The sequence below is a fragment of the Miscanthus floridulus genome, chromosome 8 (assembly GCF_019320115.1).
Source record: "Miscanthus floridulus cultivar M001 chromosome 8, ASM1932011v1, whole genome shotgun sequence".
Lineage (NCBI taxonomy): Eukaryota > Viridiplantae > Streptophyta > Magnoliopsida > Poales > Poaceae > Miscanthus > Miscanthus floridulus.
The window spans coordinates 20,994,993-21,067,081 of NC_089587.1; the positions used below are offsets into that span (position 1 = coordinate 20,994,993).

General features: G+C 44.7%; 3 protein-coding genes and 1 pseudogene across 4 annotated transcripts in view; 2 read left to right on the top strand and 2 right to left on the bottom strand.

Annotated features, from left to right (window-relative positions):
• Window positions 1-2,986, bottom strand: part of LOC136475934 (centromere/kinetochore protein zw10 homolog) — a 9,085-nt gene extending 6,099 nt beyond the window's left edge. Inside the window, exons 1-4 of one of the 2 annotated variants that reach the window (XM_066473594.1) lie at window positions 2,509-2,986; window positions 1,776-2,409; window positions 1,534-1,677; window positions 288-449 (exon numbers count right to left, since the gene is read on the bottom strand). In XM_066473594.1, coding sequence (XP_066329691.1) covers window positions 288-449; window positions 1,534-1,677; window positions 1,776-2,399 — 930 coding nt within the window. In that variant the 5' untranslated portion in view covers window positions 2,400-2,409; window positions 2,509-2,986. The remainder of the gene's footprint in view (window positions 1-287; window positions 450-1,533; window positions 1,678-1,775; window positions 2,410-2,508) is intronic. The other variant, XM_066473593.1, reaches the window with a different exon arrangement.
• A 25,981-nt stretch (window positions 2,987-28,967) lies between these two features.
• On the top strand, window positions 28,968-30,230 carry LOC136475936 (uncharacterized; annotated as a pseudogene).
• Window positions 30,231-31,505: 1,275 nt separating this feature from the next.
• Window positions 31,506-33,633, bottom strand: LOC136475935 (mediator of RNA polymerase II transcription subunit 11-like). Its single transcript, XM_066473595.1, has 4 exons — window positions 33,242-33,633; window positions 33,042-33,158; window positions 32,557-32,751; window positions 31,506-31,840 (listed from the first exon to the last, which is right to left on the bottom strand). Exons 1-3 carry the CDS (start codon window positions 33,293-33,295, stop codon window positions 32,575-32,577), a joined length of 348 nt encoding a protein of 115 aa, XP_066329692.1. The 5' UTR covers window positions 33,296-33,633; the 3' UTR covers window positions 31,506-31,840; window positions 32,557-32,574.
• A 25,461-nt stretch (window positions 33,634-59,094) lies between these two features.
• LOC136471311 (GDSL esterase/lipase At2g04570-like) lies at window positions 59,095-60,359 on the top strand. Its single transcript, XM_066469040.1, has 2 exons — window positions 59,095-59,487; window positions 59,586-60,359. The coding sequence occupies exons 1-2, from the start codon at window positions 59,095-59,097 to the stop codon at window positions 60,282-60,284; spliced, it is 1,092 nt and encodes a 363-aa protein (XP_066325137.1). The 3' UTR covers window positions 60,285-60,359.
• The last annotated feature ends 11,730 nt before the right edge of the window (window positions 60,360-72,089 follow it).

The window sequence follows — 72,089 nt, forward strand, 5'->3', positions numbered from 1 at the left end:
TCAGGAAATAAAACTAATTTCGGCTTGTGTTCCAGATGAACAAATATCTAATTCCCCTGCTCAATATTGCTAAAACAAAATATAATATTTACCGGTTGAATTGTTTCTTAAAATGAAGATACACATTCAGCACGTATATAGTAATGTCTTGAAAAACTATGGCAAAGGCACACAGCTGACAACAAACTGGGTCAAGGTAGCCCTTGAAAACAGAAAGTTATTACTTAGAATAATTGTATTGACAAACAATTTTCTTTAGAAATCAGGAAACACCATGAAAGGCTTACTTTTATTTCCTCAGAAGGGACTACACTCAAGACTGATACAGAGTGTTCTGGACCACCTTCCTCAATCACTGACACCTGTATGTTACTGATTGCTGGAACCAGAATATGTTTCATCATCTTGTCTGCAATTTTTGCCATCCCATAGCCTAGGGCATCAATAGTCTGCAAAACAAAGAAATGAAAAGGTCATACATTTGGAGGAGTACAATGTTATCATGTAATATGGGGTCAACACTTATGCAAGGCGCCCATGGCAGCACCTGCCATCTCAGAAAAAGCCTAGAAGGACGCGTCTATAGTCTGGCCCCTAAGTAAGACTTTAGAGATACAGAAGTAAGGCATAAATAGGAATTAGTTGCATTTAAGGATATATGCTTCCATCAATTGCTTGTTTGTTGCAGGAAACTCCTCTCTGTTTACAGGAGAGAAAATTATCAATAAATAGCTAACTTGGATTTGATATTTAGATCCTTCTTGATCTCTGAGCCACATAGGTCTACCCAACCTAGCCATGACACCGCCTTCTCCACAGGCTACCCCACCAAGGTGCACAACATCGCCCTGCCATCTACTCATTCCGGTTCAAAATACTTGTAGCTTTAGCCTCTTCTACTATCTTCAAAATACTTGTTGTACAATTTTGAAGTAAATTTGACTCATTTTTTTCCAATCTTACACCTCCTTAATTCCTTCATTGACTAGTATGAGGGAGAATGAGTGTGTGTTTTTGGCATAATAAATGGCCACTTTATATAGAGGATTAAACATGGGTAGGATGGTGGATGGCCATTTCATTTACCTCCTTAGTTCCCACGCCAAGGCTAAAACAAAAGGTATTTTCAGTTTCAATCTAGTCCGCACTACACAACATATCAAAAGAAGATAGCATATGAACTCAGGGAGGTAGTGCCTGGTGGAGCTTCTAGTGACGTAGATATCTTTTTTTTTCCAAAGTTATCGCAATTTTAGCCGCTGAAGGATTAGATCAGTGTCTTAAATGTCCAACACAACTCCCCACAATCCTTGACAACAGCTATCTTTAACAACAATTGTATTCATTATTTCTACGGCAATGCAGCTTAAACTATGTACAACTTATGATCCATTCAATGTCCATCAAAAGCTCCCAACTAAGTTCCATTACCAATTGCATATTTTGTTTACAAGTTAGGGTTATGGTCAAACTTACTGGAGCAATCAACCCGTGATGCAGAAGTACCAACTGAATTTTCTCAGTAAAACTCACCTCCAATGCCTGAAGGGCAACAGGAAGCTCAACACCATGACTTCCACCGGAGTGACCTCTCGGAGTAGCCCTCACCACCACCTTACCTCCCTCTGGCGCAAATTCCACACACTCCTCCACATTCTTCCCAAGCCCAACTTGCAGCTGTATCACCATCATAACCACAACCCAACAACAACACTTAGCACAAATGCAAACACTGACATAAGCTGAATCATTCTAAAGCAGAATTTCCTCGTCACCTCGTCGACAAGTTGCTCCCAGTCACTCCTGAGGAGCCCAAATACGACCGGGTCGTCTTGACCAGATCCAGATCTGTCGGGATCGATCAGGAGGGTCTTGAGTTCAGCGACGGCAGCGGCCCTGTCAAGGGGGCTTGCTGCGGCACGGGTCTCGCGGAGGCGGGCGGCGAGCGAAGCAATTGTGGAGGCAGCGGCGAGGTGCTCCTGGCGCTCGGCGAGCTCGCGGCGGGCAGCAAGGAGGCGGTCGGCAAGGGCCCTGAGGTCGGAGAGGTCGGGTGAGGAGGCGAGCGGGCCAAGCGCGGAGTCAAGGGAAGACTTGAAGGAAGCGGAGGAATCGGCGGCAGAGGCTGCGCGGAGGAGCGCGTTGGCGAGGGCCCCGCGGTTAGAGGCAGCGAAGGAGAGGGCCGAGGCGTGCAGGCGGTCGGAGCGGAGGCGTAGGCGGTCGATGAGGAGGCGGAGGTCGGGCGCTGAGAGGGGCGTGGACGGGTCAGAGGCGTCGGCTGTGGTGGAGAGGAGGAGCTCGCGCACGTCGTCGGCAGCTTGCACTTGAGATCCAGCAGCCGAAGATGCACCAGCAGCTGCAGCTTGAGATCCAGCAGCCAAAGATGTACCAGGAGTAGACATTTTCCCCTTTCTTGAAAGAAAAAACACCAATACTCAGTATTCACATACAGTCACAGTGACACACAGAACGCAAAGCTTCTTAACACAGACCAGTGTGTCTCACTCTCACCTTGGAATTGGATCCGTGACCGTGAGCCTGTGCCGGAGACCGGGGTTTGGGTTGGCCGTTGGGTGCTTGGGGCGAATCCGGCGGCGGCTCGGCGCGTCCTCTCGTCCTCTTCAGGGCCAGACCGCAGACGGCAGAGGATCCAGCAGCCGCGTCCTCGACTCCTCGTCAGGGGCGGCGGAGGGCAGGGGCAGCAGGGGCGGCGGTGGACCGGGGCTCGCCGCGTCCTCGACTCCTCGTCACTCGTCAGGGGCTCCGCAGGGCAGGGAAGGCGCGAGCGCGATGCAGCAGCAAGGGCCAGGCCGCCAGGGCTCGGTGGTCGGTGCGCCGTGCGCGCCTGGCCGCCTGCGCGGTGCGGCCGTGCGGCGGTGCGGGCAGCGGGCGACCGGGCGTGCGGCGGCACGGGACTGGGAAGAGGGGAGGAAAAACGAGAAAGGACGGGACTGGTGTCGATTTGGTTGATATACCTAGGATTTGCACTGGGCTGGCCTGATGGGTTTTTTTAGCACAGGAACCTTAACTTCGGGTCCCTGCAGGCTCGCTCGCTCCATTCTTACGCTCGCTGGCTGGTGAGGCAGAGTTGGTATAGATTTAAAACCCGCCCCCGACCCACCCCGTTTTGGGTACCCGAATCCCAAAAACCCGCGGGGCGAGATCTAGACCCACCCCCGCCCCCGCCCCCGCCGGTCTAAAACCCACGGGTTTCGGGTCCAGCGCTGCCATCTTTGTCACGTCCTGCACGAGACAGCGGTGTTGAGGCCGTTTGGGCCGAATGAAAAAGGAAGGGGAAGAGAAGGTGGGCCAGAAGGAAATAGTCCGGCCCGGGAAGGAAGGATTTCGACTTTCGAACGGGAAAAGTCATCCTCACTTAGCCACTTGCAACAACTTTTTGTTGTGCTTCGATTTACATCGTCTCTGATGGCTTATCTCCCACAGCTACTGAAATCGATTGTTTTTGCTCTCTTTAGATGGCCTGCAAGGCGCTTTAATCCAAGATGACATTGTTAGTATATAAGTATCAAAAAGACTTTATCAAAAAGTTATAGAAATAAAATTTCAAAAAAAAAGTCATTTCTTAGAAGTTATGGAATTACAAATCTCAAAGACGGATTACCTAAAATCATAGTCTATAGTACGATGCCTAGCTTGGTATTATTTGGATTTTATATCACACTTTTGTGTTTAGTAATTAGTAGTTGCTTTCGCTAATTGTTATAGTTACTGCCACACAACTTATTCTCCCACGAAAACCAATCCACCCTGGACTACCCGCATCGTAAAAGCCAAACTGAATCAACCCGGTGCAGCGGTGCTCAAACCATGGTTCCGAATGGATTTGAGACTGGTACAGCCAACGTGCTCTGCTGCCTGCTGAAGTGCACCTGGTTCAACAGCAGCAGATGTGAAGTCGATCAACGTCGGAGAGGGAGCTGCTTGTCTGGTCTCATGCGGCCATGCCGAAACTCTAACCTCATCGGAGAGAGAGCTGGACGCGCCGGTGGTTGACGTCGGCGCCGCCATGGCGCCATGCGTGGTGACTGTGCGGGGATTTGCCGCGGCGCCTAGCAGGTCTCTAGGGCGTGCTCGAGCAGGTCTCCGCCGAGCAGGTCTTCCGGGTGACCGGGCACGGCCTGGAGCCCTGGATCCCATCCCTTGTCCGTGCCACGCAGGTATCATGGCGTGCTCGAGCAGGTCTCCGCTCAATGGCGCCGCTGACTTCTTTCGCCTGCCGCTCGCCACGAAGCAGCGCGGCAGCCGCGCTCCGCGGAACGTGACCGGCTACACCACCACGCACGCAGACCGCTTCAGTGCTTCACACTCCATCACAAAAATTTTGTGATAATAATTTATTAAAGTTGGTTCGTATTAACAGTAGATGGTGATTTGAATTTTCAAAATCCCAAAAACGGACTAAAGTTTGTCTTACCAACCGTATTAACAGTAGATGGTGCTGGAATTCCAACTTGAGACCTTTGTCCTTCCACCCTCCTCTAACCACTTCATCCCTAAGTCACTTATGTCTATACAGTATATTCATTCCCCTAGTATTCACTTTTTAGAATTAAAATAAATATTTAAAACCCTAAATGACTTTAGATAAAAAAAAGTCATAAACTACAAATTTGTTGTTCTAATCGAGATCTACAACTTTGATTTTGGTTGTTTCGTCATCCGATGTCGTTTAATAAATTTGAATTTCAAAACGTCAAAACTTCAGCCAGACTTTTGGGACCTCAAATGATTTCAAATGAAAAACTCATTAACAACAAAGTTGTTGTTCTCATCGAGGTCTATAACTTTGGTTTTGGTCAAATTTTCATCCAAGGTTGTTTGAAAATTTTAGTTTTAAAAATTTTAAAACTTCAGATATAAATTTGAGACTATAAATGATTTCTAATGAAATAGTTGTCAACTACAAAGTTGTATATCTCATCGAGATCTACAACTTTAATTTTGGTCATTTTCCATCTAAGGTCGTTTGTACAATTCGAAAAATTTGAATTTCAAATTTTGAGTGCTTCAAACAGAAGTATGAGGTTGTAAATGGTTTCAAATGAAAAAGTCATCAACTACAAAGTTATCGATCTCGTCGAGGTCTACAACTTTTATATAAAGTTTGTTTTCATCTGACTTTATTTAAAAAAGTTATGAATTTTTTTATACTGCAGCATGGTTATCATCGTCGTATCATACACCAAGCTGACGGTGAAAATATCTTCACCGCTGGTTCATATGGCGAGGCGACAGTGATGAGGAGCACATTATCACCGTCGGTTGGTGGTGCAAAGCAGCTGTGATGATGGACTATCACCGTCGGTTGGTAAGACGAAGCGACAGTGGCCGGTGATAGTTATCAACCCGCACGTTCTTACGAACCGACGGTGATACTCTCATCACTAACAGTTTAGATTACGAACCATTGGTGATAGATTCGCTGGTGATATGTCAATATGTAGCGGTGTCATGGCCAATCTAGAGGGCGGTAGTGTGGTCAAGGCCGCGAACCTGCTTGAAATCCGTTCCAAACTGAACCAGCCCATTACAACTACCACCACAAACCAAAACAACCCATTAGACTTTTCAATCATTTTCCACCTAACCTGTGTAGGCCTAAATGGAAAACCAACCCACTGAAAGCTCTAGTTTGGTTTTGGTTAATTGATGAAACCCTAAGTGCTAACCTAGTTTATCAAGATGATTATGAGATAGGTAGCACTACTCCAAGTGACGAAGCAATGGCGAAGATCATGACAATGGTGATGGCATGGTGATGGTCAAATGCTTAAACTTGGAAAAGAAGAAAGAGAAAAACAAAAGGCTCAAGGTAAAGGTATAAAATACAGGAGCCATTTTGTTTTAGTGATCAAGACACTTAGTGAGTATGATCACATTTAGGATAGATAGCCGTACTATTAAGAGGAGTGAAACTCGTATCGGAATGCGGTTATCAAAGTGCCACTAGATGCTCTAACTCATTACATATGTATTTAGGATCTAGTGGAGTGCTAATACCCTTGAAAATGTTTTGTCTTGATCACTAAAACAAAATGGCTCCTGTATTTTATACCTTTGCCTTGAGCCTTTTGTTTTTCTCTTTCTTCTTTTCCAAGTTTAAGCATTTGACCATCACCATGCCATCACCATTGTCATGATCTTCGCCATTGCTTCGTCACTTGGAGTAGTGCTACCTATCTTATAATCATCTTGATAAACTAGGTTAGCACTTAGGGTTTCATCAATTAACCAAAACCAAACTAGAGCTTTTAATCTCTCCCTTTTTGGTAATTGATGACAACTCTTATACAAAGATATGAATTAAAATTCATTTGAATCCATATTGCTTGCCCAAGCATATTTACCATGTGTAAAGGATATGAACAAGTTTCATGAACTCTATATGATAGCAATTGCTCCCCCTACATATGTGCTAAGAGTTTGGATTGTAGCGTGCACATATGCTTAGATAGAAAATATAGGAGTCAATTTCTACCAAATAATGCTAAGGTATAAGAGATGGACCTTTGAAGCGTGATACCAATCGGAGTGCACCAATATACCATCCTTAGCGCCATTATTAACTAGACATATACAAAGACTAGAATATCCCATGAGATCAGCATTACATGCAAGGGTCTAGTTTCTATAGAAAGAACCTAAGTCTAGTTACTTAGCCTATGCATGCTAGTTTTTTATTTCAACATTCAAACCTACAACTAGCATATACCACACAAGCATGGATATTTGAAATTAAAACTTATGCCATGCAAACAAACATATGTAATGCTCATTCAAATGCATCATATAAGTTTATGAGCTTACTCCCCCTATTTGTATGCTCAAAATTTTAATTAATCCTCTTCCTTTGTCATATATTTTCTCTCCCCACTATTTCTTCCCTATCACTCATATCTTTGTTTCTCTCCCCCTTTGTCAACAATTAGCACAAAAGGTGAGCTCAAATTATCGATAGGTTGGGGTAAAACCATGTGAAATGAGGATTATTTTTCTAATTTGGTTCAATCTAGATTACTTACAAAAAGATATTTAACTCGGTTTGATCCAAGGACAAGCTTCTTCACACCTCCAAATAAGGGTTATCTTGTACCATGTTGAGTTAAACACTTATAGCTCATTTTCTAAATTAAACACTAGGTTTACAAGCCCACAAACATGTCATATGCTACTACTAGATCATTTCAAACATACAAGCAATAGTGGTACCATACAAGCATCAAATTCATTTGATTTTCATGAATGAGCCTAGGACATGATAGGAATGACTAGATGCACTAAACAAGTCCTTAGCAATAGATGGATGACATGTCAATCAACTTTACCTTGCTTTGCTCGAAGGAGAGACATGTCATATAGTGGGGGTGCATCAACACATATTGGAGAAATCAAGTATGTTCAATTCATTTCTTAGCTTGCAAAACCTCTTCTCATCAAGTGGCTTGGTGAATATGTCGGCAAGTTGATCTTCGGTGCCCACACTCTCTATGCAAATGTCCCCTTTTTGTTGGTGATCTCTTATGAAGTGATGACGGATATCTATATGCTTTGTTCTTGAGTGTTGAACCGGGTTGTTGGTGAGCTTTACGGCACTTTTATTGTCACATAGCAATGGCACTTGCTTGAACTTGATTCCAAAATCACTCAAAGTGGCCTTCATCCAAAGTAATTGTGCACAACAACTACCGGCCGAAATATACTCCGCTTCGGCGGTTGAAAGTGCTATACTATTTTGCTTCTTTGATGACCAAGACACAAGTGATCTTCCCAATAGTTGACATATGCCCGAGGTGCTCTTTCTCTCAACTTTGCATCCCACATAATCGGAGTCCGAATATCCAATCAACTCAAATCTTGCTTCTTTGGGATATCATAATCCAACATGTTGTGTATGTTTTAAATACCTCAATATTCTCTTAGTTGCCTTCAAATGACTTTCTCTTGGTGAGGCTTGAAATCTAACACACATTGAAAGTGTATTTGCCCCCTATGTGGGTTTTGGTGTATTAATGACATCCAAATTAGGGACTAATGTGATCTTAATGAGATATGTTGCAGCTATTAGTCCCATGAAAGATTCAAAGAGTTGATAAAGATGAAATGGTATCCCTCAATTCTTCAAGTTGCAAAGGCGGACGAACTCAAAACGATCTTCAAAGGTTTTAATTTTAAGTTTGAGTTTAGGATCCGCCGCACTATTAAGAGGGATGCAAATTTAATTGGTCTGAGGAAGATAGAGTGCTCAAGCATTTAAATAAAATCTAAAGAGTGACACTCTTGCACTTCACGAGCACAAAGAATAAATTTCTGTGACTTTCGGTGTCGGAAGTCCCGACGTAAGTCGGAACTCCCGACAGTCGGAGGTCCCGACCTAAGCCAGGAGTCCCGGCACCTGTGCTTCTGACTGCTCGCTGTCTGTGCACGTCGGAAGTCCCGACGTTCGTCGGGAGTTCCGACCATCGGAAGTCCCGACGTTTGCCGGGAGTTCCGACACTGACCTGTCCCAAGCCGGGAGTCCCGGCCTCAGCAGTGCTGGCTGTTTGATTAACTGTGCTCGTCGGAAGTCCCGACGATCGTCGGGAGTTCCGACCGTCGGAAGTTCCGACGTTTGCCGGGAGTTCCGACACTGACTTTCACCCGTGGACTTCTGACTCTTTGTGAACAGTGTTTTATGTTGCAGTCGGAACTGCCGGGATCTGCGTCGGGACTTCCGACGTAGATCTGAACGGTTGGATTTTCACTTGGAGTATAAATACTCCTCTCTTCACTTCTAACCGTGACGGACTCATTTCACAGTTGACTCACTTCGTGCTGAACAGCTCCCAAGCAACTAAAGCACCCCTCTCCTTCCTCCCTTGCTCTAATCTTCGATTCCCTTGGGTTTTGAGTGAAAGGAGAGTGGATTAAGTGAGAGCATCACTTTGGAAAGCTTGAGCACTTGATTTCTTCGTCAAGCCGGTTGATTTTGCGTCTATTACTCTTGGGGCTTTGCCCCTAGCCGGCTAGGCGTTGCCCTAGAGCTTCCATCTTGTGGAAGAACCTTGGGAAGTTTGTATCACCCTTCGATTTCTTAGTGAAAAGCTCAAGTGACCTTTGTGGTCGCTTTGAGAGAGGCAAGGAGGTGGAAAAGACTCCGACCTTAGTGGTCACCTCAACAACGAGGACGTAGGAGCTCCTTTGTGGGGTTGCCGAACCTCGGGATAAATCCTTGTGTCCCGTGTGCTTGTTGTTGTTGTGATTGCTTGAGATTACTTGTTTGTGTTTGTCTCCTTGTCTCCAAAATCTCCATTTTAGGGTTTGGACTCGATCTACGGTTTGGAGGCTTTACGGCGTCAAGGGAGTGACCCAACATCTTCACCAAACCACTAGGAAGTGAGGTTGTAAGTTTATTTATCCGCAAAGTTAAATTTGGCACTGCTTTTGTAGTTCACGTAGGCGTCGGAACTGCTGACGTTTGCGCCGGAACTTCTGACAACGTCGGGAGTTCCGACCCAAACGTCGGGACTTCCGACAGTGGCTGACAAATTTGAACTTAGCATTTGCAGTAAATTTTTAGATACGCCTATTCACCCCCCCTCTAGGCATTGTTAGATCCTTTCAATTGGTATCGGAGCGAGGTCTTCTCTTTGCGCTTCACCGCGTGAGAAGAAACAATGTCGGAGTCCGATAAGATGCAAGCCATTGCCATCGAAATGGCCAAGAAAATAGCTGAAGAGTTGATGAGTACTCAAGCCAAGATCTTTCAAGATGAAATGAAAAAGATGCAAGATGAGATGAGCAAGTTGAAGGAAGAATTAAGCAAGAAGGTTGATGATGCAATAAGTGGCAAGAATGATATTAGTGACAAGAATGAAGCAAACAAAGATGCCGCTAGTGATATTGGAGCCGGTGAGCATGCTCATGGAAAAGGTATATATTCACACATGAGTTTTGACTATGGACAAATCATGAAAAATTCAACACTCCATACTCCGTCCGTCAATATTGGCAAGCCACCTCACTTTGATGGAACAAGATACACCGATTGGTCTTACAAGATGAAGATGCATCTAATAGCCGCAAGACTTTGGGAAGTTGTGGATGTTGGTGTGATGATTCCTACCGATGAAGATAGAGAGATAACTCCGGAAGAAGTGCACAACCTTCATCAAAATGCACAAGCCGTAGCATTGCTTGTGTCAAGCTTAGCTCCGGATGAGTTTAGAAAAGTAAATGGAATGGAAAGTGCAAAGCAAATTTGGGATACTTTGAAAGTATCATGTGAAGGAGATATAAGTGTGAGGAAAGGCAACATAGAGTTACTTCATGGTGAATTGGAAAGATTTGTATTCTTGCAAAATGAAACAACACAATCCATGTTTGATAGGCTCATGGCATTGGTCAACCGCATAAGAGCTCTTGGTAGCAACGAATGGGATGACAACAAAGTTGCTAGAAAGATGTTGAGAACCTATAGAGCCAAGAACAACATGCTAGCGTCCGTGATCATGGAAAGGCCCGGTTATGATGAGATGACACCTCAAGAAGTTCTTTCAAAGCTCAAGCATCATGAGTGTCTAGATGAAGATGCAATCAATGCTCACAATCAAAATCCTAATGCAATGGGATTCAACAAGAGTGCCGCCCTTAAAGCAACTCAACAACATGAAGGTCAAGTTTCAAGTCAAGAAAAGAAGAAGAAAGTGAAGGATGATTCCTCAAGTGGAGAAGAAGATTCCGATGCGGAGGTTGCATTTGTGATTAGAAATCTTAGAAAGTTTATGAAGAAGAAAAGCAATCGCAAGACCTATGGTGATGGTAAGAGAAGGTTCAAAAAGAGATTTTGCTATGGATGTGGTCAAGTTGGTCACTTCATAGCCGATTGTCCTAATGAGAAAAAGAAGCACAAGCATGACAAGGATGAAGATAAGAAGAACAAAAGCAAGAAGAGAGGTGAAGCTCATATTGGGGAAGAATGGGAGTCAAGTGATAGTAACTCAAGTGATGATGAGAAGAAGAAGAAGGGTGCCGCAAACATCGCCATCCACCACTCTTCTTCACCGACCATGATCTTCCCCGACTCAACTTCACCACCAAAGCTCTTCGCCAACCTATCTTCACCACCGAGGCTCTTCTCCAACCTCATCGACAACGACTACTATACTCCAACTTGTCTCATGGCAAAAGGGGAGAAGGTACATACTACACCCGTCTCCTCTAGTGATGAGTATGATAGTTGTGATGATAACATAGAAGAAATTGAAGCAACCATGATAAAGAAATTTGGTAAAAAGGCATTCACTAAAATAAAAATGCTAATGAAGAAATTAGAGAAGAGGGATAGATGCTTAGAGTTGCAAGGAGATATAATTACTCAAGAGAGAGAGAAAAACCTTGCACTTGAAGCATCTATCGCCGAGGAAAAGATGAAGGTTGAGAAGTTAACCGTTGAATTGTCTTTAGCCAATGACTCAATTGGGAAATTGACTAAGGAACATTCCTCGGTTAATGATCAAATAGCTAGCCTTAAGAATGAAAAGAGTATAGCTCAAGAAAGCCTCACAAGCTTGAAAGAAAAATATCAAAATCTTGAGCTAAACTATAGTACTCTTTGGGCTAGCACTTCAACTTCTCCTAAGGCAACCGAAGTCTCTAATGTCTCCACTAGTGATGGTTGTAAAAGATGCTATAAAATTGATGTAAATGCATATGCAACTAACCTTGTTGAGTTAGAGAAGAAAAACAAGGAGATTCATAGGTTGGAGATGATATTGAAGAATGGGTGTAAGTGTCAAGAGCAATCTAACAAGACTATATACAAGTCATCAAGGCACCCATCAATCAAGGAAGGCATTGGCTACAATAGGTATGATGGAAAGGCAAATGGAAGGAATATAATAAATGGTGTGCCTTGTGTGAAGTTCAACAAGGGCGTTGCTCTTGATGAGCTTATATGCAAGGCGAACAACAAGGTATACATTCCAAAGATTCAACCTACAAATACCAAGACAATCAAGACAAAGCAATCCGATGTCCTCAAGCCACAAGCACCACTTCCACGGTGCTATGCTAGTGACTATATGTGTTGTTGGGGCAAGGATGGCAAGATTGTGGTTAAGTATGTTGGTGCCCAAAAGAGAAAGGAAATTATGAGGAGTGTTTGGGTGCCCAAGTTTTATGTGACTAACCCCTTAGGACCCAAATCTTTTTGGGTACCTAAAGCAAAAGCATAATTTGTTTTTGTAGGAATATTCCTCCGGTGGAACAAGTTGGGTGTTGGATAGTGGATGCACAAATCATATGACCGGAGAGAAGGACATGTTCACATCATTTCAACCAAGTCATGATCAAAGTGGAAATATTGTGTTTGGTGACAATGGAAAAGGTGAAGTACTCGGTTTGGGTAAAATTGCAATATCAAATGATAATTCTATTTCCAATGTCTTACTTGTGAATTCGTTGAGATACAATTTGTTGTCTGTTTCACAACTTTGTGAGATGGGTTACAATTGTCTCTTTACGGATAAGGGTGTGGAAGTCTATAGAAGGGAGGATTCCTCTATTGCATTTACGGGTCATTTAAAGGGGAAACTCTATCTAGTTGATTTCACATCAAATAGAGTAAATCCCGAGACTTGTTTAATGGCAAAATCTAGCATGGGTTGGTTATGGCATCGCCGACTTGCCCATGTTGGGATGAGGAACTTGGCCAAACTTCAAAAAGGCAAACACATCCTTGGACTAACAAATGTTTCTTTTGAGAAAGATAGGATTTGTAGCGCATGCCAAGCGGGAAAACAAGTTGGAGCTAAACATCCCGCCAAGAATGTTGTGACAACCGAAAGGCCATTGGAATTGCTTCACATGGACATATTTGGACCCGTCGCTTATATAAGCATTGGTGGTAACAAATATGGTTTTGTAATTGTTGATGATTATTCTCGTTTCACTTGGGTATTCTTTTTGCGTGAAAAGAGTGAAGTCCAAGGAATCTTCAAGAAGTTTGCTAAAAGAGCCCAAAATGAGTTTGATGTCAAAATCAAGAGAGTTAGAAGTGACAACGGGACGGAGTTCAAGAACACCAACATTGAAGAGTTTCTTGATGTAGAAGGGGTCAAGCATGAGTTTTCGGTTCCATACACTCCACAACAAAATGGTGTTGTGGAGAGGAAGAACCGAACGCTCATAGAAGCCGCAAGAGCAATGTTAGATGAGTACAAGACCCCAACTAATTATTGGGCGGAAGCGGTCAACACGGCATGTCATGCCATCAACCGCTTATATCTTCACAAGATAAGAGAAAAGACCGCCTACGAACTTCTAACCGGTAAAAAGCCTAAGGTGCACTACTTTAGAGTTTTTGGATCTAAGTGTTTCATACTTAACAAGAAATCCAAAAGTTCTAAGTTTGCACCAAAGGTTGATGAAGGTTTCATGCTTGGTTATGGTACTAATGAACATGGATATCGTGTTTTCAATAAAACCACCGGTTTAATTGAAATCGCGGTAGACGTGACCTTTGATGAAGCCGACGGCTCTCAAAAAGAGCAAGTCAATGTTGAGAATGTAGGTAATGAAGAAGCTCCACACGAAGCAATCAAGAAGCTTGCTATTGGTGAAGTAAAGCCCGTTGAAGACGAAGATGAAGACCATGTTGTGCATGATGATCTTGATCCAACCATTCATCATGTTTCATCCAATGAACATGGTGAAGCTTCCGCAACAAGAAATAATCAAGATGGGAGATCAAATGAAGCACAAGATCATTCTCGTGAAGATGGTGTCAACAATGAGCGAGCTCAATCACAACTCAACAATGAAGAAAGAAGTGAAGTCAACCCTCCACTAGCTCATGATTGTAATCTTCCAATCGATCATGACCGTGATGATGATGATGATGATGGCCCTATCCAAAGATCAACACAAGTGCCACATCCTAGAGTGCATCAATCCATTCAACGGGATCATCCCGTTGATAACATATTGGGGAGCATTCGACGAGGGGTAACTACACGTTCTCGTTTAGCAAGTTTTTGTGAATATTACTCGTTTGTTTCTCCTTTGGAACCTCGTAGGGTGGAAGAGGCACTTGATGATCCGGATTGGATGATAGCTATGCAAGAGGAGTTGAATAACTTCACTCGGAATGAAGTCTGGTCCTTAGTGGAAAGGCCCAAGCAAAATGTGATTGGAACCAAGTGGGTTTTCCGCAACAAGCAAGATGAGCATGGCGTGGTAACAAGGAACAAGGCAAGGTTGGTGGCTCAAGGATTCACTCAAATTGAAGGCTTGGATTTTGGGGAGACCTATGCACCGGTGGCTAGGCTAGAATCAATTCGTATTCTACTTGCCTATGCCGCTCATCATGACTTCAAGCTATATCAAATGGACGTGAAGAGTGCATTTCTCAACGGCCCCCTATCCGAGTTGGTGTATGTAGAGCAACCACCGGGCTTTGAAGACCCCAAGTATCCAAACCACGTCTACAAGCTCGACAAGGCACTCTATGGGCTCAAACAAGCCCCTAGAGCTTGGTATGATTGTTTAAAGGATTTCCTACTCAAACAAGGTTTTGAGATAGGAAAGGCCGATGCTACTTTGTTTACTCGCAAAGTCAATAATGATATCTTTGTTTGCCAAATATATGTCGATGACATAATATTTGGTAGTACTAATGTGGCTTTTTGTGAGGAATTTAGTAGGATTATGACAAATAGGTTCGAGATGTCCATGATGGGAGAGTTGAAGTTCTTTCTTGGATTTCAAATCAAGCAACTCAAGGATGGCACGTTCATAAGTCAAACCAAGTACACCAATGACATGTTGAACAAGTTTAACTTGGACAAGGCCAAGCCCATCAAGACACCCATGCCAACCAATGGACATCTTGATCTTGATCAAGGAGGAAAGGACGTCGATCAAAAGGTATATCGCTCCATGATTGGATCACTCCTTTACCTTTGTGCATCTAGGCCCGATATTATGCTTAGCGTGTGCATGTGTGCAAGATTTCAAGCTAATCCGAAAGAATGTCATTTGATGGCCGTTAAGAGAATTTTTCGGTATTTAGTGCACACTCCTAATCTTGGCTTGTGGTATCCTAAGGGCTCCACTTTTGAGTTACTTGGCTATTCCGATTCGGATTATGCCGGTTGCAAAGTAACCCGAAAGAGTACTACCGGAACTTGCCAATTTATTGGTCGTTCCTTGGTGTCTTGGAGCTCTAAGAAGCAAAATTCCGTTGCTTTGTCCACCGCCGAAGCCGAGTATGTGGCGGCCGGCGCTTGCTGTGCCCAACTACTTTGGATGAAGCAAACTCTAAAGGACTTTGGATGTGAGTTAACCAAGATTCCACTTTTGTGTGACAACGAGAGTGCCATTAAGTTGGCAAACAACCCCGTAAACCACTCTCGAACTAAGCACATAGACATCCGGCATCATTTTTTGAGAGACCACGAAGCCAAAGGAGATATCGCCATTCATCATGTGAGCACCGAAAAACAATTAGCCGATATCTTCACAAAGCCCCTAGATGAGTCAAGATTTTGTGCTTTGAGGAGTGAACTAAATATCATTGATTCTCGTAACGTGGCTTGATCCCTTGCACACAAATTTTGTTTGATCTAGTTAGGAGAAAAGGATTGTGAAAACATTGTGTGCCACTTTCAAAAACTACTTTGTAATTTTCATGAGTGACTATTGTTTTGTATTGGATAAATGAAATCTAGTCACCTGTGAAAATATGTGTGTCCATCATATTGTTGCCCCACATGGCAGAGCGAGTGCAGGTTAAGGTGTTTTTCTGTTTCTCTGCGTCGGAAGTCCCGACATTCGTCGGAAGTCCCGACTGCCGGGAGTCCCGGCTCGCGCCGGAAGTCCCGACCGCCGGAAGTCCCGGCGTGCGCCGGGAGTTCCGACGCAGATCTGACTGCGCCGATTTGTTACCCACCTCTTTTATAACCGGCCCCGTTTTGTTTTACTGCGGTTTCTTTTCCTCTACCGACGCCGACGCCGCCTTGGCTCCTCCTCCTGTAGCTGCCCCTCCTCCAGCTCCTGCTCCTGTTGGGGCTGAGCCGATGGTTGATGAAGAAGAGGAAGCGCTGGATCGTGCCGGACGCACCATTGCTGTTCCACCGCTTCGCACCCCGACTCGAGGTCCGCCGGGGACATTTCAGCTTGTTCCATTCACCGATGTGTCGCCGGTCATGAGGGAGCCCTCCATGGCTCCGAATCCAGCTGGTGGATGGACGCCTCCCCTTCCCGTGGATTATCGTCACCGAGTCAAGGACATCCGGTACAACAGGGCAAGGAATTTGTATGCAGAGGATGAGAAAGATCTCCGCCTTGAGTATCGTTTCTGGCACCCCTTCCATTATGATTTCTATGATTCCATTCTTTATCGGAAGTTTTTGAAGAAGAAGGAGCCACCGGTCCTTCAGATGAAGTGCATTGATGCATATTATCTTGGTAAGTACAAGGAACCCGAGCTGGAGCAGATGGTTCGAGATATACAATCAATGGGGTTGTCTTACCTGCTAGCATTTCGGAAGAATTGGAACAATGAGCTGATTTGTCAGTTTTATGCTTCTTATCATCATGAGAGAGACCAGACCGGTGCTGTGGACATTATTCACTGGACCACGGAAGGCAAGCACTATAAGGTGGACTTTGTCAATTTCTCTCGCCTTCTTGGTTTGGGTCACAGCGACCGGACTGCAAATCAGTTGACTGAGTATGAGGATCTTGCTTTGGAGGAATATCAACATATGTATCTTGAGGGCCACAGGGCTGATGGACAGACTGCTTTTCTGAAGCCATATTACTATGTTCTGAACAACATCCTGAGACAGATATTGTATCCGAAGGTAGGTGACTCCACCTTTCTTCGTGATGATTCACAGAAGGTGCTTCAGCGATTTGGAGATGAGTTTGAGAAGTTCTCCATCAGCCGCTATATCTGGTATAAGATTCATGATGCTTCTGAGGATCCGGTGAAGCACCTGCCCTATGCCCCGTACATCATGCATATCATAGAGCATGTGTCTGGCATCCGTTTTCCCTATGACTCTGAGCATAAGGTCCTCAAGATATCCAACAAAACCTCTATCGTTGCTGCTAGAGAACTCAAAGAAAAAGCTGAGGCAGCCCGTGCCCCAGGGAAAGGTCCTTCGGGTTCTCGCTCTCGCCGTGGTGCTGCCACCACTGCTGCTGCTGCTGCTGCTCGGTCATCCAGTGACGAGCCCCTCTCTTCGTCCTCCTCCGGAAAGAAGCCCAGCAAGTTCAAGTTTCTAATGACCTACATGTTTGGACAGTGTTGTGCTAGTGCTCAGCGTGAGCACGACATGCAAGAGAGGCTATATCGATTGGAACAGCAAGCAGGAATTGTATCTTCTCCTCCGCCGCCATTTGTGCCTCCTCGTGATCCGTTGGCTTTATATGATGAGGCTTGTGCGGCGTACGACGATGATGCTTCTTCTCGCCCACATGGCAAGGGGAAAGCAACTGAAGAGGATGAGGAATATCAAGAGGAAGAAGATGATGACGACGACGACGATGGTGAGGAAGGTGACCAAGGCGACGATGATGACTACGACGACGAGTAGTTGGTTTCTCATGCGGCCTACCCCTTTTGGCACTTGTTGACAAAGGGGGAGTGTTAGGCTTTGATTTATTGTAATAAGTTAGTTGGTCTTTATGTTTGGGAACTTTAAAACCTTTAGCGTGTATGAACTTTGTCGTGTGGTGGCAACCGTGTGATGGACAACTATCTATTTATATGTGTGTGATGGATGATTGTAGGATAAGTAATGTTTTAATCTATCTTATTTGCTTGTGCTTATCTCTACTTGTCATGATGGATGTTTTTTTTTATGGCCATGTATTGCTTCAAGTTTCTACTTTGAAATCTTGGCCATCATATTTACTTGTTGTGTGAAATAACATGTCATATTGCATCTCTTTTCATGTATACATACTTGTTCACACACACTTGTTGCACCCCACGGATTGCAAAATTTAGGGGGAGCTTTTGTCTTGATGTATGCAAATCATGTATAGATGACTCTAAATGAAATTCAAATTCTTGCATACATCAAGGGGGAGCTCTTCATAAATTTTGGGGTTCAAAAGCTTAAATTCTTTCATTCCTATAAAAGCCTAAGTTGGTTGTCATCAATTACCAAAAAGGGGGAGATTGAAAGTGTATTTGCCCCCTATGTGGGTTTTGGTGTATTAATGACATCCAAATTAGGGACTAATGTGATCTTAATGAGATATGTTGCAGCTATTAGTCCCATGAAAGATTCAAAGAGTTGATAAAGATGAAATGGTATCCCTCAATTCTTCAAGTTGCAAAGGCGGACGAACTCAAAACGATCTTCAAAGGTTTTAATTTTAAGTTTGAGTTTAGGATCCGCCGCACTATTAAGAGGGATGCAAATTTAATTGGTCTGAGGAAGATAGAGTGCTCAAGCATTTAAATAAAATCTAAAGAGTGACACTCTTGCACTTCACGAGCACAAAGAATAAATTTCTGTGACTTTCGGTGTCGGAAGTCCCGACGTAAGTCGGAACTCCCGACAGTCGGAGGTCCCGACCTAAGCCAGGAGTCCCGGCACCTGTGCTTCTGACTGCTCGCTGTCTGTGCACGTCGGAAGTCCCGACGTTCGTCGGGAGTTCCGACCATCGGAAGTCCCGACGTTTGCCGGGAGTTCCGACACTGACCTGTCCCAAGCCGGGAGTCCCGGCCTCAGCAGTGCTGGCTGTTTGATTAACTGTGCTCGTCGGAAGTCCCGACGATCGTCGGGAGTTCCGACCGTCGGAAGTTCCGACGTTTGCCGGGAGTTCCGACACTGACTTTCACCCGTGGACTTCTGACTCTTTGTGAACAGTGTTTTATGTTGCAGTCGGAACTGCCGGGATCTGCGTCGGGACTTCCGACGTAGATCTGAACGGTTGGATTTTCACTTGGAGTATAAATACTCCTCTCTTCACTTCTAACCGTGACGGACTCATTTCACAGTTGACTCACTTCGTGCTGAACAGCTCCCAAGCAACTAAAGCACCCCTCTCCTTCCTCCCTTGCTCTAATCTTCGATTCCCTTGGGTTTTGAGTGAAAGGAGAGTGGATTAAGTGAGAGCATCACTTTGGAAAGCTTGAGCACTTGATTTCTTCGTCAAGCCGGTTGATTTTGCGTCTATTACTCTTGGGGCTTTGCCCCTAGCCGGCTAGGCGTTGCCCTAGAGCTTCCATCTTGTGGAAGAACCTTGGGAAGTTTGTATCACCCTTCGATTTCTTAGTGAAAAGCTCAAGTGACCTTTGTGGTCGCTTTGAGAGAGGCAAGGAGGTGGAAAAGACTCCGACCTTAGTGGTCACCTCAACAACGAGGACGTAGGAGCTCCTTTGTGGGGTTGCCGAACCTCGGGATAAATCCTTGTGTCCCGTGTGCTTGTTGTTGTTGTGATTGCTTGAGATTACTTGTTTGTGTTTGTCTCCTTGTCTCCAAAATCTCCATTTTAGGGTTTGGACTCGATCTACGGTTTGGAGGCTTTACGGCGTCAAGGGAGTGACCCAACATCTTCACCAAACCACTAGGAAGTGAGGTTGTAAGTTTATTTATCCGCAAAGTTAAATTTGGCACTGCTTTTGTAGTTCACGTAGGCGTCGGAACTGCTGACGTTTGCGCCGGAACTTCTGACAACGTCGGGAGTTCCGACCCAAACGTCGGGACTTCCGACAGTGGCTGACAAATTTGAACTTAGCATTTGCAGTAAATTTTTAGATACGCCTATTCACCCCCCCTCTAGGCATTGTTAGATCCTTTCACACATGTATACACTAAACATCACATCTGGCCTTGATACGGTCACATAGAGTAGGCTTCCAATCATAGACCGATACATCTTTTGATTCACCATGTTGCCACTAGTATCACTATCCAAGCTTCCACTTGTCCATATTGGTGTACTAATAGCTTTACTATCATCTATTTCAAATTTCTTGAGCATGTCCTTGATATACTTGCCTTGACTTACAAATATGACAATCTTCATTTGCTTGATTTGAAGACCAAGGAAGTAACTAAGCTCTCCAATCATGGACATCTCAAATTCATTTGCCATTATCTTTCCAAACTCTTCACAAAATTCTTGATTTGTTGATCCAAATATGATATCATCCACATAGATTTGCATGACAAATAAATCATTTCTAAGTTTCTTGGTGAAGAGAGTGGTGTCAACCTTTCCCATCTTAAACTCCTTAGAGAGTAGGAAATCCCTCAATCTCTCATACCATGCTCTAGATGCTTGTTTCAATCCATACAAAGCTTTTCTTAACTTGTAGACATGGTTGGGTTTTTTTCATCTTCAAAACCGGGAGGTTGCTCAACATACACAAGCTCATTGATGTACCCATTTAGAAATGCACTTTTCATATCCATTTGGTACAACTTGATGTTGTAGGCACAAGCATAAGCTAGCAAGATCTTAATTGCTTCCAATCTTGCAACTGAGGCATATGTTTCTCTAAAGTCAAGACCTTCAACTTAAGTGTAACCTTGAGCCACTAATCTTGCTTTGTTCCTTATTACTATTCCATCTTGATCTTGCTTGTTCTGAAAGATCCACTTAGTTCCAATCATATTATGATCCTTAGGCCTCTCAACTAAATCCCATATAAGGTTTCTTGTGAAGTTGTTTAGCTCTTCATGCATAGCATTGACCTAATCAACATCCTTCAAAGCTTCATCTATCTTCTTAGGCTCAATGAATGACACAAATGAGAAGTGCTCACAAAATGAAGCTAATCTTGATCTAGTTTGCACACCTCTTGAAATATCACCAATGATAGTATCCAATGGATGATCTCTTGCAACATTAGTTGGTTGAAGCACTTGCACTTGATTGCTTGCATTAGATTGATCACTTGGTTGAGATGATGAATTAGCCATTTGTTGATCTTGCACATTGCCATTTCTAATGCTTGCTTGGATTTGATCATGAGAGCCACTAGCTTGCACATTTGAGTTAGAGAGCACTTGATTCTTGTCATCTTCAATATCAATCACCTCTCTAGGCCTTAACTCACTAATATTCATGTTCTTCATTGCATTGACCAATTAAGTGCCTCTCACATCATCTAGATTCTCATCTTTCTCTTGGGAACCATTTGTTTCATCAAACTCCACATCATGAACCTCCTCAAGAGTACCACTAGCCAAATTCCAAACTCTATAAGCCTTGCTAGTAGTGGAGTAACCAAGCAAGAAACCTTTATCATATTTCTTTTCAAACTTGCTCAATCTAGTGCCTTTCTTAAATATATAGCATTTACAACCAAAAACCCGAAAGTATGCTATGTTTGGCTTTCTTCCATTCAATAGCTCATAAGGTGTCTTCTCTATCATGGGATGACAATAGAGTCGGTTGCTATAGTAGCAAGCCGTATTGATTGCTTCGGCCTAAAATGAATGACTCACATGGTACTCAATCAAATTTGATTCTTGTTACATGCTTTATAAGGATGCCAATGGTGTGAAGGCTAAGTTCATTGGTATACCAATTATGGGCCAAAAGAAGAAAGCCATTTGGGTACCAAAGACCTTGGTGACTAACCTACAAGGACCCAAACAAGTTTGGGTACCTAAAAAGAATTGATCTTCTTTTGTAGATAAATTATAAAGCCGGAGGAAGGCATTGGGTGCTTGATAGTGGGTGCACACAACACATGACCGGTGACCCAAGAATATTCAATTCAATTAATGAAAGCAAGAGCAATGTGATTGATAGTATCACATTTGGTGACAATGGCAAAGACAAGGTCAAAGGGCTTGGTAAGATTGCAATATCCAATGATTTGAGCATTTCTAATGTGCTTCTAGTAGAGAGCTTGAACTTCAACCTATTGTCGGTAGCTCAATTGTGTGATCTTGGTTTCAAGTGCATATTTGGTGTGGATGATGTAGAGATCATAAGTATAGATGGCTCTAACTTGATATTCAAAGGATTTAGATATGAGAATCTATACTTAGTTGATTTCAATGCTAGAGAAGCTCAATTGTCAACATGTTTGATCACTAAGTCTAGCATGGGTTGATTATGGCATAGAAGGCTTGGTCATGTTGGAATGAAACAATTGAACAAGTTGATTAAGCATGACTTAGTTAGAGGCTTGAAAGATGTCACATTTGAAAGCATCCGGTCAATACGACCGAAGCGTCCGGTCAGCCCGACAGTTGCCTAGTAAAGGGGTAACGGCTAGTTTAGCCTTTGGAGCTATAAATAGAAGTGGCCTTCGGCCATGGCTGGTGCTGAGCAACTCAGGAGACTTAGTGTCCATGCTTATGAGTGCTTAGGAGCCCTCCATCACACATATACTTGATAGTGATCATTCGATTATGTGAGTGAGCGATTCTAGTGCGATTGCATCGTGAGGTTGCATCGAGTGGCACTAGGTGATCGAGTTGTAAGCCAGTGGTGCTTGTTACTCTTGGAGGTTGCCACCTCCTAGACGGCTTGGTGGTGATCTCCGTCGAAGCCCGCAAGAAGCTTGTGCGGCGCTCCGGAGAAGTGCTTGTGAGGGGTACTTGTGCTCACCCCGCGGGAGCCGCGAAGAGCAACTCTAGTAAAGCGTGTCATTGAGATACCCTCACTCAAGGGGTAGGTTCTTGCGGTGTCCGACGTGTGGGCTTAGCGGGTGATGCTAATTAGCCGCTGAACCACCAAGTGAGCGGTCGACACAACGGGGACTAGCGTGTTGGCAAACACGTGAACCTCGGGAGAAAAATCATCGTGTCAACCTTGTTATTCCCGGTGGTTTGCATCCCCGTTACACAAGCTTACAATTACTTTTATATACATTGTGCTTGTGTTATTGCTCTTGTAATTAGATAGCTTGTGTAGCTTGCTAATTACCTTCGTGCTTGTGTAGCATAGAAGTAGCTCCCTTGCGTGGCTAATTTAGTTTTAGTAGCCTTGTTAGTCACATTGCTTAGTTTGTGTAGCTAAGTATTTGCGCTCTCTAATTAGACATTGGTTGCCTTGTTATTGAGCATTGCTAGTGAGCTTAGTTAGCATTGTGCTTTTGCTTACGAGCATGTGTAGGAGCTCCCCATTGCTTAAAGTACTAGTGGCATAGGTTTGTGTGACCTTGCTCCTAGAATTGATTAAGAGAGCTCTAGCTAGCCCGGCACCTTTGTTGCATAATTGTTATCTTTGCAGGGTGCTAGTGAACATATATAGTGGGGTATAGTCTTGGCTAGACTGATAGTTTTAATTCCACATTTGTATCGGTTAGTCGACGCGATTAAGTTTTAAAAAAGACTATTCACCCCCCTGTAGTCGCCATCTCAACCTTACACCCACTCAAACTGGTTTTTGGCCCGAACCATTACCAGTTACTCGTTGAATCACTCGCTCTCTAACCCTTGGGCTGACCCTTGGGAACAGGCACCTGGACATGAAGGACCTCTTGGCCTTCGTCTTCCCGTGTCGCCGCGCGCGGGCACGGCGCCGCCGTTGCGTGGTCGGGCGACAGCAGCTTCGGCGGCGGCGCGGGGGCGGTCCTAGCCTCCTCCCGGTGGCGCTTCACCTTCTAGAACTACACCGTGAAGCCCTACACCGCCATGGCCACGTTCTGCTCGTCCCACACGCCAAACCTCGGCACGGCCGACGGCTTGGGGCACCACGGTGGCGGCGGAGGCGGGTAGTGGGGGCGCGGTGGCGACAACGTCGCCCTTGGCGCACCGTGGTGGTGGTGGTATTGGGCGCCGTGGCCGTGGCCATGGCCCTCTAACCATTTTTTATTTTGTACTCCCTCCATCTCAAATTATAAATCATTCCAAGAATCTCGTAGAGTCAAAGCATCTCAAATTGATATAATAAGATAATAATATTTATAATACAAACTAAATATCATTAGATTCTTTATTATTAATTATATTTTTATAGTATAGCTATTTGATGTCATAAATTTTTATAATTCTCTCTATAATTTTGATCAAATTTGAGATGCTTTGACTCTCAAAGATTCTTGGAATGACTTATAATTTAAAATGGAAGGGATATTTATATACGAAAACAGAATTGGAATCAGGAATACTCGGTTGGGAAAACAGAAACGGGATGCTCTGATATTGCGAACAATACAATGCGGTCGGATACACGTCGATAACAGTCGAGGATGGTAAATTAAATTGGGAACAGAGGTGAACACATGAGAAGAATGAATAAAATTTTGAAACGTACGGCTACACCCTACAAGCTTCCTGTCCACATGCATGGCGAGCGTCCCTTCGCTATTTGCACATGTTGGTAAACGGCCCACTGCAGCCCACGATGTCAACACCGCAGTAGCAAGTTGCACTGTAAATAGCACCACCTCGCCTCCCCAAGAGGGCAACAGAAGTTACGGCGCTTATAAAACAACTCGAATTTATTCCTGTTTTTACCAAATTTTTTCCGCGAATTTTCCAGTTTTTACCAAATTTTTTCCGTGAATTTTCCTGTCTTTGTTTTTTCCAAGTAAACGGTAGTTGATCTGTTTATATGGTAAACGAAGCCGGTCGGTATGGGATTTTTTCGTACCATTTTCATCCTTAATAAGCACCCCGTGCATATCAGTACCGGAGACCGGCTCTTTGCCGAGTGCCAGGTGGTTTGTTTTTCGGACACTCGGCAAAGACGTCTTTGCCGAGTGTTTTTTTTTAAACTTGGCAAAGACGTTATTTGTCGAGTGTTTTTTTTTGACACTCGGCAAAGAGCTTCTTTGCCGAGTGTTATTTTTTTTTTATACTCGGCAAAGAAAATTTCAAAGCATATTTTGAAGCAGTAAATTAATTCAAATGAAAAAGTTTTCAACTACAAAGTTGTATAACTCATCAAGATGTACAATGTTTGTTTTGGTCTTTTCTTCATACGACAAAGTAAAAATAAATTTGTTCACAAATCTAACATATCTCTCTTGTAGTTTATGAAACTACAAGAGAGACATATAAGATTTGTGAACAATGTTAGAACGACCATGTCGGATGAATAGATGATTAAACAACCAAAATAAACTTTATAGATCTCGAAAAGTTATGAAACTTTGTAATTGGCAACTTTTTGATTTGAAAACATCTTGTCATGCAAAACTGCGTTTGAATTTCAAAATTTTAAAATTCAAATTTTGTAAACGACCTCGGATGGAAAAACTTCCTAAACTAAAAGTGTAGATCTCGAAAAATTATGAAACTTTGTAGTTGACAACTTTTTGATTTGAAAACATCTTGTCATGCAAAACTGTGTTTGAATTTCAAAATTTTAAAATTCAAATTTTGTAAACGACCTCGGATGGAAAAACTTCCTAAACTAAAAGTATAGATCTCGAAAAGTTATGAAACTTTGTAGTTTACAACTTTTTGATTTGAAAACATCTTGTCATGCATAACTGTGTTTGAATTTCAAAATTTTAAAATTCAAATTTTGTAAACGACCTCGGATGGAAAAACTTCCTAAACTAAAAGTGTAGATCTCGAAAAGTTATCAAACTTTGTAGTTTACAACTTTTTTATTTGAATTCGTTTAGGACCTTAAACATACAATTTACACTCGGTTTAGTATAATATATTAGGAACTAAAACGGAATCCAGACACAAGTGAGAGTGTGGTGTAGTGGTAGAGGAGGTACGTGCACAGCGGGAGGTCTCGGGTTCGAATCGCGTTGGTCGCGTAACCATGAAATTCACGCGAAAAATGTCGTAGATGGGTGGGCGCTGGCCGGTGAGGGCCTCCATCGATAAAAAAAAATTCCATTTTTTGGGTAAAAATTCCCATTTTTTCGGGGTTTTTTCGGTTTCAACTTTGCCGAGTGTCGGGCACTTGGCAAAGGCTTTGCCGAGTGCCCGATAAAAGACACTCGGCAAAGTTGGCTTTGCCGTCACTGTTTTTGACGAGTGCTGTTCGTCGAGTGTTACACTCGGCGAACCATTTGCCGAGTGTTTTATGTCTTTTGCCGAGTATTTCGGACACTCGGCAAACTCAAGGAGTCCGGTAGTGTATGGCCTGGTAACAAAACTTAATTTCCTTGTATAAGCATCTCCATTGTTTGATCTGAGAATTCACTCATAGTAGGGGGGGGGGGGGAGTATTATAAGAACTCGAATAATTGTTCAGCCTAATAGGCGTGCAAATGCAAATTCTTTGCAAAGATCAAATTTATCCATAGAAGCACTTAATTTGCTTATGATGTAACGCCGCGAAAAATAAACTTATGTCTGTAGCAATATAATTTAAAAAATTAATGCAAAAATATATAATTAAAAATTCAATCAGTGTACCATACTATTCAGGCCTTGCAGACACGAAGGATGTTTAGATTCAGGAACTAAAGTTTAGTTCTTATTTGTTCAGATGCTAACTAGGAGGACTAAACATGAACTGATTATAAAACTAAATGCACAGGAGTGACTAATTCGCGAGACGAATCTATTAAACCTAATTAGTCTATGACTAGCACATATACTGTAGCACCATATTATCACATCATAGCCTAATTAGGCTTAATAGATTCGTCTTATAAATTAGCCTCCATCTGTGCAATTAGTTTTATAATTAATCTATGTCTTGACAAGGACTAAAGTTTAAAAGATGGTATCAAGCCCATCCACTTGGATGGACATGGACTGGGTTAAAGTCCAGCCAAACAACTGTTTCTCTCCCAACGACTTCATTATCGGGAAAAGATCATAGTCGAATGTTCATATCAAACCGCAGAATTGGTGAACGAGCTCGGACCGACTCAGCGCTTTGGCCAAAGCTGCAGGCATTCCTACTTTTTTGGTAGGCGGCAGCATGACAGTTGGCAAGTGCAAAACCAAATGGACAACTGGACAAGTGAAAAGGACGAGCGAGGCAAAGTAAAGGGAAATCTGGACCAGAACTCCACTGAGAACTCACTGAATGTCAATCTATGGTACGCCAACTGTCAACTGGAAATAATCTACAGTGTAGCAGTAAAAGCAGTACTCATATAACCATATATATACAGCTACATAGTACAAACGATCGGTCAATCACACGACGAATGTATCGCCTTGCTCTCGGCCTGTCATTCCTACACGCAAAAAATTATCACGTTTATTAGCAACATTAATGTATCAACTAAAACCATGTACAAAGACAAGAAATTACTTGCAACAGCAAACAAGACAAGTGTCTTTTATATCTTGAGAAAATATGTATGCTTCTTTCTTCCACCTAACATCCAATTCGTGCATCCTCTGGTTCAACTTCATACAGATTTGTCAAACCTGAAATAGCTGAAAAGGGGAAACTGATGTATTTCTTTATGTATGCAGTTTACATGCCAAAAAAGCAGTAACCAGAAAAGGTCAACGACATTAGCATTTGTAAACTTGAAAGACCAAACTCCTATGTTTCCACATAAGAGTACCAAGCACTGAAACTACTCTTGCAGATAAAAAACCCAATTTTTCAAATTTGTCCTCCTTCAGCAGTGGGCCATTCCTACTAGAGCAGATATTGTTTTTCTACTCTGTTTGTGCTAAATGGGCAAGGTTTTCTGCATTTCACTCAATGGGTGCAAGGGCAAGGAAGGTAGCCAAGGCAAGTAGAATATGTTAATTAAGGACACTTATTCCTCGCATATCGATGCATTTCTGCCACATATATGTAAAAAACTTCCAATGAGCAATACTTACCAAACAAGTGACACTAATCACCAAACAAGTTTCTAATTAACTTGCATAGTCCTTCATACACAGAACATGATATACCAAATATACAAATTTTCTACCTGCTAAATATCCACCTGTTTATCTACGTCGGTATTATCTTTCATGCATGTCTAATTGTCTATTCGTCGACATTTTACCTGCATGCTATGTACCTAAGAATACCCTCCCTCTCTACTTGTGCAAGTGATAAGAGATGATATGAAAGATTTTCTTATTTTTCTTGATTTTCTCAAGATTTTGAACCTCGCCCTAAATAAACTTCAATATCTCGATCTCGATATATAGAAAAGAAAATCTCTACATATCTCTATATATACATATACTCTCTCTCTCTCTCTCTAACCAACCCAACCCCAACACTTCTGAATGTGTGACGTGTCATGGGCTCACCTCGTCCTAATAACTTTTGGTGGGGCCCCAGGTGTCAGTCTCTTGAGGACAACACAAGAGGCTCCTGGTGTGGAGGCCTCAGCCGATGTGGGAACTGGGAAGTCATCCAGAAGGCCTTAGGTAGACTCCACTAACCACCTAAGTCAACCCTCACATCAGCCCAGTCGGGCCTTCAGAGCCCTAGGAGCTTCCCCTCTGTGGCTCCAGCTAATTTTGGATCTGGACTAGTTACAGTGTCACATGGTTCAGAGGTCATACTTGGACAAAGGTGGGTGATGTGATCCATTTCCCCAATGGTATCCAAACTTTCAACAGTTTAATTTTTGCACACACTGAGTCCTACTAAATGTATGCAAATGTGTATGCTAAATGAGCACCTTTGTTTCTACGCGAGTATTATCTTTCATTTTTACCTATTCGTTCAGATTGGGCGTATCCAAACTTTCAGTGGCTCAGTTTTTCACATATCGAATCCCACCAAATATACGCATATGTGCAATTATTATTATTACCTGCTAAAAAGCACCTTGTTTCTACACCAGTATTATACTTCATTTCTACCTATTCGTCCAGAATGGGCCTACCCAAACTTTCAGCGGTTCAGTTTTGCACATATCGAATCCCACCAAATATACGCATATTCGCAATTATTACCTGCTAATAAAAAGCACGTTTTGTAAGCACCAACCAATCCACTGACGCTGGATACACCCAATCTTTAGATAGTTGAATTTGGAATGCGTTAAATATACAGCCTTATAAAATTCAATACCACCTAACACACAAATCTCTATATAAAACCATCCACATAATCCTGCAACACCAGTCTTCACACATACACAGAAGACACTAGAATACATTGAGTACTGGAGTAGATGGTGAAGGGTTCATCGAGAATGGACAAACAGAACACTGGTAATGATCTTATCATCGACTAGTAAGCATTACTACTTTAACCACTATTTTATTTCTATCAACTCTGATAATGAATGTTTCTTTGCAGGTGATGCTAGAAATAGCAAAGGCACTGTTACGATGATTATACTGCATCATTTCATGAAAAAGGAAGCAGAGCTGAAGGAGCTGAAGAAACAGCTAGAGGCTACAAAACTCCGAGGTGAGGAGCTGAAGGCCCGGGAGAAGAATTTTGATCCAAAACTGGTGCCCATAATGACTGGCGATTTTGAGGGAAAAGGATTGGAGGAGTTGGAAAAATACCGTGACATGTTAGTTGAAATGAAGTCCATGATTGATGACCAACTCAACTAAATGTTTTGCTTAGAGCCTGAGTCAACCATACTCCTAGGGTGATGCCAATGGAGTTGGGGTATTTGGAAATGGAGTTTCTCCAAATAATGGTGCAAACCAAATCAATAATAATTATGATCATCCCTGAGAGGATCAATTACATTTAATGATCATATCTCCCAAACTATCTTATTTGCAGTTCTGGCTTTATTATGATGAATGTATATTTGGAACTCTTGCCAATAAGACATTATGTTGATATAGTCATTGTTTGATGTTTGTTGATGACTTATATATTAAAAGGAGACGAAGTGTGCCATAGATGAAAACCGCAGTCATAGATGCAGTTATATTCATAGTACCCATTTATACACCACTTACAATCTTTACATGGGGAATCTCTAGTTTCACGCTTACGTTGATCCCGTAATTATTTTATGTTTGTTGATGAATTTATACACCATCTATGACTGCATGTAATTCTGGCTTATGTTCCCGTCTACTGCTCGTTTCCATCGTATATCCGCTTGTGTTTACCCGTTTCTGTATACCCGTATATCCCACTCCTCCCGCTACCGGTAGAAAAAATACAGTAACAGAAACAGGAGAGCGTGTTTCCCGCCTGTTTCCGTCCGTTTTGATCCCTAGGAATCTCCTAAATGAATTAGTGGACAGTCCACACCAATCCTCATAATTTTTCCTCAGGTTCAATTTAGTCTCTATAATGTAAAGTCGGACAGTTTGATCCCTCAATTTGATTCTTAACGCAAACGCAAAATGCTGCTTCAGTTGTGATTTGAAAAATATAAATGGCAGCATAAAGAGATACAAGGAGACAGTAATAGATATGCTTCAAAATGAACAAAGAGGTAGCTACCTCGTTTGGGAGTTCATCATCATCATTCTATTGTCAAGTCCAGTTATTGGCTCTCCATGTGTAATTTACTATATTCTCCAATGAAAGTATGGATAGTCATAAGGAACCATAAGTTGGAAAGTTAAAGCTGAAAGCTAAGTAGTTGCATATGTACTTACCTCCACACTCGGTTGGTGATTGGTCCAAGGGCCATAAATTGTGGATGGATACATGGACTAGAACGAAGCTAGACAATAGGAGGCTAGGAGCAATTGTCCACCTCATCATCAGCACCCGTTGGGTCGATTCCAATTCTGGTTCCTCATTGGCACAAGGTTCTGGGGCCTCAACTGCACAAAGCTGAGGCTATATAGGCATGAAATCATGAGCAAGTGTCTCCCTCAACTCCTATACAGCTTACCCCTCCTCTACGCGAGGAATGTGGTCACCTCTTTGTCTTCTGACACCAGCGACTTAATTTAGATCAGAACTCAGGCCAAGGCCTATTCTCCATTTTCTAAGCCTTAGTAGTGTGCTGCACTACCTGAGCACATGTATGGAGGTTGGCCGACTAGCTCTGACACTTGTTGAGCTTCCCTTCTTTGTAAATGCTGCTGCGGAACTCCCTGATCAAGTGGTTGGAGTAGGCATAGCAGCCATATCCCTGAGCCCAGGCCTCAAGAGACTTCAACAAGAAATGATATATCTCTTAAGAGCATCAGTTTCCTCTGTGATTTTGCCTCTCTTCTGACCCCACCGATGGGTCCTTCCCCTCTTGGGCAGAGGTATGTTCCCCAAGACGCTTGTTGTAAATGGGAAATGGGTAACACATAACCTTAAGGGTGTCAGCTAACTTCATGTGTCCATCACACTCCTTGACCTCACACCAATAGGACTCAAGGGATGAGTTCTCTCCATCTTCGAAATAAAACATGTTGTCCACCTAATTGGTGACCTTCATTAAAGAACAAGTCTGCAAACAAAAAAATGCACTTGGAAGATACACTGAAAATCATACAGTGGAATATGAATCTTCAATGTACTTTGGATTTCAAGAGGTTGGTGTGGCGGCATACCCAATCATTTTATATATCATAGACTTCAAGATTAATGACAGATAAATGGCTCATTTATGTTTTACCTGCTCTCTAAACTAGACTAAATAGCCACACAGTATTTACAGCAGATAAAACATGATGAGCTTCGAATGCAATGGAGGTCGAACCAGCATGAAAAATTAAATCAAAACAGCATTCATTGCAATCACATGAAGATCATCATTGAAAAACGAGTTAACAATATACCATAAGGCATGTTCTAAGGATGAAGCAAGTCCATGCACTACAGAAGAGCAAATTCTCATCAGTAAAATACACTGCCTTAAAATCCCACGATTTTAAGCTCAAGGATGCTACTCCTATCCTACTCAGGCCAAGATCAATGTTACTGAGCATCAGCAGGCAGCTAAACTAAGGGCTGTTACAGAACATGGAATACAAGCAAACCACAGGTTACAGTCCCAGAGTTGAGCAAAACCTTCCTGCAATTATAGGTTGATAGAATGCTTCTAAATTCCTTCTGCGTACTGCTCAATCATCTGTTGCTCCCAAACCTGAAAGTAATCGACACAGTATGAGTAATTCAACTCAGAGGAAAACCTTATCCCCGTTTAGAAGGTAGACAATTCATCAAGGATGAGTACCAGAAAAGATTATTGTAGAATCATAATGGAGCAAAAAAGAGAAAATTACCACCCTTGCGGACATATGGAAGCATTACAAGAGCTAGCCATATAACAAGCGATATCAGCAGTGTACTTAAATACAAATATCTGGTGTAAACATTATACTCTCAAACAACAGAATTACACATTGAGGATGAGAAGACGAAGGCTTGAAGTTTAAACATCAAGACACGAATGGAAAGAACTTCTGCAAGCAAATTTACGAGCCAAAATAGAAGTCCCTGTAAACACGTACCACCCTCTGTTCCAAATTATAGGTCTTTTTGGCTTTTCTAGGTACATAGCTTTTGCTATGCACCTAGATATACGATATGTCTAGATACAAAATAAAAGTTGTTTATCTAAAAAAGCCAAAACAACCTGCAATTTGGAACGGAGGGAGTAATAAATAAAGCAACGGAAGTCATGTAGCGTATAATGGTAGCATTGCAAGTACCAAGAAATTGAAAAGAGCTAATTCACCAACTCTACCACTGCAGCAAAGTATTGACAAAATCACCTGATTGAGCGGATACTATCATCATAAAGTATCCTCTTATTCGCTAAGCAGTTTACACTTTATTGCAAAAAAAGGGTACACTTACTACTGTGTAGCCAACTCGCTAAACATCATCAGTGCTCTGTTCAAGGTTCTGTTGCATGGTATCCAACTTCTCAATTACATACTCCAGTTTCTTGCAGCATATCTCATTAGCAATCCTTGCGCTGTAATCACACTTTTCAAATGGACGATATTCACAAGCACTTTTGATTTCCTCACGCAATGTTGTTTGAATTTCCTACTCCAACCAAAACATAATTAAGCAGTGAGATATCATGAATGATTTGTGGCATGCATACTGCGTTAAATAAAAACCAATTGATGAGCAGATGCATATATTTACATAGTCAATTTGATGGAAACAAAGTAACATTGGACAGAGCAAAATTTTGCATACAGCACTTTAAAACAACTGTTGATTTTTCCAATAGTCTCTCTAGCATGGGATTAGCGAGGATTGAGACGCATAACTGGTAACAACAGGAACACGCAGTCTAACGATCTGAGGGCAGGCAGTGGGCTGGTTACCTTCATAGAGATCATGAACTCGCGGCAGTGCGCGCCTACTGCATCGGTGCGAGGGCCCTGAGAGTTTCCCAGCTCCTCCATCACCGCTCCCGCAAGCTCCAGGACCCGCACTATCCGCTGCACACGCACAACAAACATCCAGCCCGCCTAAGGAACCGAACTGACAACCACCGAGATCGGGGTGCGGGCCGTGAGGTTACCTTCTCGACGTGTTGAAGGCGCTGCAGAGAGCTGTTCTGGCTCTGGGGAATCATCTTCACCGGCGACGAGGAAGAGAGGCGGCGGAGAAGAGGATCGGTGGCGCCGAAGGTTGGACGGAGTGCCGTGATATGGTGGCTTTGGGCCTAGGTTGGGCTGAAAGGGAGAAATCAAATCGGCGACGACGAGGACGAGCTCGAGCAGTCGAGCTGGTCAGCTTGCTGGATGGAGCGAGGCCGGCCACTGGCTACGCGCCGAGGCGGCGAGGGGCGGGGGCAGCGCGACGCTGCCGGCTGCCAGGGTTCCCCGTTCCCGATTGCGGCCGGCGTTTGCTCTCGGACTCTCGGAGGAATCAGCGAGTAGTGGGAAAGGCCGGATGGGCCGTCGGGTGCGTTCGGAGTCAAGTTAGAGACACAGAATAGCAATTCGACACCTTAACTATATATTGGCTTTCCTAGATTTAGCAGGTTCCATAGTCTCAATACAATCAAAGTCGATTTCGCCGTATTCCCATTTTCTTTTTAAACCAGGATTCCTTGTATAATTTAATCCATCTTTTAGTTTTTTTTATAATTGAATTCATTATTCGACGTAGTCTAGCAACTCATCTCTATTTGAGACACCCCGCTCGCTTATTGCAATTCATATTTGAATTGATTTTATCGTTGATATATTTGCAATTCAATCGGAATGAATATTTCCAAAAGTTTTTCTCTCTCCCGCCTCCCTCATCCTTTTTAGAGTATTCAAAATCATACTATAAACCCTTGATATTCATTCTCTTTTTTTCTAAGCTGAATTAGAAATTTCATTTGCTATGGCTTTTGCTATGTGTTTATTACATATACACCATATCTATCTATATAATAAAAACAATATATCTAGAAAAGTTAAAACGTCTTATAATTTAGAACGTAGGGAGTATTATCTATAAACTATAATTTTTTACATAAAAATGTTAGATATATCCGAAAATACCGATACAACCGTGGGTTCATGTAGCACCCGGTTTTAAGAACAAAACCAGATACACACCATATGTGAGCCCAGAAAATCAAATCTTACATATAGCTACAAATAAGGGTAATATAGCCTTAGACAGGAAACAACGGAAAGATAACTCCAATCTTCGGGTGAAGACTCTAATTTCACAAGGACAACTGACTGGTTGATCATAAGTCTAATTTCTCCAAACTCTAACAATCTGGTATCCATCTGGATTTTTTACAAATATTTTAAAAGTAAAGCAAGCGTAAGTACATGTCGTACTCAACAAATATAACATGGGGTTCATGAGGCTCAAAAGGCTGACACTGGTTCAACTGCGATTAGCTTTTAATGAGTCATGATTTTAGCAATTGGGTAGCAACAAGTTTATCACAAGCCCATATAAACACATGATCAGGTAAACATGAATAATGAATAGCATAAACAGTAATCATTAGTGAGCATCTTTATCATCAGTATCATCAGTGTTCATCATCTATTTCGTAAGGGTTCCAAGGCCGCTCGTGACCAGGAGCATGACTGATATACCAGTTTTACACTCTGCAGATGTTATACACTTTTACTGTGAGTCGTGATTTACCCTTTCGTCCGAGGTGATCAGCCTCTTGACCCACTACCAAGGAAGGTCGACAGGATTCACTATTGTTTACACTAAAATTTGGAAGGAGAGTCACAGGGACTCGAAAGGCTCCCAAGATCATGTCATCAATGAATTAATTACGTGTAGATCGGAACCAGCTGATTCGATGCAAAAACTGGAATCGGCTTTCTTCAGATAGCGCCAGCGGATAACGACAAAGGCTACGCTCGGCACCAGGACGAGACATGTTGGATTCTATAAAAAGGAGAAAGATTAGAGTCCAAATTATCTTAAATTAGGAATGTTTTCTCTAGGGTCAAAAATTGTGATAAGTCATGCTTAGACAGGAGTCATGTGCAGGTCCCGGGTATAAATATCAAAGCCCGGCTATTGTAAAAGGACAACAATCAATCCAATATACAAGTCATTTACTTTTTTGGTTCCGGCCACCCCTTAGGAGTAGGAGTAGAGTAGATCTTAGCGAGTTCTTCAGCAAGTACGGCTGTATCGATCCTGTCGACCTCCACTGCTTGTTGTAAGTATCATCATGGCTTATATCTCTGTTCGTACGGTTGCATCGATCCGGTCGACCTCCACTATGACTCTGGTATAAGTTAGTTATCGAATCTTGCCTAGTTCAAGTACGGCTGCATCAATCTGATCGACCCCCACTGCATGAACTAGATCAATGTCAAGTTATTGGCTCTACCTTAGAATGATAGTCTTTGGTAGATTCATTAAATTACCGATATTGCTTATTGATTTCATTATTTATCTAAATTACAGCAATATCACTCTGCCCGATTGGGATTGATCTAGATCGGCCTTATATCTTGTTTAGCCCATCGTTTGTTAATCTAAAACTGATCTAATCTGTACATTAAATGATGAGTTATATTTTATCGGCTGTTTTACATCAATCTTGATCGTGCATAGCGTGCGGTTAAAGCATGTTACGTCTTGAGTAGATTCATTGGCTAGCGAAAACCGTTTCATGGCCCGTTATCACGACCTGTATGATTCTGCCTCGCACCCCACAGTTAGCATCGTGGAGTGGGGATCGTTATTCGATAGATCTATTCCTGATAAGGCATGACTTTAACTGTGCGCTATGCCTGAATCGGTTATTTTAGCCGATATCGAGTGCTTTTACGAATAGTTCGCATCACGAGACCATTGAAGTAAAGATAGGTTGAAAGATGTGTTAGCCCCATGATCTTATTATTGTATTATGGCCTGAATGATTCTGCCTCATGTCCCACTGATATTAGTAATGAGTTAGGGTCGTTGAGCCTATTGTTATTTCTACAGCCTACATGATTCTACCTCATGCCTCACTGGTCATAGCGATATATGAGATCTAACATATTTATTAGATTTATCTTTATTAAATGGTTAAATGGTGTTGAATTGTTTCTTTATATAAAAGGGGTTCGGTTGCTTGTAATCATTGGCTCAGCATAAACCAATCATTGTTGACATCTTATTATCATTGATTAATATTTGCTCAAATAACGACATTTATCTTGAATGATAACCGATTCTTCTTATACAACCCAATGAGCTTTAACTGATTTATTCTCATGAATATGCTAGAATCGACTATTTAGTCGATCTCCTTTCATATCGACTCTTAGAGTCGCATATTTGTGACTGTCTGGCAATACCGACAAGTTCCGCCCTTAATTACTGATAAGCTTTCTCTCCTTGTTAATTACATGGTCAATTTGACTGGCACGTCTCGGGAGAAGTGCGTAGGATCGACCATCCCTACGCTGAAGCTAGGTGGATCTACAGCTCCATCGAGCAGACCCTTCCGACTTGCTGCGTGTGTCCTCAGCATGGGATGAAAATTCTGTGTCGACATATGTTTCTGGCACGCCCGGTGGGACCCTACAATCGTCATAGTTGTTCACAACAACAACGACATCCTTATGCTGTATTATGAAGATCTACCTGATGGGGATAAGGGTATCATAAGAAAAACTACAGAAGAGTTTCAGAATAAGTGTTTGTTGTCCTATACCAAAACACGTGACAACACAATTATTTAAAAATTTCCGCTACCAAGAGTTCTACTACACGGGCAGACATATATGACTGAAGATGAAGACAGACGTTTCTTTAAGGAAGTTGTAGACAAATCTGTTCGTGATGCCATATCAAGCCATAACGAAGCTTTCGTGGACATATTCCACAACGCCATGAGAGAGGTGATTCATGGATTTCCAGTTGGTCAAGGCGGACCGGCTTATTACAACATTCCAGATCCGTTGACCCAAGAGACTAATTAAGTCAGTACCAACCATCAAGAAGCAGCACCAGCTAATAGTGATGATGTCCAGATAGTTCAAGATTCATCTGAACAGGCTCAAGGAACTACTGCAAATTAGATACAGTACAATCCTGGACCATTAGTACAGCATGTGCAACAGCCGGTGGGGCAAAGTCAGAACCAGGTGATCAATTTCAGCATATCAGGCCACATACCGTCGTTGGCTTAAAAAATAGCACCATCCGTAGAGATATAGATGTTATGTCTATAATCAGAGACTTCAAGCAGTAAGTCAGTAAAGGGCCCAATAGATCGAGATTCCACAAGGGTATCACTATGGCATGGATTATAACACCCTCCACATGATGTCAAATCCAGGATACCAAGGTACACGGGATTTCAATCCATAGATGGGTCAACAGGTGCAAAGAAATCCAAATCCGCAAGCTAATGAATTACTACTGAGGGTGACCGAGATGATAAAGAATCAGTTCAGTCTAAAGCCAAAAGGGCTGACCTTTTCGTACAAACGTCCATATCCAGAATGGTATGATTTGGTCGCTCTTCCAATAAATTATAGGCTCCCAGAATTCGCTAAGTTCACTGGCCAAGACAGTACAAGCACGATAGAACATATTAGTCGGTATCTTACACAATTGGGCGAAGAGTCAGTTGAGGATGCCCATCGAGTTTGTTTCTTCTCTCTGTCCTTATTAGGGCTAGCCTTCATTTGGTTTTCATCATTGCCAGTCAATTCCATTGCTAATTGGGCTGACCTAGAGAAGAAGTTTTATACATATTTTTACACTAGGACTAGAGAAAAGAAGATTACCAATCTGACAACTATAAGATAGAAGACTAATGAATCGGGCACTGAATTCTCCAAAAAACCAGAAACTTTTGCTTCTCCTTAAACTTAACCAATGATCAACTAGCTGCTTTAGCTGTTCAAGGAATACTACTGATGTGGAAAGAAAAGCTACCGGGATAAGAATTTGACAACTTGGGTCAATTGGCTCAATGAGTAGCAGCGCTCAACAGCCAATTCTAGAATATGCGCAGAGATACTCGGTTTTAGAAGAATACCACAGTAGCTGAAGCTTATGATCCATACTCAGTTGATGACAACTATAAAGATGAAGAAGAAGAGGTTGTTGCGGCTGAATGGAATTGGGGCAAAAAGATAGTGATGGTGCCAAATCCTTGGGGAAGAGAAGTTGAGAAGAGCTATGACTTTGATGTCACCAAATCAGACAAGTTCTTTGATTTCTTACTTGAGAAAGAGCAGATCAAGTTGCCCGATGGTCATATCATGTTGCCTCCTGATCAATTAAAGAATAAGAAGTTCTACAAATTCCATAATGCTACTTCTCATTCCACCAACAAATGCAGAATTTTCTGGCAGTATATACAGAGGGCTATTCAGCAGGGGAGACTCAAATTTGATGCGCCTTGGAAAATGAAAGTTGATGATAATCCTTTCCCAGGAGATCAAAACATGGTTGATGCTGGGCTATTCAAAGAAAAAACTAAGGTCCTAACATCAACCAAATCAAAAGAAGCTAGAACAATCGATCCCAAGATGTAAATATCGGTTGACAAGTATAGAGAGATTAGAAGACGTCGTGCCAAGCAAAAGAGTCGATATGAGCAGGGGAAGATGTCAAAAGCAGAGACAACAAAGTCGCGGGTCACATCTCGGATTCTGTTGAATAAATGGCAGCGGCAGAAGGAAAATGATTATTAGCGTTGGTTAAAAGATCAAGCGTACCAGCATCAACTAAAACAAGAGAGGTATGAAAAGAAATAAGACAAATTATATTGGAATTGTCCTTTCTTCAGACATTGCTGGAATGAAGGTTTGAAGTTGCCTACCAGACATGGCTGTCTAGAATGTAGCAATCAATATCAGGAGTATAGGCAGTCTCAAACCAGCCGCCGGTCTATCCTTGCTTAAGATGCATATCATCATAATAGCATGGATCGACGCTTAAAAAATAAAAGTGTTCATGATCGACTTGAAAAAAGAGTTGTTGACTAGGACTGGGCTGATTATAAAGAGGAAGGCAACGAAAGAAAGTATGTTTGGCAGGAAGGCCAATGGTGCCCAAGAGGTTTGACAAGAAGCCAGAAGAGAAGGGTGCAACGCCTAAGGAATAAAGAGATGGAACAGGCTCAGGCATCCGATAAACCTCAGGCATAGCGTACCAAGCAAATAGCCGATAGAAAGCAACCATTGGCTAATATCTAAATGGCTTTTCTGTTGCCATTAGAATTCAGAGTCAATGGTGAAAGCCAACAGGCAATCCAAGTGGTCAGCTTTGAAAATTTGTATTAATGGATAATCTAATAGATGGTACAGATAGCAAACTAGGACATGGCTTCACGTCGACCGATGAATTAGAAGAAATAGATATTGGTCCTAGAGATAGACCTAGGCCGACATACATAAGTGCTAAGTTGGATCCGGAGTATAAGCTAGAATTAATTAATTTATTAAAAGAATTTAAAGACTGCTTTACTTGGGAATACTATGAGATGCCTGGTTTAGATCGATCAATTGTTGAACATCGGTTGCCAATCAAACCTGGATATCGGCCGTTTAAACAAGCTCCGAGGAGATTCAACCCGAACGTGCTTGATGATATCAAAAAGGAGACTGAAAGGTTACTAGAAGTAAAATTTATCCGACCATGCCGATATATAGAGTGGATATCTAATGTTGTCCCTGTATATAAGAAGAATGAAAAATTGAGGGTTTGCATTGATTTCAGGGATCTAAACAAAGCCACACCTATGGACGGTTATCCGATGCCGATAGCTAATATGTTAGTAGATGCAGCAGTCGGGCACAAGGTTTTAGCTTCATGGACGGTAATGCAGGATACAACCAAATTTTCATGGCTAAGGAATACATAGCAAAGACCGCTTTCAGGTGCCCCGGCGCAATCGGTCTATTCGAGTGGGTTGTGATGACCTTTGGTCTGAAGAATGCCGGTGCAACTTATCAAAGGGCGATGAATTATATTTTTCATAAGTTGATCGGTAGGATTGTTGAGATCTACATTGATGATGTGATGATAAAATCCAAAGGGTACAAAGAACACCTGGCTAACTTGTGTGAGACTCTAGAATGCACGAGGAAGCATGGTTTGAAGATGAATCCTAATAAATATGCTTTTGGGGTATCAGCCAGACAATTTTTAGGATTCATGGTCCACGAGAGAGGAATCAAAGTTGGTCAGAAAAGTGTGAAGGCAATTGATGAAGCAGTTCCCCCGACTACCAAAATAGAGTTACAGTCTCTGCTTGGTAAGATTAATTTTATCAGAAGATTCATTTCAAATTTGTCGGAAAGGATCCTACCGTTTTCTCCCTTGCTGAAGTTGAAAAATGGTCAAGAATTCAAGTGGGGTGACATACAACAAAGGGCGTTTAAAGAGATAAAAGAATATATGAAGTGTCCACTTGTGCTAGTCCCTTCTCAGCGAGGTAAGCCATTTAAGTTGTACATATCGGCTGATGACAAGACAATTGGATTGGCCCTGATGCAAGAATTTAAAGGAAAAGAGAGAGTTGTTTTCTATCTGAGTAGAAGACTACTAGATCCAGAAAAGAGATTTTCTCCCACCGAAAAATTATGCTTGTGTTTATATTTCTCTTGCACTAAATTGCGACACTACTTATTATCGACCGAGTGTACAGTTGTTTCCAAGGCTGATATGGTTAAGCACATGTTATCAATGCAAATACTAAATGGAAGAGTGGGAAAGTGGATTCTTACGTTATCGGAATTCGACTTGAAGTACTAATCGGCTAAAGCAGTCAAAGGACAAGTAATGGCTGATTTTATCACCCAGCATCACAAGCCAAGCATTAGTTATGTAGAGCTGATGCCTTGGATGTTGTTCTTTGATGGGTCATCATGCAAGCAGGGTGGTGGCATTGGTATTGTTATTATTTTGCCTCGGAGGGCAAGTTTTGAGTTTGCTTTTCCAACTGAACCAATGATTACTAACAATCAAGCGAAGTATAAAGCTATTCTCAAGGGACTTCCACTTCTTCACAAAGTAAAGGCCGAAGTAATTGAAATATTTGGAGATTCACAGTTAATTATTAATCAATTGATTGGCCTATATGAGTGCAAAGAAGAGACTTTGAAAGGATACTATGATGAGTGCCAAAAGTTGCTCAAGGAGTTTCTTCATATCTCTTTCTAGCATATTCCAAGAGCACAAAACCAAGAGGCTAATCATCTAGCTCAAAGTGCATCAGGATCTCGAATGTTTCAAGAAGTCTTGAGTAGTGAAAACTTAAGTGATGATTGGAGAGTTGAAATAGCCGATTACCTTAGAGATCCATCTCAGAAAGTTACCAGAAAGCTAAGGTATAAATCGGCTAAGTATGTTTTGTTGGATGATCAATTATATTATAAAACAGTCGATGGGGTATTGCTCAAATGCTTGAACCAAGAAGAGGCTAAGGTGTTGATGGGTGAGGTGCATGAAGGGATATGTGGAGCTCATCAATCGGCTTATAAGATGAAATGGATTATTCGTAGAACTGGATATTTCTGGCCAATGATACTAGAAGATTGTTTTGAATATTACAAGGGATGTTAGGACTATCAATGTTTTAGTAATGTCCAGAGATCGTCTGCATCGGCCATGAATCCAATAATCAAACCATGACCGTTTCAAGGTTGGGGAATTGATTTAATTGGCCAGATTTTTCCGCCTTCAAGCAAAGGACATAAGTTCATATTGGTAGCAACATATTACTTCACTAAATGGGTTGAGACAATTCCTTTAAAGACGGTAACCTCAAAGAACATGATTGATTTTGCCAGGGAACACATTGTGTATCATTTTGGGATTCCTCAAACTATAACTACCGATCAAGGGACAATGTTCACATCAGAAGAGTATGGGGATTTTGTTGCTAGTATGGAAATCAAGCTATTGAATTCCTCCCCTTACTATGCCTAGGCTAATGGCCAGGCAGAGGCGTCCAACTAGATTATGATTAAGCTAATCAAGAAAAAGATCAAGGAACAACCAAGGAAGTGGCATTCGACGCTAAATGAGGCGCTGTGGGCATATAGGATGGCCTGCCATGGATCAATTAAAATGTCACCTTATGAACTTGTGTATGGCCATAATGCAGTTCTTCCTTGGGAAGTTTAGACTGAATTGAGGCGTGTTACGCTGTAGAATGATTTGTCAGCTGAAGTCTACAAGAATCTTATGATGGACAATTTAGAAGACTTGAGTTGTCTTCGGCTGCGTGCTCTTGGAAATATCAAAGCCAATAAATCGAGGGTTGTGAAATATTACAATAAAAAGGTCAAGATTAAGCAATTCTCTGAAGGAGACTTGGTCTGAAAAGTGAAATTGCCGATCGGATCAAAGGACAGTAAATTCAGCAAATGGTCACCTAACTGGGAAAGACCTTATCGGATCAAACGTTGTGCGCATGGTAATACTTATATTTTGGAAATGCTAAAAGGAGAGGAAGAATTTGGCTGAGCAATCAATGGGAAATATTTAAAGAAATATTATCCTAGCGTTTGGATCAATACTTAATAAGCGATCTGTTCGGTCGATAGCCTTAATAGCCAATATCAGAAAGGTATCGTCTCTAGTGCAAAAATGAACCCAAAGGAGTAAAAGCCGATACATTGTGTATCGCCTATAGAAGCAAAGCAAACACGAATGAGGTGATGGGTATGAAGCACGAAACATAGGGAAATCACTCAAGGTGAGGAAGTTGTTTGCTAAACGTCACCTATTACAAGTTATGGGCCGGAAAACACTTTGCCTACTATATCATCAGCCAAAGTATTGAAAGCTACAGAGTTGGCGGCGCTCATAAAATCCTCAAACAAGCGCTCATGCTCCCTAGGGTACGCTACGTCCGAAAAACCATGGAAAGAACCCAAAGATTATGGCCCGAACGGGCTTGTGTAGCAGCCAACGCCATGGCAGTGCCATGACAAACGGCATGAAGGGTGACCTCCCTGACACGATTTGGGATGTTATGCAAGCGAACCAGCGGAACTGTGCCCCTGGCATTGACAAATCCCGCCGCATGATCCGCAACTAATCGAAAACTCTCCAACTGAGCAGTTAGATCTAAAATATTCAAGGAAAGAGTGATCAGAAATCTTGAGGGCAAAATTAAGAAAAACAGGGAAATAATGGCAGACATCTCACCCATGATTCTAGCTTTAGCCCTGGCCAACCTTTCTCTCACCAGGCCAACCTCAGGGGGGATCGGTCTTCAATCATGACTAAAGCCAATTCCGCTAGGGAGAGGCAGTTGGCTAGATGCTGGTCGGTCCAATCGATGGAGGCCAGTAGATCATCATTATCAATCTGTTGCCTCGAGTAATGAGGAAGCTGGCGGTGAATTGGTGCCAAAGATGACCCCGAAGGCTAGGCGGAGTCAGCCCTCTGGTTCGAAGCAATGGGAGTACCCAAGATGCGTCCTCTTGGCGATGAAGGCATTGGTATGATGACATAGATCCGTTGAGGGATTCTTCAACAGACTTCTTGTTGTTCTCCATGACCTCGAACCTATAGAAAGACAGGAAATATACTAAAGACGGAGAAGGATTGAGACGACGCGGGTTGTTTTTTTTATCCATAGCCGTAGCCCGTATATATAGCTCGAGAAAGCGAGAAGATAGATTTCGATGGAGGTGTGAAATTGAAATCAGAAACAGAAATAGATCAACACTCTGGAAATTCAGAGGACGAATAATGAAGAGATAACGGACTCGAATTTATTGCTTCCCTAGATTACAAAATATCATGGAATGGATACATTGACCAGAAATTAACCCACCAAGACTTCTTTAGATTGAAGGGAGTCCAGATCTCCACAAGGCCAAAACTCATTGTGAACCGAGTCACATCGGCCCATCGATAAAATTATACAAGAGAAGAGGAAAGGTCGCCCGTCTAACATATGCTCAGCAGATTTCTCGGTAAATTGAGGAAGTATGGGAAAGAAGCCTGAGGCTTTCCCGACGGGCGTTTGGAGGAGCAACAAGGGGAAGGTGTCCACACATTCTAGCCCTCACAAAACACTAGAACAACTTTGTGAGCATGGAGAGAAGACTCAGTGATATGACAAGAATTCTTCTAACCGCAATGGCTGGTCTTCTTGCTCGACGAGGCGCTAGAATAAGTGACACAATCACCCTATGCACAAGAATTCTTCTAACCACTTGAGATCTTCATAAGATAGACCATGGAGGGTCTAGTGGAGTTGGGAACACTCGAAGAGGCAGATAGAAGAGAGATATGGCTGAATTGTTGAGTTGCTCTCGCCAGGGTCGGATAAACATTTTATAGCCAACCTGGAAGGATGAATCCAAGTACCCGTGAAGCAATGATGCTCTCGTAAAAGTTTGAAGCATGGGCTCATGAGCTGATATGGATAGCGACAAATAGTAGACCCCAGATCCAGATTCTCTACCTATGACTATGAACCTATCGAGGATACAGACGTGATAATTTTGAAATAAAATTACTTTTATCCCAAAATTGGGGGCATGTGTTTACACCAAAATTTGGAAGGAGAGTCATAGGGACTCGAGAGGCTCCCAAGATCATGTCATCAAGGAATCAATTGTGTGCAGATCGGAACCAGCTAATTCAGATGCAAAAACTAGAATCGGCTTTCTTCAGATAGCGCCAACGGATAACGACAAAGGCTACGCTCGGCGCCAGGATGAGACATGTTGGATTCTACAAAAAGGGGAAAGATTAGAGTCCAAGTTATCTTAAATTAGGAATGTTTTCTCTAGGGTCAAAATATATGATGAGTCGTGCTGAGACGGGAGTCATGTGCAGGTCCTGGGTATAAATATCAAAGCCCGGCTATTGTAAAAGGACAGCAATCAATCTAATATACAAGTCATTTACTTTTTTGGCTCCAGCCACCCCTTAGGAGTAGGAGTAGAGTAGATCTCGACGAGTTCTTCAGCAAGTACGACTACATCGATCCTGTCGACCATTACTGCTTGTTGTAAGTACTGTCATGGCTTATACCTCTGTTCGTACGGCTGCATCGATCTGGTCGACCTTCACTGTGACTCTGGTATAAGTTAGTTATCGATTCTTGCCTAGTTCAAGTACAGCTGCATCGATCCAGTCGACCCGCACTGCATGAACTAGATCAAGGTCAAGTTATCGGCTCTACCTTAGAATGACAGTCTGTGGTAGATTCATTAAGTTACTGATACTGTTTATTGCTTTCATTATTTATCTAAATTACAGCAATATCACTCTGCCCGATTGGGATTGATCTAGATCGGCCTTATATCTTGTTTAGCCCATCATTTGTTAATCTAAAACTGATCTAATCTGTACATTAAACGATGAGTTACGTTTTATCGACTGTTTTACATCAATCTTGATCATGCATAGCGTGCGGTTAAAGCATGTTTTGTCTTGAGTAGATTCATTGGCTAGCGAAAACCATTCCATGGACCATTATCACGGCCTGTGTGATTCTGCCTCACACCCCACTATTAGCACCGTGGAGTGGGGATCGTTATTCGGTAGATCTATTCCTGATAAGGCATGACTTTAACTGTGCGCTATGCCTGAATCGACTGTTTTAGCCAATATCGAGTGCTTTCATGAACAGTTCGTATTATGAGACCATTGAAGTAAAGATAGGTTGAAAGATATGTTAGCCCCATGATCTTATTATTGTATTACGACCTGCATGATTCTGCCTCATGCCCCACTGATATTAGTAATGAGTTAGGGTCGTTGAGTCTATTGTTATTTCTACGGCCTGCATAATTCTGCCTCATGCCCCACTGGTCATAGCGATAGATGAGATCTAACATGTTTATTAGATTTATCTTTATTAAATGGTTAAATGGTGTTGAATTGTTTGTTTATATAAAAGGGGTTCGGTTGCTTGTAATCATTGGCTCAGCATAAACCAATCATTGTTGACATCTTATTGCCATTGATTAATATCTGCTCAAATAACGACATTTATCTTGAATAATAACCGATTCTTCTTATACAACCCAATGAGCTCTAACCGATTTATTCTCATGAATATGCTCGAATCGACTATTTAGTCGATCTCCTTTCATATCGGCTCTCAGAGCCGCACATTCAGGACTGTCTGACAACACCAAGTTCCGCCCTTAATTGCTGATAAACTTTCTCTCCTTGTCAATTACAGGGTCAAATTGACTGGCACGTCTCGGAAGAAGTGCGTAGGATCGACCATCCCTGTGCTGAAGCTAGGCGGATCTACAGCTCCATCTAGCAGACCCTTCTGGCTTACTACGTGTGTCCTTGGCATGGGAGGAAAATTCTGTGTTGACAACTATAAAGCCTTTTAAAGGTTCATCTAACAAGTTAAGGCCATTAGATTCACTTGGCAAACAGATGTAGAGCCCCCCTTTCCAATGGCACAATAGCACGTAGCCTGATTAGTCAAGCCATTCTTACGCCAATAAAGGTAACCACTAACAAGCTAGAAAAGGTCCTCATATTGAGCTAAAGCCAGAGCCATGTAGCCCTCATAGTTGTACTGTAAGTCCATGATGATCACTTACATATAAGTCCTTAGGGAGAGGAATCTAGAGCACCGTAAAAACAGTCCATGTTGCTAAAAAGCATCTTTTAGTGTTTATTGCATATACCATTAATCAAGTTACAAGATCATGGTCTTTAATTGAGCACTAGCATCATACTACCCAATTCAATAACCCATAGGAATCAAGGAATCCAGGTTATCAAATAGCTAGGAAAATTACTACGGTTGCCAAGGTAGACATATGCATATGATTAAAATGATATTAAGGTGAATATGACAACATGGAAGATCACATGCTATACTTGCCTTAAACTCATATCCTTCTTCTATTGAATTGTAACCTCCAAAGGACTTCTTCTGGATCACCAACTTCTTTTATATCACCAACGCAAAGCTCACCGACTAGACATGATCATGAAGCACCACACAAGCATCCATGCAATCATACACGAAGCAAACAATAGATCCAAATCATAACAGTACATCAATCATAGAAAAATAAGTAAAAGATTTTGAAACACGATTCTACGCATCGCTACGAACACAGTCGCGAGAGACACGCTAATCGGAGCTACGGTTTGAAAGAAACGGCTACCGAAAGATCTACTCACAAGAGAAAATATAAAACTATAATCTTCATGTGGTTTAACTATACAAAAGCTTATATAGATTGAATTAAGTCAAATTTAGATTTGAATTATAAAACTAAAGTAAAACAAATCATATTTTATTTATAAAATCTAGTTTCATAATTATTATTCAAATTAGAGTTTAAACCATGAAATTCTAGAAATAATGACATGATAAACATTGTTACTACCGCGTAGATCTTGTTGTAATGAATCTAGCGCAACTTAAACAGGTCAAATCAGAACTAAAACATAGAAGATATGAATTAAACAAGATTTCCTTTAATAAAATAATACATTAAATCTACCCTCGAATTTCAAAAGTTGAAAATATATGTAACAGTAGTATGAACATGTAGATTATGGAATTATGAACCTAACACAAGTTGAATGGGTCAAATTAGAGTTAAAATGGAGAAGATATAGCCTATAAAAGATAGTGGCAATCTTATAAATACATGAAACTTAATTTTTGAATTAAAATAAATAAAATTTGATTTTTAAATCCGGCCGAGGACTGCGGGAACTAATAGGAGAAAAGGCAGGGGTCCATTTGAAAAAACCAAGAATGGCGGGTTCTATTTTGAAAAGACAGAGGGGCTCTTTAGAAAAATTGCCTGCGAAGGGGTATCTTCTAATCTGGGTCGTTGGTTCAAAGATGGACGACTGTGAGCGAAAGGAGAAGATGAGGTCACCGACGTGCTGCTTCTAGACGGTGGCGCCTTGGCCGGAAGATCTGCTCCTCGTCGGAGTTTGTCCAGGTGACAATTCCAGGCATCTTAGGCCAAAGTGAAGACACATAAAGGGGGAGAGGAGCACGACAAACTCTGCTAGGGGTCGGGGAAAGCCGCAACGGCACAGTGATGACGCGGTGCTTGAAGTAGCAGCTTGAGCTCATCGGTGAAGCTTCGGCGACGTGAAGAGAAGGACATGGAGCGATAGAGAAGGCATGCGCGGCACCTGTGGGTTGCTTACCTTCACGCGAAGCTCGGGGACGCGGTTGCGGTGACAGAGAAACAACATAGTGGTGAACCGACGGCGGCGGTGGCTCTAGGGTTGTACGGCAGCGCTGTGGCTCGAAGGCGAGGCAACCGTGGCTCTAGAGCGGGATAGGGAGGTGGCATGCGGTGTGGCTTGGTATTTAAGAGGTCAGGCTGCTTGGCGTGCACAGCAAGGCACGGAGACGGCGCGGACGCGGACTCACCGGCGACGGTGTCTAGTTCATGCACGAGCGGGAGGAAGAAGGAGATGATGTTGACACATAGGGCCTGGTGGCAGCGACACAGGGCACGGGGCCAGTCAGTCAGTAGGAGAGAGGGAAAATAGGTGGTCGCGGTGCTGGGCCGAGCGTGAAGAAGTGGGACGCGCAGTGGAAAAAGGGGAAGATGAGTCGCGACAAGGGAGGGAGAGCAGGCCTGCATGGCTTGGCCAGAGCACAAGCTAGGCCGCCCTAATGCAGAGAGGGAAACGGGCCACGCGAGGAGCAAGAGAAGCCGACCTTCGGGCCTAAGGGGAGAAGGGAGGTTTTTTCCATTTCTTTTCCAAATCCTTTTTCTATTTCCTATTTCAAAACCAATTTCAATTATGAATCAACTCAAGTTCAAATATTATTTCCAATATACTTTTCAATTCAAATAAAAATGAGAAATTTTGGTAAGTTTTTCAAAAATAAATTCTACAACTTTTTAAATTCTTTTATTTTCAAATTTTCTTTTACTTCAAAGCCATTTTCAAACTCATTTCCAAAAGAAATCTAAATCATTTTAAATTTTAATCAAAACCACTCAACCAAATAAATCAAATGCACCGGCATGTATGCAGAACCATGTTGCTACTCCTTATGATGAATTTAAATATAGTGAAAAATATTCTTTTTCTTATATTTCATGAGCACATAAATTCCAAATTAAATCATTTCAGCTCTATTTCCAAAAATTCAAATTTTAGGGTGTTACAATTCATAGGTTGGGCTGGGTTGTATGCTAGTCGTGGGAAATCTCTCAACTTGTGTTGTCATCAATATCAATTATCTTTAATTTAAAGTAATTATAATAGATAATGAGAGCATATCCTAGCAAATAAGAACCAAAAGGAGTCCATATAAGATTCAGTTAATTCTAATTTAGGAACCATCTCCATAAGATAGAGAATGTTTTAAAAAAATATATGTAGGGAACTAGTTTAATATTTTTTGAGCTAAATCTAATTTTCTATTATTCTTTAAGATTATTAAACAAGATTTTAGGATTGTTAGTTGCATAGTTTTTCATTAAATACTTAATTTTTTTAATAGTCCTTTATAGACCGATTTACCCCCTAAGTATCATTATAGTGTAGTCTGACTTACTTTCCTCTTAGCTGATGTCACGCTACGTAGGATGGTTGACATGTCAACAAAAACCACCAGAAGAAAAAAGCTCATCATGCAAAAACAAATTGTTTTGGAAGTTAAATTGTCAAAAAATAGTTTTATAAATGAGGGGGAAATCAAATGACCACGAAAGTTATGGGGTGAGCATCTCCGAGAGTCTTTCTAAATCTTACTCTCTAAATCATCATTTATAGCGTCATTTGCATAAAAATCGGTTTCTATATCTTTCCACTAGTACAGAAAATCATTTTTAGCGACGCCACCCTTTTCTATCAGAGGCACGCCGCCTCTAACCACGCCGGTGAGCACTGTAGCTCCGTGACCACCTCTGAAGATCCAAGTTCAGGGCGGTTCTATTAAGAAAACCGCATCTGATAGACATCCATTTTTAGGGGCGGTTGCTTTAAGAGAACCGCCCCTAAAAATAGTCTTCAGAGGTGGTCCACTATCGGGTATCAGTATTAGGGATATCTGAATAAAGGATTTAAGGACCGCATATGACAACTCGCCTAGATAATCAAGGACGTATTTTAGTCTCGACCGTCCCCGAGGGTATGGGAGCCATCTCGCCTGACCCTAAGGGCACAGGCCCCATGTCGCCCGACCCCGAGGGCACGGGCTCCATCTCGCCTAACCCCTTAGGCACGGGCCCTGTGTTGCCCAACCCCAAGGGAACGAGAGCCGTCTCGCCTGACCCTTGGGGCATGGGCTCCGTCTCACCCGACGGGGACTCATACTATCTCCAACCACTGCGGGTCAGAAGGTACGACCCCGGGGTCAAACTTCTAACACAAGGCGGGAAGCAGGCATGTCTCGATGTGACCCATGACCACGTCAGGCCATGCCCGGGGGTTCACATCACCAACAGTGATAAGTGCGTGGTCGCTGTGCTGCCTACTCCTCGTACGGCCGTTGGCGGGCATGTCAGTTCACCACGTCGTCCGCCAGGACAGGATGGGATGCCATGACCAGCTGATGACATCGAGGCATGGCACCAGTGGTGAACAGGAGCCCAATGTAGAGCCATCCCTGTCACCATCTATAGGGTCAACGGGACTCGCATGAAGGAGAAGGACACGGCGGTCCTAGAGGCCTTCTTCTCTCTCACTTTTCTCCTTTTCTCTCTCTGTGACCTGCGCCTTCCCCTTCACCTATAAAAGGGGAAGCAGGAGCACACGGCTGAGAGAGACAGCTAACGAGCACACAACTGAACAAGCTCAGCAAGACTCAATTCCATTCGATCTTTTCACCAGAGACTTAGGAACTTCTCCCTCTCTCACTCGTTTGTAACCCCTACTATAAACCAGTACCGGTAACATGAGTAGCAGCAGACTAGACGTTGGGATATTTCACTCGAACCAGTATAAATCCTTGTGTCCTCCGAGCACACTATCCGAGCTAGACACGTAGATACAAATTTACTAGCCAGTGATCCGAAACAACAACAGTTGGCACACTAGGTAGGGGATTTTTGCCCGTCTCAACATCCACATCAGGCCTCGGATGGCTAGTCATGACGTCAGCTGGATCCTGAGCGTGCACGTGCGCTTCGGGAACCTAGATTTCATTGTCACGACAGAGAGAGAGTTGGTGCAGGCCTCCATCGCCATCTAGCCTCTCCACTCCACCGGCCTCGACATGATCATCGAGACGCTTAAGGAGCTGTAGCTGCACGCACTAGAGGCTCGTGCCCCTGGGAGCGACTAGCTCCTTGGCTTCAATTATGAGAGGCTAGAGCACCAGCTCGATGCCTTCCTAGGACCCCAATCATCCTGGGAGGACCTACGCTGCCTCACCTTCTCGTTCGCTAATGTCATGACGTAGCTTGCCAGAAGGGAACCACTCTCTTCGGAATACCTCATCTAGAGCGCCCTAACAACGTTCTCGTTTGGTCTGTGCGATACTATGGGCACCATTGGCCACCTCATGGTGCAGTGCCTGCACCCATTCCCTACGAACGATGAGTTCATGGGGATGCCTGAATATGTCACGTAATCTTTCCATGACCTTCTCGTGGGAGATTAAGAGTCAACCTCCGACTCTGACTCCAGCAGGGGGAGCCATCACCTCTTGTGAGAATGTTTTATGGCAGGTACCCCCGAGCGATGCCTCGCCTGCGGGTGGAGCAGCTAAGGATGTGGCACAGGGGACTCAAGGATGTGCGACTCCAACTAGAGCAAGAGCACGCGGAGCTTGAGCAAGAGATCGAGCGTTGCAGAGACGGTGGGCGTGCGCACACCATGACCCGCGACGTTTACCGGAGGATCATCAAAGATGATGGAGCCCTCCCACACTTCGCCCGGGCAAGCCAGAACATCGCTATTGCGTGCGGCCTTGCTATAAGGTCTCCTAGAGCCCGTGACACCCAAGGATCATTGGGCCCATCGTCAGATCCTCACGCTGCTCGAGCACGCAATGGGTACAGCAGGTGGAGAGCTCGCTATCTCGGTGATGCAAGCTTGATGCTAGTCAGCATGCGCCCTCTGGACCTGGTACTCTGCCTTGTACAGAGCAACAAGAACCACCACAAGCTCTCTCCACCATGGGAGGGACTACACGTCGTCGCGAAGGTGCTTCGACCGGGCACCTACAAGCTCAAGACCGTCAATGGTGAGGTCTTTGTCAATGCTTGGAACATCGAGTAGCTATGTCGCTTTTACCCCTAATCTATGCGCGTACTTATGAATATTAAGAATTGTGTTTCTAAAATGAAAAACACTTTCTCTTATCGATTTCGCTATCATTTCCTCGATCTTTAGTGACACCTGACCCCAGCAATGGCAAGGGGTCATGCCTCACTCAGGGCTGATAAGAGTATATCTGCTGACCCTCTCCTACGTTAAGATCTAGAAGCAAGGGTTACGAAAACAAACACTGAGTAAAACTGGTCGGACTGTAAGAAACCTACGCCCCAATGGCTATGGTATTTTTGCTCACCAGCGTGATTAGAGTTTTTTCGCCTGCACCTCAAGCTTTATAGCTATAACAATAGAAAGGGTCAGAACATATTAACCTTTTTTATACAAAAAAGGGAGAAGAGCCAAAAGTCTGTTCGACCATAACAAAAGTTAAGAACTTGTCCACTTATTACAAGCTCGCCGCCTGGCCTATCTAACTAACTAATTCTTTGGGGGATGATCTCATCCTCTATCTTGGTAGATAAGTCCTATGCCAGAGAGGCCACTTCCTTCTCGATGTCCTCCAGCTCGGTGTTGGAGTAGATGGGCGTGAAGCCCTAGCTCATCGTCGCTAGATCGATGTTCTCGTAATGAGAACGGGCAATCACAAATGATCGGTGAACATCGAAGCGAAGCACATCCCTTGTTGTCTCATGCACTCAATCCATAATCTAGATGGCGCGAACCACATACAGGCTCATCTCCTGCTCCGGGGCCAGTTCGAGGTCATCGAAGACCAGCTGGATGGCGACGCATAGGGAATCGTGCTCGTTGCTCTCCTTCAGGAGGGAGGCCTTCACCTCATCAAGCTCCTTCTCTAGGCCATGGCTCTTCATCACCTCCATGCCAAGCTTGTCACCAAGACCTATCCAAGCCACATAGCGATCATGTCAGAAGGCCTACCACGGATTCTAGGGAGAAAGACAACAAGGGAAATCGAAGGCTTACCGTCCACGTCCGCCCGAAGCCTGCGCACCTCATCACGCCACTGGGTCACCTCAACCTCTAGGCGTCAGACCTCTTCCTAGCGCTGCTTGCGCTGCTAGGTCACCTCAGCCTCTAGGCATCGGACCTTTTCCTAGAGCTGACCGACCTCCATGGAGAGCCTAGCGGACATGCCCTCAACCACAACCTTCAGGTCCCTCTCCCCCTCAAGCTCACCCTCGAGGAGGTCAATCTACTGCTGGGCGTCGATGTGCTCCTGACAAGCCAAGTCACGCTCCGCATAGAGCCCCTCTATGGCCCAGAGCAAATCATCTCGCTCCTTGCGTAGCCGCTGGTTCTCCATGGCATCCATGCGCGCCCTCTCGATTAGGGACATGAGCTTCTCCTTGGCCTCGTGGGCATCATCATGGGCATCCTTCTCCCTGACTCAGAGGTCAGCCAGCTCTCAGGCATGTGGGGGCAAGCTCAGCCTCCTCCTGACTGGCAACGGCGAGATGTGCGGCCAGCCCCTCACTCCATCGTGCCTCCTTAGCAAGGAATTGGGACTTCTCCTAGCTACGGATCATAAGGGACTACAGAGAGGATAAGACTTAGAGACATAGAAAGGGAAAATAAGGGTTAGGAACACGGTCATATCATACCTAGCCAACTGGGGCGACAATGTCGCGCAGCGAGCTTAGCACGGTGGTCAGGGTGTGAACCGCCATCCCAACCTCCATGTGGATGCTCCCCCATTCCCTCTCCTCCACTGCGTCACCAAGGGCAACCACCCAGACCAGAGACTAGGATGGCTCCACACCGATCCCAAGCGACGCCGCCCTCTCTTGTGGCAGCAACTCCTCTGGAGCGAACCCTCCGGCAGTAGAGGGGGCGGGTGATGTGGGTACGGAGGCCTGCCCTGTTGCCACATCCACTAAGGATGCCTCAGGTATGTCCTCCTCCATCTACCTAGTCGGGGAGGTGGCCACCCGTAGGATGACAGCCCTTGCTGCGCCGCTTCTGCCTGCGACATCGTGGTCACAACCGGCTGCGCCACGCCCGCCATGGGTGCCCTAGATGCGCCCCCTCCATCTGCTCTCTCGTGGACGCAGCCATCGGCTGTGCCTCCCCGGTCGACGCTGTGGCTGCCCCAGCGCCACTCCCGCTCACCTCCTGTGCAGCACCAGCCAGCTCCTAGCGCGTCTACTGGAGGAGGCTCTTCTTCGACGCAAGCCTTAGGAGAGTCCCACGTCCTTCTACGCTGCAAAGGACATGATGGTCAGTTTATGGCAAAATTTCGTTAGAACAAAAGGACAAAAAACTCTTAACTCACCTCAACGCCATCGGGCGATGATGTTTTAGGGCCAGCCCACCCGACCCTGGCTGCTCCTCGTTAGCACGTTGCCGCTTCAAGCCCTCCTTCTTCTTGGAGGGTCCGGATGGAGTGGGGTGGCCGGTTCCCGCCGACTTCAGGGGCGCCGCCGAAGGCCCAGATGGGGCGGGGTGGCTTGACTCCGCCAGCTTCGGGGATGTCTCCTCCTCCTCCTACCCCGGGGCATGCCACGGGAAAGGCCCAGCCTACGAAAGAGATGGATCCTCATCCCTATCACCCTGCTCATCCCATTAGACGGGCGACCCAAAGCCGTGCTCGTCGCCTAGCTCATCCCATTGAATGGGTGACCTAGAACCATTGCCTTCTTCTTCATCTCCTTCCTCTTCCTTCTTCGAACCCTACCACCGCTTTCCTCAGTTTAGCCTCGCTCGCTGCTTCACCCACTGCCTCACCTCCTTGTCATCCTTATCGTTCTTCCTCCGCTCATCTGTGGCATGGTTCGCTACCGTCACGGCCGCGTGCTCCAACAGCGGCACGACGGAGGCCCAAAAGCCCAAGTCCACCGATAGCTCCATAAAGCTTGGCTCCAGCCGCATCGCGAGATGTCCTGGGATTGGGAACATGGCGTTGAACTCATCTGTCTCCTCCTTGATGTGTTGTGCGACCTTGCTGTCGCGGAGTGGCCCCTGGGCTTGCGCCGTCCTGTCAAGCTACGCGTCGGGCGTCATCCCGTACATTGGGGGGGTGCACGCCATCAATGGCGCCACCCTCCTCACGTGGTATGCCCCGATGACATTGGCCCTACGAAGGCCATAGCTCCTCAGGGATGCGACGACCTCGAGGAGGTCGTGCATCCTCTTCTTTTCCTTGACGGATGCCCCCCACGGCCATGTCGGCGGTGCCTCTTCGATCAGGCGCCCAGTGAAGACCGGCATGGGGGCGACGGGGTCGTTCTTCAACTAGTACCACTATGCGTACCACCCCTTGTTGGATCTGGATAGCTGATAGGGCATGTACTTGGCCGCTCGCTGCCCCCAGAGGTGGATGCCCACGCATCGCATCGGCGCTAGGATCTCCCTGCCTCTGTCCTTCTTCTTAAGCAAGGAGACATAGAAGAAGTACCTCCATAGTTTGAAGTGGGGTTCGATCCCTAGGTATCCCTCACACAGCACGATGAAGGTTGTGATGTGCTCGATCCTGTTGGACTTCAGATGCTGCAGCTCTATCTGGTAGTGGTGCAGTAGTCCCCAAAAGAACCAATGGGATGGAATCACGAGTCCACGCTCGTGGAAGGTGGCGAATGACACGACGTAGCGATCGAGCAGCGCTGGCGCATCCTCGAGACCGGGCATGAGCCACTCTACCGTGTTGCTCCTCCCGTGGAGAATACCACGCTTGACGAGGCTCTCCATGCGTGCATGGGTGATGTTGGAGCGGTACCATGACTCCATGGAAAGTGAAGACGGAGGAGCAAGGACTTTTTGGCGGTAGCAGAGAAGCGAAGGCTATAGATCTAGGGCGCTAGCTGTGGATTAGCAAGGGCAGCAAATCCGAACGGCGGCAACGGAAAGGAGGAGATGGCAAGGTTGCGATTTAGTGTGCCGAAACATGGAGGGGGAGGCCGCTATTTATAAGGTGGGGTGAAGCGAGAGGCGAACCATACGCCTAGATCTATGCACCCGCCATGGCGTGTCACATCGCCTCTCCGAGAAATGCGTGCACGCCAACTCGGGCCACTCCCTCGAAGGACGCCCCGGATGACGGTTCGTCCCATTTGATGGGCCGAGAACCGCCACAGGTAAAAAGGGATACGGAGCTGAAAATGCTCCCATGGCCCATTCAGGCCCAGGAGTTCGAAGGTGGGCCCATCGATGAGTTCACAACCGCTCCGAGGTGCCTTTAGAGTGAGGGGTGGAAAGGGATGGGCCCGCTTGTGGCCAGTACCCGAGCGCACAAGCGTCGCGGGTATCTCTGCCCATGTTCGAGTCTTGGTCGGTTCACAGTCCACGGTTTTTCCTCGAAGAAAGGCAGTGAGCCCTTGGGACCGGTCGAACGGACCCAAGAACTATATGGATTGACCGCCAAGAATCTAGAGTCATCCACCAGCTGACCCATGCCGGACCCCCACAAACGGGAAGCCAGGGCCCCACTCGGACTAGCCCATTAACAGCTCACCGAGCACCATGATTCGTCCATCGAGGAAAACATGGCACGACTCAGCCCTTCTGTTTTATCGAAACGCTTGAGGAAAGCTGGACTCGCAAGGAGACCAAATACGCGGTCGCATGACGATGGCGTATCGATCGGATCCTAGGGGGTTCGGAATCATGAGAAATCTTTTTCGGCCCCCCAAATCCCACAGCTACATGTTCCCAAGGAGTTCGATCGCGACAGAAGGGAATCACAACCCACCAAGGCGTCCCACGGGCAGCAGAAGATCGAAGCACTCTAAGTACCTCCATCCGAAAAAGCCTACAAAGGAGTATCCTACTCCTCCATAGGCTCAGGGGCTACTATCGGGTATCAGTATTAGGGATACCCGAAGAAGGGATCTGAGGACCGTGGATGACAACTCACCTAGATAATCAAGGATGTATTTTAGTCTCGACCGACCCCGAGGGTACGGGAGCCATCTTGCCCAACCCTGAGGGCACGGGCTCCGTCCCACCCAACCCCTTGGGCATGGGCCTTGTGTCGCCTGACCCCAAGGGTACAGGAGCCATCTCGCCCGACCCTAAGGGCACGGGCCCTGTGTCGACTGACCCCGAGGGCACGGGCTCCGTCCCGCTCGATCCCTTGGGCATGGGCCCCGTGTCGCCTGACCCCAAGGGTACGGGAGCCGTCTCGCCTGACCCTGAGAGCACGGGCTCTGTCTCGCCTGACCCCTGGGGCGTGGGCTCCGTCTCTCCCGATGAGAACCCATACCGCTTCCGACCACTATGGGTCAAACTTCTGACATCGGGCAGGAAGCAGGCACGTCTTGACATGACCCATTGCCACGTTAGGCCATGCCCGGGGATTCACATCGCCAATAGTGACAGGTGCGTTGTCGCTGTGCAGCCTACTCCCCGTATGGCCGCTGACGGGCACGTCAGTTCAACACGCCGTCCACCGGGACAGAATGGAACGCCACGACCAGCTGATGACGTCGAGGCATGGCACCAGTGGTGAACAGGAGCCCGACGTAGAGTTGTCCCCGTCACTATCTAGAGCGTCGATGGGACCCGCGTGAAGGAGAAGAAGGACACGTCGGCCCTAGAGGCCTTCTTCTCCTTCGCTTTTCCCTTTTCTCTCTCCGTGACCTGTGCCTTCCCCTTCACCTATAAAAGGGGAAGCAGGAGCACACGGCTGAGAGAGACAGCTAACGAGCACACGACTGAACAAGCTCAGCAAGACTCAATTCCAATCGATCTTTTCACCGGAGACTTGGGAACTTCTCCCTCTCTCGCTCGTTTGTAACCTCTACTATAAACCAGTACTGATAACACAAGTAGCAGCAGACTGGACGTAGGGACATTCCGCCCGAACCAGTATAAATCCTTGTGTCCTCCGATCACACCATCCAGGCCAGACGCACAGATACAAATTTACTAGCCGGTGATCCGAAACACCGACATCCGCTCTCCAACAGTTTTTTATATCTTGTATGTACTCTAGGGAGTTATTCTACGAGAAATCTAGAATATAAGGGCAACTCCAAAAAAATTAGTTAAAACATATTGTAAAGCTAAATATAGCTATTATTGAGAAAAAAATGATTCCAACAGATTATGCAAACGCCTCTCTAAATTTAGTCGTTGTCTATTCCTGAAAATTCGGTCGGTAGATTTGGACGACGAGAGTCGCTGGCTATCCGACCTTTTCTCGCACAACACCTCATCCCCCGCACCAACGTGCCATTGCCAGAGCTGCTCTAGACTCACAAGGTGCTCAACGCCATGCTCAAGCCGGGCGCGGTTGTGGCGCCCCAAATAAAAAAGTTGTTGGAGAGTATTTTTTAATTAAAATCTCTATTCCCAATAAACATCACCCATCTAATCTAAATCCAACCATCAATACTCAACCTCAACCATGGGATTGAACACCTTCTCCCTTGTTGCTCGTTTATCTTCACTTTCAGGCACATGTAAGATAGGAAATGTGTCCTAATAATTAAAAAGGATATAAAAAGTCCTTGGATTTGGTTCTCTTCCGTTACATCCCTCAGAAGGAACGATCGTGATAATATGGGGAAGTCAGTACTCGGTATAAAATGACAATATACTAGCGACAAATCGTGGAAGTTTCCATTGAATGTGTAGACTCGTCTCCATCAGTTGTAACCGCAGGATGGCCGAGTCACTAGTAGCTAGCCAAACCCTGCAAAAAGGCGACGGCAGCACATCAAGAAATTGACACCGGAATCCGGATCAACATGATCCAGTGACCAGTCCACCGAAATAAACTGAGCCGCAACTGCTGATCCGTGAACAGAGAACATGTCGGCATTGCGGCATTCTCTACCGATCATCCTCCTGCAGCTGTACATGCTCTGCGTCCTACCACCGGCGGCGGCTAAGGTCACTGCGCTGATCGTGTTCGGCGACTCAACGGTCGACACGGGCAACAACAACTACATCTCCACGCTCGTCAAGAGCGACTTCGCGCCCTATGGCCGCGACCTCCGGCCGCCGGGAAGCGGCAGTGGTGGCCAGCCCACCGGCCGGTTCTCCAACGGCCGTCTCGCCGTCGACTTCATCTCCGAGGCTTTTGGCCTCCCCCCACTCGTGCCGGCGTACCTGGACCCCAACGTCAACATGAGCAGCCTTGCCACCGGCGCCTGCTTCGCTTCTGCAGGAGCCGGCTACGACAACGCCACGTCTGATCTTTTTGTAAGAAAGACGCCATCGTGCTCGTGCACAAAAAATAGGTTCTTTGTTACGACGCCACTGAACGCCGCCTCCGACAAACATGTCGATCCGTTTTGCAGTCCGTTCTGCCGCTGTGGAAAGAGCTGGACTACTTCAAAGAGTACGCGGCGAAGCTGAGGAGCTTCCAGGGCGAGGACAGGGCTCAGGAGACGCTGTCGGAGGCGCTCTACCTCGTGAGCATGGGCACCAACGACTTCCTGGAGAACTACTACGCCGTGCGGAGCGGCCACGCGGCGGAGTACGCGGAGTCGGCGTCGGGCTACGCGGGCTACCTCCTGGGCGTGGCGGAGTCGTTCGCACGCGCGCTGCACGCGCTGGGCGCGCGCAAGCTGGACCTCAACGGGCTTCCGCCCATGGGGTGCCTCCCGCTGGAGCGCCACGCGGCCACGGGCGCGTGCACCGAGGAGTACAACGCCGTGGCTTGGGCCTTCAACGCGGGCCTCCGCGACCTGGTGGCGCGCCTGGACGACGGCGACGGAGGCCTCGGCGGCGGCGCCAGGGTTGTCTACGGCGATGTGTACGGCCCCGTGTCGGACGTGCTCGCCGACCCGGCGGCGTACGGGTTCGAGGACGTCGCGGCCGGGTGCTGCGGCACCACCGGGCGGTTCGAGATGGGGTACATGTGCAACGAGGCCAGCCTGCTGACGTGCGCGGACGCCGGCAAGTACGCGTTCTGGGACGCCATCCACCCCACGGAGCACCTCCACCGCTTCCTCGCCGACCGCAAGATGAACACCACGCTGTACGTGTTCCAGTAAAAATGGTGGAAACAGGGCAGGTCGCATCATCGTTAATTCCTTGTCAAAATCAAACAACACTAAATCAATGCATGAATCGAGCGATACGGTTGTTCAACCATTTGTTGCAAGAGGAAAGGAAATGAACCTACTACATGACGAATACGGTTATTGCTAGCTTCCCTGTCACGCAGAGCAATGGCGTGGACGCAAGGACGCGTGCACATGTGCACGATGCAACTACACCTGCTGACCTACTGTGAGCGGGTGGCGTGGTGGGACAACACAGCCAAGCGGGGGAGGCGCGACGAGGCACGGTTGGGGCCAGGAGCGTGGTGGCGAGGCATGGTGTGGCCGGGCGCACAGGCAAGGGAAGTCGCTGTGTGGAGCAGTGTGACACAGTGGCGTTGGCGAGGCCGTGATCGGGTGCTAGCGAGGTGCCATCGGCGTTCTAGCACCCGGATGGACGCCCCGCCCGCGGCTGCTTGTTTCCGCGCATAGCGAGGGGACGACGCTGACCTTAGTTTGCTCTGGGGCCACCACACGGGCATCGCGCTACTGTCAGTCCACTCGGGGCCACCATCTCCGCGGGCGTATGCGTGCTCGTCGGGTAGGGTTTTCCTGCCGAGCTCGAGCTTCCGTGGCGAGATGGAGGGAATGAAAGGAAGGGGAGGAAGATAAGAGGAGAGTGTGAGGCGCGCCGCTCGAGATAGGAGCCGAAGCCTTGTGGTAGGCTGCTATCCGCCATCCACCGACACCATTGTAAAATGTGCAATACTTGATTTACTTTTAAAACATCCAGATTAAACATTACAACTTACGTCTGAAGATAGATAAAACACATGAAACATGCGTCTGAAACATTTACAAAAACACTTAAAAAACGTTTGAAAAACCATTACAAAACATATGCAACATCGAGATAAAACACTTGCAACATATATGTAAAACATATGCAACACCCAAATAAACACACTTGCAACACATACGTCTGAAAAAACAGATGAAACATTTAGAACAGAAGCTTGCAACATACGTGTATAGCCATTACAACATATGCAACATCCTAATCTACACATCCTGATCTACTTTTACGACATTCATACAAAACACTTGCAACATACCTTTAAAACATTTGAAACAATTGAAACATACGCGTACAACATTTTCGGTGTTTCGGATCACCGGCTAGTAAATTTCTAGTTTACGTGTTTGGCTCGGATGGTATGCTTGGAGGAGGCAGACACCAAACCTCCTCGACTGCTCCTCGTACCACCATTGGCAGACATCAAATTACCTCCTCGACTGCTCCTCGTACCATCAATTATGGCACACATCAAATTACCTCCTCGACTACTCCTCGTACCACCAATTGTGGCACACATCGAACCTCCACGAGTGCGAGCGCCCACGCCCCCATGAGTAGCTGTAGATTTGATCCAGGAAGGTGCAAAGCGACTGGTCTTGTTTTTGGAGTGGAACTCGGTAATTTATTGTAGTTGTTCCTCAGTGAACTCCTCTTTGAGTTCCATTTTCAGCACTCTCCTCATGCTGCTGCTGTCGGCGGGCCGTTTGAGTCCGCCTGTGAGAATTCTCGAACTCCAGGGCTAGCATAGCTTTTGTTGCTTCTTCCTCTGCCTTTCGGATACTGTCTGCCTTCCTCTGCATCTTCCTAGTCTGTGGTGGTGCTTGTTCCTCTACTTTTGGGACACTGCGAGCCTTCCTCTGCCTCTTTCTAGGCTATGGTGGTGCCTTTTCCTCTTCTTCTCAGAGAATGGTTGCCTGCCTCTGGCTCTTTCTGCGATGTGGTAGTTCTACCTGCTTTGATTTAACTCTCGCCATCTGTAATAATAAAAAATTACACATGTGTTTCATCAAACACCATAAATTCATGAAGCAAATAAGAGGAGATCATAGACGGCCTCACCGTGCTGAGGCGAGAAGGCAATCTCGACTGGCTTGCTCGCTAGAGGAGTGGTGCGCTGATAGACGGTGGTGCGGTAGATCGCCGCAGCACAGTAGATCCCCGCGGCATGGAAGGATCTACGCAAGAGGTTTCAGTGTGCCGGGGGAGGGGGTGGGTGGATGGGGGAGGGGGAGTGGGGAGGCGGCGCAGGGTGGGTGGCGCCAAAGGGGGCGAACGGTGACGGAAACGACGCGCAAAAGAGGAAACGATGGGTACTGATTGTCGATGTTTTACCACCGATAGCTCGTCACGGGGTACCCGGGACGGTGATTTGTTTGGAGGGGTATCGGCGTTTGCAGGAACTCGATGGTAAACGCAGGGAGACAACGATTTATACTGGTTCAGCGCGCCGGAAAGTCACAGCGCCCTACGTCCAGTCTGGTGTGGATAGTATATTGTGCCCTGTGCTATCTGTTGTGTTGCGAGGTATGTTGTGGTTGTGAGTTTGAAAGCTCTAGTTTGGTTTTGGTGAATTAATGAAACCCTAACTGCTAACCTAGTTCATCAAGTGATCATGAGATAGGTAGCACACTTCAAGTAGAGAAGCAAATGAAGATCATAACATGACAATGGTAATAGCATGGAGATGATCAAGGGCTTAAACTTGAAGAGAAGAAAGAGAAAAACAAAAAGCTCAAGGCAAAGGTATAACTTATAGGAGCTATTTTGTTATGGTGATCAAGACACTTAGAAGAGTATGATCACATTTAGGTTTGATAGCCGTACTATTAAGAGGGGTGAAACTCGTATCGGAATGCGGTTATCAAAGTGCCACTAGATGCTCTAACCCATTGCATATGCATTTAGGATCTAGTGGAGTGCTAACACCCTTGATAATATTTGTGAAAATATGCTAACACATGTGCACAAGGTGTGTGCAGGGTTGAGATGGGTTTGGGGATTCGACGCTTTTGGAAAAATGAAATGTCTATTTTCTATTGCGCCGGATGCAAAATTCTTGGTGGTTGGCACATTTGAGCAAGGGTGAAGAAGTTAGAGTTGAAATGAAGTTGGTCGAAATGATGCTGGCGTCGGTCTACTGACCGGACGCTGGGTCACTCAGCGACCGAACGCTGAAAGGCTGCGTCCGGTCGAGCTGTCAGACGGCACAGTGGGAAGGGTTGAGCACCGGACGCTGGTCTGCGTCCGGTCAAGGTGGACCGGACGCGTCCGGTCGAAAAAACATGCCTCGGGGAGCTTACTGGAAACAACCGGACGCTGGGGCTTCAGCGTCCGGTCAGTTTTATCGGAAGCGTCCGGTCATGCTCGGGAGCTTACTGTAAATGACCGGACACAGGGGCTTCAGCGTCCGGTCAGTTCGAAGGAGCAGCATCTGGTCAAGGCTGATGACCGTTGAGTCTAGACACGTGGCTGACATCGAGCGACCGGACGCTGAGGGCCAGCGTCCGGTCAGTCTGACCGGAGTGTCCGGTCAGAACGCGTTTTGCCCAGTGAAGGGGTATAACGGCTCTATTTGATTGGGGCTCTATTTATAGCCCCATGGCCGGCTCAAGCTCACTCTCTTGGCCATTTCTATTGACATAGCATACTTGTGAGCTTAGCCAAAGCCCTCCCACTCATCTAGATCATTGATTCATAGTGAGATTGGGAGTGAATCCAAGTGCATTGCTTGAGTGATTGCATCTAGAGGCACTTGGTGATTGTGTTTCGCTGCGGATTTCTCTTGTTACTCTTGGTGGTTGCTGCCACCTAGACGGCTTGGAGCAACAAGGATCGTTGAGTGGAGGAGGTAATTGTCTCCGACTCCGATCGTGGTGATTGTGAGGGGTTCTTGACCTTTCCCCGGCGGAGCGCCAAAAGGTACTCTAGTAAATTGCTTGTGGCTTGTGTGATCCTCATCTTGTGTTGGTTGTGCGGCACCCTATTGAGGGTTTGGCGAGTGATGCCAATCAGCGCGTGAACCTCCAAGTGAGTGAATCGCCACAACGAGGACTAGCTTGCCGGCAAGCAAGTGAACCTCGGTAAAAATCATTGTGTTCATCATTTGATTCCAAGGTGATTGGTCATCATTGTTATTCATCTTTGTGATTGATTGGTTCATTCATCTACATGGCGGTATAACCCTCTTGATCACTCTCTTTACTTTATCGCAAACTAGTTGACAAGCTCTTTAGTGTAGCTAGTTGTGAGAGCTTGTATGCTTGGTTGGTGTGGCTCTTTAGTTAGCCTTTGAGAGCACACTAACATAGGGTAGTGTCATTGCTCTTGTGTGAATTGACGCTATCTAAACTAGAATTGTGGTAGGTGGCTTGCATTTTTGAGTAGGCTAGTGCAACACTCGCTTCGCTTCATAATTGTCTAACCATTTGGTTAAGTGTTGTTGTAGAAATTTTTATTAGGCTATTCACCCCCCCTCTAGCCATTAGGACCTTTCAGAGTTCTGTCGGTTATCTGTGTGTGTCCTGATCTAGGGACCCCTGCCCTCCTTTATATAGTCCAGGAGAGGCGGGAGTCCTAGTCGGTTACAAAGTAGAGATCCTAGTAGGATTACGTGTAACTAGTTCTAGTAGGATTACATGTAGGGAATCCTAGTTGGACTAGGTCTTCTTCTCTCTTCTCCGTGGGAAACCCCATGGGTCCCGTATCGACAAGCCCCTGAGCATCTCATGGATGAGCTTCGGAAGCCTTCTTGTTCTACTTGGTCTTCGTTGAGTTGTTGTAAATCCGTTCCAGGTTCTTCTTGAAGTGAAATCTTGAGATGGTCTTCTTTGTCTTTTCTTCGGCTGATGTGCACTTTTGGACAAAAGTGCACTCAGTGAGTATAGCCCCTGAGCCTCTTGCTTTTGCTTGCAAAAGTTGGAGGGTCCAGATTCTTGTCTTCAAAAAATTTTTGGGGTTATGTATCCCACAGCCCCCGAGCCTTCTTCGAATACTTTTCTTTAGAATAGAAATCGGATGAAGGGTCTTGATGTGTTGTCTTTGTTGTAGTCTTGAGTACTTGTATTCTTGGTCTTTCATCCTTGAATTCGAGCCCTCGGGCGTAGTTGAAGCTAATGCCGAGCCCCCGAGCTTAGTGTTTGACTAAGCCATGATGCTCTTCCGAGTTGTTTTTATTCATCCAGGTCATTTCTAGTCTTCTCTGGTTCTTGATGTACCTCTTCCAGGTTGTTTGCACTTCGTCCAGGTTCTTTCTGAACTTGTATGTACCTTATCCGGGTTGTTTTCTGATTTGACTAAGCCATGATGCTCTTTCGAGTTGTTTTTATTCATCCAGGTCATTTCTAGACTTCTCTAGTTCTTGATGTACCTCTTCCAGGTTGTTTGCACTTCGTCCAGGTTCTTTCTAAACTTATATGTACCTTATCCGGGTTGTTTTCTGATTAATCCGGGTTCTTTTTGAATTTGTCTTGGTACTTGCAGCACCTCTTCGAGGTTGTTTTATGATCGATCCGGGTTCTTTCTGGATTTGTCTTGGTACTTGCCGTACCTTGTTGGGGTTCTTTTTTGATCAATTCGGGTTGTTTCTAGACTTGTCTGAGTAAAATAGCTCTCAAGAGCATGTTTTTCCCCGATCTCATGGTATAGATGTAGCTCCCCTGCATGTTAAACATAAAAATATATTGTAAATGACATTCTGGATCTGAAGTCGGGAGCGTGTCCCATATTTGAATAATCAATCAGGGGCGGGCCCCGGCATTATGAAATGCATATAAACTTTTTGCGTCTTGCTCTTGCTAGGCCATGCGAATTCCTCAGGTAGTGTCCTGTTACGTTTAAGCACTTGACTCTCTGGCGTATGGTTCAGAGGTTCATGACATGACCATGTGAGCCTGGCACTTGGTTCGTGACCGTCCATGTGAGTAGACAAGCTTCATGGATTAAGGCATGTTCTACCTGAGGAATTCGGCGACCGTTAAGAGAAGACCTAGAGCACTATGTTTGCTCGCATGATGATTTTTTGTGTCTTCCCTTGCTAGGTCGGTTAATTTCCTGGGTAGTAGCCTGTTACATTTAAGCACTTGAATCTCACGTATGGTTCAGAGGTCCATTGACGTGACCACCCGTATGGTTCAGAGGTTCTTTGACGTGACCATCCGTATGGTTCAGAGGTTCATTGACGTGACCATCCATTCGAGAAAACAAGCTTCACGAATTAAGGCTTACTATCCGAGAAAATTAACAGCCATTAAGGGAAGATGATATGGCCACAGAGGCATACGAATAATATCTGGAATATATAAAAAATGAGACGTGACTTAGCTTGGTTCGTGGCCGCGTTGTCGATCGCCGCAGCCGAGTTGCTGGGTATTTCGGACGAGTAGTTGGATACCACGTCCGAGCAGTTGGTTGTAGACACATCGAGCATCCAGAACTCGTCACCAACTAGTTTGTTGGTTCTGAGTAGTAGTCGAGGTAGTCATTGAGCATCGCGGTGGAGTCGGCGGGTTGTTGTAGTGGTAGCTGGAATCTATCGTCGTCGTGGAGTACTCGGAGAGTGTTGCGCTATTACCGAGTTGTCGTAGTGGCCTGCTTGCTTCTAGTCGGATGGCTTGCTTGTTGGCCGGCTAGAACAGCTTGTCGACAGGAATGTACGCATCATGTACGAGCCTTGATATGTACGTGCGTGCACATACATAAATAGTGCACAAACTCCTTGGCCTTGCCTGCTTCTTTGGTCGTTCGTCTTGCTTCATGGTCAGTCTTCCGTATCCGAGTTGATCTTGATTTTGTACCGTTCATACTGAGGTCTTCGTATCCGAGTTCATCTTAACTTTTTGCATTCGTGCAGACTCGGTGTACTTTTGTCTAGCCTGCAGCTTTGGGTTTTCTTGTGTGCCTTCCTCTTTTTGGCTTGGCTTCCGTATCCGAGTTGTTATGTAGATCGTGTGTTCTTCTTGCTTAAATCGTATCCGAGTACTCGGACTCCTTGGCCGAGTAGTCAGTCTTGGCTTGCTTGTTATCTGGCTTGATGCATGGTTGGACATCTTGTGTGTTCGAAGTAGTCGGACACTCAAACGGACAGGTTGCTATCTTTGGTCTCGGACGGCTTGCTGCTCGTGGCTTGGTTCTGATTTGGCTTTGATATTTTAGAGTTGTAGATGTGATGTCAGCCTGTATATGACTTGACATGTGCTTGCACCTTGTTGGATCGTTCGTATCCCATCATGATTTATGCGTCCAGTAAATTGATGGCTTCCTCATTTGCTTGCATGCAGATCCGTATGTGCATGTGTATTTAGTGTATATATGCATATATCTTAATCTTTTGCTTGCTATTGCTTCCCGGACGTCATATGTGCATGTCGTAGTTGTACTCTGCCCTGTCCCGGTCGGTCGAATCCCGATCATGTGCTAGAAACTGAGCAATAGTCTGATTGTAATCGGACTTAGTGGGAGCAGTTGGAGTTAGACTCGGACGTCTGTATCATCTAGGGTGCTTGTAGACAATCTTGCTGTACGGTCGGACTGTGCTGACGTTTTCTACCAGATGCATATTGATGGAGGAACGTGTGTGGCCGCATGGCTCCCTGTTTTGTGAATGCACTATGGATCTCAAGTTGTCAGAAGTCCAGGGGAGTCCCATCGCTGCTTGAGACGTGAGTGCGGCGAGTTGTCGACGAAGCTGATGAGAGCCGTAGAGAGTTGTTGACGGGGCCGACGAGTGCTGCGGTGAATGTTGATCTTTGAGGTCCACCGAGCTCTCAAACGCAAAGCGTCGAGAACCCCTACCTGGCGCGCCAGCTGTCGATGTTTTACCACCAATAGCTCGTCACGGGGTACCCGGGACGGTGATTTGTTCGGAGGGGTCGCACTGTACAATGGCAGCCCACAAGCGGTCGCACTGTCATACTTGAGCCCATATAAACCCTGTAGTCTGTTGAGTACCACGACAGGTCTCGATAAACGATCCACAACCAATCAAGATCATACATGATTCAACATACATGTCACAAATTATATAAAGTTTGCAGATACATTTCCATCATCAGAGTACGAAACAAAGTTATTACAAACCAAGTTTGATAGATAATAGCGGAAGCAAATTAAGTTTGAAAGTAGCATTTGCCAACATAGTTTAATACAGTGCCAACATACGATCACAGTCCACAAAAGCATGTAGAGGGATTAATAAAGAAGCCTACCCAAGGCTTACTCCTCATCCTTAGCGGGATAGAAGCAACTCCTGCAATACCCATAATAAACTGTGCCATCTGCAACAATGGGAATAAAACCCTGAGTACGAGAAGGTACTCAGCTAGACTTACCCATCATAAACCAGAAATAAATTGACTCCAAGGATTATGCAAGGCTGGATAAGTGGAGATAGCTTGACAACATTTGCATAAAAAGCGATTAACTTAGTTATACATTTCTAATTCCATTATCAAGTTATTTATAACTATCCATCTCTAAATTAGCAACTATCCTGTGCCAAACATGTGGTATAACTTTTTAAGAGCATGTAATAGTAACCATAGCAGGTATAGTAATTCTATGTTTATCCGAACCATCAAATTCCATAATACAATTACTACGATGTTGGGGCTAGCCAAGTTTCTCACTATCCGGGAGAGACGGCAATTCGAATCAATTTCAACCAGCTGGGAATTTATTCCTAACACAAACCCAGGCGCACCAGATCAACGGTCACCTTTGGTACAACTCAAGTCCACATGTCACGGGTTTGCCCAGCGCCGTACAATCAGGGACAACCAACTGCCAGGACGTTCAGGACCATCCGGCCCTTGGGCTCATGTCTGGCTTCCCCGCACATCCTTACTACCATCCAAAGTGCGCACTCTTATAGAGCGGGGCCTGGCCAGAGTTGAGCTACTCGGCTTTGCGGTCGGAACGAGTTATCTGGCCAGCTAAGTGATAGGCATGCGTTCAATCTTGTCAGAAGTGCCAACAACGGTACGGTCCTTAATCAGCACAGACAGAATCACATGAGTCAATCTACCATAGACTCTCCCGACCTTCATTTACTTTTACCCCATGGTTCTTTTCCACGATAGCAAATATAGCCAACCGTGCTTTGGTATCCACCTATATCTCGTAGGTGATAGGAAATGACCTGACTTCTACCAGTCTAAGCAGGGCTAAGCATATATTTGATCCTGGACCTACATAGGGTTGAAGGTGTATTTCTAGACAAGGAGATCATATGCATCAAGTGGTTCCAATCAACTCTTATAACCTAATGCATCAATCATAAAGGACTCGAGTAATATTTTGTAAAACACTGGGAGACTTAGAATGCTCCGGGGCTTGCCTTTCAGAAAAGAAGTGGGGCGGTGGTTAGGACACTCTGGAAGCACTTCTGGGGTCTGCTCCTTGCCTTCGAGAGCTGTGGCTTGAGGAATCTCTTGCTGGTCCCCTTCCTCTCCTTCGTTGAACTCCAGCAACATTATCTCCTCTGTCGATCCTAGATGCATGAATATGGCATAAGATATTGCGAATGCATATATGCTGACAAGTATAGTATGATGACACCTAATGAATGCATTCATGTAAGTATTCTTAATAGCATGGTGTTAAAGTAATAACAAGTGTATCCCATTTTACTGAGTATGTGCATATCTCTTCTTGATTACTTAATCAAACACTTCAATAATTCATTTACTATACCACAAAACAACAGCTACTTGTTTTACTCATAACTAAAGTTCTACTTATCCAAATGCTGTGATCTTGGACTTTCTGGAAAGCTTATAAAATTGTATACAACTTTTTTTAATACTCTTACTGTGATTCAAGAGTTATATAGGGCAAACAAATCGTTCAATAAAATCTATCTAGAAAGCAAACATTTCGGACAGCAAACTTGTAACAGCTAGAACTCAAAAACCCTAAGCCCTATGACTGTGAAAATTTAATAGAGGGTGGATTAGTAAGTTATCTACAACTTTGTTATAAACAAGTTTTACAGCAAAGACCATTATCCATATGAAATCATCCACATAATTAAAACTATACATGCAGCTTTGTATTTGAATTATAAATTGATAATTAGTTATTTGCATACAATCAATGGCTTCTAAGCCTTACCATTGACATCAATAGTTACTATGCATCATAAGAACCATAGAAAACATCATGTTTAATCACAATCTAATTATTTAAATGCCTTTATTAATTTAATTAAATAATTATGGTAAATAATAAACATATTTCAAATATGCACAATAAATTCTCAGAAAAGTACATTAGACTCCTAATTCTCACAATATGCTACTGTAAAAATTTCATACCATTTTCACATGTATAACGTCCTATGTAAAAATGACAAGTTAGCAAGGGTTATTTTAGTGAAAATGGAAAATCATATAGAAAAGTGTTAAGCAACAGGTTATATATTTTTCCTAGCTAGAGCATGTCAATACAAAACCCACAAAATTGGAATCACATTTTTATCATTTTTCTAGCTCAAGATATCTAATTTACAAAATGGTAAACATACAAAAAACACTCATTTAACTATATTTAAATCACCATGAAAAATACCAGAAAATGCACATTTCATATTTTTATAACAAACTACACTTCCTAAGGAATACAACAAAATTTGGTTCACAAGATTTGGATATCTACAACTCCACTTATCATTTTTTCAAAGTTTGCATCAAATCTGAAAACAGGTGAACTAGCTTTCTCCATCGAGTCACTGACAGCTGGAGCCCTCGGTTCAGTCGATCCCACGCGTCAGCTACGGCAATACAGAGCACAGCGTGGGACAACCAAAGTTCGCCGATGGCAACCCTCTCCGGCGACGGCACCGACCCAACCATGATCTCCTGCATCTATTGAGCTGACAAGTTGGACCTCTTGCCGGAGCTAAGCATGGCGGCGGCGTCAATGGCGGCACGATAGAGCAGGACAACGGCACTACACTAGCGGTGACCGCGATGACTCGTTCTAATGAGTCTATGAGCTGCTACACACGACGGTGGTTCTAGAGCACCAACCGCTACGGCAAAAGGCGGTCGGAGGCGGTGCGGCCACGATGACTTACCGGGCGCGGTTAGTAAGCAAATGTGGGCGCGGTGAGACTCTGGGATGACGGTGGAGTGGCTGCGGTACTCGACGGAGGTGGCGCGGTGATGCGGTGGAGGTGGCAACGGCACTGCTGCGGTGGCAAAGAAGCGACGTGACGCGGCGCAAGGCGAGCGGGGTGGCCAGCAATGGTGACGGCGGCATTGTCCGCTGCTGCGGCTACTATGGGTGGGCGAAGGAAGAGGTAGAGAGCGAAATGAGAGCGCAGGGATGGAGCGAGCGAGTGCTGGGGATGCTGAAGGCGCGCTGTGGCTCAACATGGCCTGGCTGCTCAGACCGACGGTGATGCGCGGCTTGACTTCCTCCACACGACAGCCTTGCTCTGTTGCCGGTCGGCCACTGAAGACCGAACAAGTTGGCCATCAGAGCCCCGAACTAGGCCTGACGATGTGATCTGGCAGCGATAAAACTCCTAATCCGTAGCTTGTTAGTGCAAACAACCTAAACAGAACTCGTAGCCGTAAGTACCAGCTACAAAACTCCTATAGAAATCAAGGTCTAAATTGCAATGGATAGAGAGTAAAATCAACTTAAAGTAGTGACCGTCAAACTGAAAGCACGCAAGACTTAGAAAAATTTTCCTGAGTGCTGAAATCAATGTAATGCTGATTCTATTGAGCAATTTTTAAGTATGTTAGGAGCTAAACTAGCCTATGACCCAAAAATAAAAGTTGTTCCTCTCATCCAACACTACAACTTTACTTTAGTGCACACATCCATGCAAAGTCTCTATCATATAGTTCAAACTTGGTCAAACCTATTACATTCAAATGATGACTCATACTGGAACTATGACTTAGTGACCAAATTAGCCCTAGCCATGAATACCAAAGTTGTTCATCATG

Coding starts and splice junctions, on each gene's coding strand:
- LOC136475935 (XM_066473595.1), bottom strand. CDS start 33,295: ATGATTCCCCAGAGCCAGAACAGCTCTCTGCAGCGCCTTCAACACGTC. Junction 33,159..33,241: donor GCCTTCAACACGTCGAGAAG/GTAACCTCACGG, acceptor GTGCGTGTGCAG/CGGATAGTGCGGGTCCTGGA. Junction 32,752..33,041: donor AGTTCATGATCTCTATGAAG/GTAACCAGCCCA, acceptor TGGTTGGAGTAG/GAAATTCAAACAACATTGCG.
- LOC136471311 (XM_066469040.1), top strand. CDS start 59,095: ATGTCGGCATTGCGGCATTCTCTACCGATCATCCTCCTGCAGCTGTAC. Junction 59,488..59,585: donor ACGCCACGTCTGATCTTTTT/GTAAGAAAGACG, acceptor TCCGTTTTGCAG/TCCGTTCTGCCGCTGTGGAA.